Genomic DNA, 65,741 nt, shown 5'->3' on the forward strand with positions numbered 1-65,741 from the left:
TAATTTCCTCATTGGTTGGGTCCAAAAAATTTTCATATATATATATATATATATATATATATATATATATATATATATATATATATATATATATATATATATATATATATATATGTTTAAATCTGTACCCTGGGTCCATCACTTCTCTTTCAGGAGGAAGGTAGCATGTTTTATCATGAGTCCTCTAAAATCATGGTTGGTTATTGTGTTGATAAAAGTGTTTCCTGCCCACTCTCTACACCAGGGGTCGGCAATGTATGGCTCTCAAGCCATATCTGGCTCTTTTGAGGGCCAGATATGGCTCTTTCTGCAGGAGCCATAAAGTCAATTTCTTTCAGGCGCTGTTACAGGAGTGCACTGTGAGCACTGTACGGCTCTCACGAAATTACATTTTAAAAAATGTGGCGTTTATGGCTCTCATGGCCAAAAAGGTTGCCAATCCCTGCATAAGAAGCAAATGGCTAGATTAGAGAGGAGTCTGCTTAGAATCAGTGCTCTGATATTTGATACAGCCTGCTTCTGCCCCTCAGCTCTTTTTCTTTCTCATTTGGAGCCCAGTAACAAAGTCTTATCTTTTTTTTTTCTTTCCTTTTACATATCCCTTTGAGACCAGCTTTCATGGTTAGAGTAGGTTTTGCTTTTGAATAATCCCTCTTTTAAAATACCTTCTCAGTTATTCCCCTCTCTCCCTTCTTCCCTTTTCCTCCTTATTCCCTATTGCTTAAAATGTATTTCTGCACCCAACTCTTGAGTTTTTTCTTCCTACTTTGTTCAGTTCAGATGAAGTAAGTTCAGGTTTTAGTTGTTCCCTCAGCTCCTTCCTCCTTTTTGCACTACTTTCACACCTAAATTATGTGCAATAGCACATAATTTCTCCCTCGTTCTCCCCTTTTCCTCTCCTAAGGTACTATTTATTTATTTTTCACCTCCCTTTCTTTTCTTCTTTTAAGATCATCAAAACATTAAAAAAAAAAACCCTACCCTCAAAGTCTTTATCTTATTAGTCCATCTTATAACCTCTATTGATGATAGGGTTCTGAGAGGACACATGTAGTATCATTTTCCCATATTTGAATATAAAAAGTTCATCTTTATTTAGTCCCTTATGATGACTTGCCCATATTTACTTTATTATGTTTGATTCCTAGGTTCCTATTTCAAAATTTCAATTCAACAATCCTGGTCTTTTAATTAGGAATGCTTGGAAGTCTTCTGTTTTATTAAAAACACATTTTGTTCTATAGAATTAAACTCACTTCTGCTGGGTAAGTTATTCTTGGCTGTAAGCTTCTATCTTTTGCTTTCTAGAATATCATGTCCAAGCACTCTGTTAAGTGGTGATTGCTAAATCTGTGTGATCTTCACTCTAGTGCTTTGATACTTGAATTCTTTCTTCCCAACTGTTTGCAATTCTTTTTTCATTTGGAAGCTCTGGATTTTGCCTCTATTATTCTTGGAAGTTTTGAGGTTTCTTTCAGGAAGTAACTGGTAGACTCTTTCTATTTTCACTTTACTGTCTGTTTCTAAGAGATCTGGACAATTTTCTTCTATGATTTCTTGTTACATGATATCTAGGATAATTTTTTTTGGTCATGACTCTCAGGTAGTCCAGTGATTCCTAAAATCTTGCACTCATCTGTTTTCTAGGTTGGTTGTTTTAGTTTTGAGTTACTTTATACTTTCTTCTATTTTTTTCAGTCTTTTGACTTTGTTTTAATATTTCTTGTTGTCTCACAACAATTTCTGTCTTAGAATTAATAGTAGGGGGCAGCTGGGTAGCTCAGTGGATTGAAAGTCAGGCCTAGAGATGGGAGGTCCTAGGTTCAAATCTGGCCTCAGACACTTCCTAGCTGTGTGACCCTGGGCAAGTCACTTGACCCCCATTGCCTAGCCCTTACCACTCTTCTGCCTTGGAGCCAATACACAGTATTGACTCCAAGACTGAAGGTAAGGGTTACAAAAAAAAAGAATTAATAGTAAATGTTGGTTCTAAGGCAGAAGAGCAGTAACCGGGGTTAAGTTACTTGCCCAAGGTCACATGGCTAGAAAATATCTTAAGCTAGATTTGAGCACAGAATATCCCATCTCCAGGCCTTACTCTCTATCCTCTGAGCCACCTACGTCTACTCCCTTAAAAAATTTCTTCTTTTTTGGCTTCTATTTAGACTATTCTAAATTTCAAGGAGTCTTTCCCCAGATTATCTTTGGAGGTAAATTAGAAATTAGCCATGTTAAAAAGTCAGCATTCCACTACATGCCTGTTTTCTAAAAACTGTTCTCTCTTTCTATGCTCTTTATCTGAAGAGAGTCTCTAGAAGTATTATGAGACCTTTCACAATACAAAAATAAAGGATATCTGCCCCCTTTCAAGCTCTCAAACCAACTTTATGTCTCATAAAGGTATTCAGTGAGTGAACATTCTTTCCACAAGTACAGAATCATGCCGCAGGAGCAGCAAGTAAAATATCTCCGGGCATTCCAGATTAGAATAATTATAGTCATCTTTCAATCATTAAGTCATTTTATCTTTGTCTTCAGTGAGAGTATCTGGCTCCAAGTTTTCTGCATTACTTTTCCTTGGTGGCTTCAAAATTCATGTGGATGATCCTTTGAATATCCCTTTTGAGCAGTTCTCTAACCTCCATAGATTCATGCTAAGTTAAAGCAAGGACTGTCTTTGCAACACTTAGCATGGTGCATGGAAAAAGTAAGTGCTTGATAAATGCTTTTCCATTTTTCCAAATGCCATGGTCATTTCATGGAATTTCATTGCATGCATTTCATTCCATTCCATGAACTCTATCTTTACTTTACCTTGGCTATATCTTAGACCTTGCCATGACCAAAAGTTGTTCCATCTCCCACATCTTGAAATCTGAAATTGTTATTTCAGAGCACAGTCTCTCATGCTTCTATTTCTTTCATGGTCACTTTCTTGCTGGACCTATTCTTTTTCTTTACTGAGACTTATGCCTTAAACCAGCTATAGATAAAAATGTTGAACAGCATAAAGTGAAGCACAGATTCCTGGGATACTACATAAGGGAAATCCATACAAGTTGACATTGGAGCATTATTTATTATTTGGCTTTGTTTCATCACTGAGCTCCTAATTCTTTTCATTGTGATGAAATGATGAACAGGCTAATTTTGGAAAAATATGGAAAGAACTACATGGAATTATGAAGAGTGAAACAAGCAGAACCAAGAGAACATTATATGCAGCAACAAAAATATTGTTTGAAAAACAACTGGTATATGTCCACCTCTAGAGAAAGAACTCATAAATAGAAATAACTGACAGTTTTATATATGCATAAATCCTTTTTTCATATGATGCCTTCTCTAGTTTAGGGAGGGAGATAGGTGGGAGTTGAGTATTTTAATGCAACAAATAAATAAATACATTTAAATAAAAAATATCTTTAAAAATAAACTCTATTGATGTCTTTTGTTTTTTTACATTATCAGCATTTCCTCCAGTATCCTTTCACCCCCTCCTCCCAGAAAGCTTTCTCACATAACAAATAAAAAAATTTAAAGACAAAAAATAAGAGAAAATAATCTACACTTATAAATATTTTGAAAAAGTCTAAACATATGTGAAATATACCATATTTATGGATATTCCATTTCTACAAAAAGGTGGGTTAAGAGTAACTTCTCATATCTCTTCACAGGAGCCATATCTATTCTTTGTTATTTTGTAGTATTTTAGATTTTTCTGTGTTGTTCCTTTCATTTACAATGTCGTAGTTATTATATTTACTGTGTTCTCATCTCTGCTAACTTAACTCTGAATCATTTTACTTGGATCTTACCATGTGTCTCTATATTCATCTAATTTGTCATTTCTTAGAGCACAGTAATATTCCATTACTTTTCTATACCACCATTTATTTAGCCATTTGCCAGTTGATGGGTATCTACTTTGTTTCAAATTCTTTGCTATCACAAAAAGTATTGCTTTAAATATTTTTGTGTATATAGGAATCTTGGGATATAAACTTTGTAGAAGAGCAGGACATTTTAGTCACTTTATTTGAATCATTCCAAATTTTGTAAGAATATGATTGCACTGATTGACAGCTCTATCAATAATGTATCAGTGTTTATCTTCCTACAACCTTTCTAGCATTGACCTCTAGAGATTGTTTTAATTTTATTTTTCTTATTAGAGATTTGGAGCATTTTCTCATATGGTTGTTAATTACAATTCTTTTGAGAACTATTTCTTTATACTCTTTGTTCATTTATCTCTTGGGAATGGCTTTTCATAATCCTTTCTTAAGAAGTCATTCTGGCAATTATTGATCACTTCTTTTTCTAAATAGTCATTAATCATCCTTTTTAATAATATATGCTAAAATTTTGCTAGGAAAAAGTCAGTTTCACTAGCCTTAAGACTAACAAATCTATTCTCTTATCTTTTTTTAAAGTGGATTTTTATTGATATTTTCTTATTACCATAGTATCCCATGTATTCCTTTCCTTCTCCTTCTCCAAAGGCCATCCCATATGACAAATATTTTGTTTTAGAAAGGAAAAAAAATCAGCATAACTGATTGATACTTTAAAATAATCTTAAAACATGTGCAGTGTGTGATAGCTGTGGACCTTCTACTTTCATGAAGAGGTATGATTGGAAGGGTATCTTCTTATATTCCTTTACATTGAAGTAACACAATTTGACCATTCTCTAAAAGATAAGCATCTACTTTCTTTCCAATTCTTAACTATCACAAAAAGTACTGTTATAAATATTTTGGGGCATATGGGACCTTTCCTCCCCTCTATCTATGGCTTTTTTGGGGGGGAGATAAGCCCAGCAATGGAGTCTTTGTTCAAAGGTTATAGACATTTTAATTACTTTATTTTCATAATTCCAAATTGCTTTCCAAAATGATAATACCACTTCATAGTCCCATCAACAAAGCATTAGTGTACCTATCTATATCCCTTCCAACATTAACCATTTTTGGTCATTTTTGCCAAATTTCAAGGTGTGAGATCAAGCTTCAGGGTTGTTTTGATTTGTATTTTTCATGTTATTAGTGTCTGGAACATTTTTTCATGTGGTTGTGAATATTTTGCAGTTCTTTTTTTTTTGAGAATTGTTTGTTCATATCCCTTTGACCACTTATTTATTTGTCATGTTTTACTCCTGCCTGACTCTTCATTACACCACTTGGAGTTTTCCTGGCAAAGACATTGGAGTGGTTTGCCATTTCCTTCTCCAACTCATTTTACAATCTGTAAAACTGGGGAAATTGAGGCAAACAGGATCAAGTGCCACAGAAGTGGTTAAAATGCATAATATGGCATACATTTTTGGACATGGCCCATGTGGGACTCTGCATATTTGTTTTGTCTCTTTTTATTGTTCAAGTGGAGAGGAGGTAGTAGAAGTGGGAGAGAAAAGAAATGTTTATTAATTGGAAAAAACCTCAAAATTACATTGAAAAAAAATTAGAGCTGACAAGAATTGTCAACTATTTGAATATGGAAGATGAGGTAGAAAAGAGTCAAATCACAGTCAAAGGTTGTGTCACCAAAAGGATAGTGGTGCCTTCAGTAGAAATAAGGAATTTTTCGAGGAAGTTTTGAGGTGGGAATTATAACTTGGACTTAATGAGTTTGAGATACTGATAGGGCATCCTGGTTTAGATGTTTATCAGGCAATTTAAAATAGAGGACTAGAGCTTGGGGACAGATTAGGGCTGGATGTATGAATATGGGAGTCATCTGTATAGAGTTGCTGGTGGGATCACTGAGAAAGTGTGGAGACAGAAAAGAAGAGGGCAACGGGACAGAGCTCTGGAGGATATTCATGTCTAAATGAGTGATCTTGAGTGGATCTTGAGCTAGCAAAGGGCACTGCAGAGGAGCTTTTGAACAGATAAAAAAAGAACCAACAGAGTAGCTTAATGGGAAGCCAAATGAGGGAAAAATATCCAGGAGAGGTGGTTGGCCGTGTCAAGCCAAGAAAGAACAATTCCAATCAAGCTAATGAGAGGAATTTCTTGAAGGGTAGGAGCCATCTCCTCTACATCCTTGAGGCAGAAGTAAGAAAAAGTACATTTTAGGCATAGGGGAATAGTCAGTAGTACTAAGGCACAGAGAAAGGAGATATAATGTTCTACATGAGGAAGAATAGCCAAAGAGTCAGTTTAGCTAGCCTGTCTGGTGTATGAAGGTGTATATATTTATTTAGTAAGCCTGAAAAGGTAGGTTGAAACTAGATTATTGAGAGTTTTAAATACCAAATAGAGGAGTTTGTTTTTGATCTTTGGGGTAATGGAGGACCACTGGAGTTTACTGAATAGGGCATGGAATAGTCATAACTATGCTTTAAAAATGTCAAATTGGAACCTATGTGAAAGATGAATTGGAGAAGGGGGCAAGTCCCGAGGCAAGAAGATCAATAAGGAGTCTATTGTAATAGTCTAGGGGAAAGATGATGAGGACCCAAATAGGATGAAGTCTATGTGAGAAGAAAAGAAAATGAATGCGAGACATGTTGTAGATATAGAAGAAATGCATAATTTAGCAAGGGATTGGATATGAGAAATGGGATAGAGTGAGAAGTTGAAAATGACTCTGAGGTTAAGAACCTGACTGGAAGGAAGGATAGTAGTCCCCTCAACAGAAAAGGGAGTTTAAAAAATTTAATTAAACTTTTTTTTTCAATTATATGTAGAAAAAATTTTTAACAATTATTTTATGACATTTTTTTGATTTAGATTCTCTACCTCCCTTTATCCTTCTCCCACCTACCTCCACAGAGCAAAATATCTGATATAGGTTATACCATTGAAAAGGAGGTTTTTTTATTTTTTTGGTTTGTTTTTTTTTGTAAAGAAAATGAGTTCTGTTTTAGATGTCTTGAGTTGGAGATGGCCACAGGACATCTAGTTTGTAATGTCCAATAGGTGTTATAAGACTGGATCTCAAGAGAGAGCCTAGGGCTGGATATATAGCTTGGGGAATCATTTTCAAAGCGTCAATGACTGGTTCCATAAAAGAAGAGGTTATAGGAAAAAGCCTTAGGAGTATATCTACAGTTAGGAGTATATCATACAGTTAGAAGGTATGACATGGTTATCTAGTAAAGGAGAATGAGAACTTGTCAGAGAAGTAGGAGGAGAACCAAGAGAAATGTCACACACAAAAGAAAACAGACAAAAAAGACCAGGTAGGAGGAAACATCTGCCACCAGGGTCAAAAGCTTCAAAGGATGAAAAATTGAGAAATGGTCATAACTTTGTTATATGCAATACTTATCGGATGTTTAGCAGATTTACAGATTATGCAAAGGTAGAGAGATAATTGATAATTAGTCTATCCTAGAGAGCTGAGTCAGGAATTCAAAAAGATTTTCAAAGGTAGTGTTTTGAACCAAATCTAATAATGAGAAATTTATTGAGATAAATGAAGAGTCTTCCTGCTGAACTCAAGTGGGTTCAAAAAAACTCAACTTTACAAGTCAAGGACTGGCTAGATAGCAGTTTATCTGAAAAAGATCTGGGACTTTTAGTGGACTGCAAACTTAATGAGTCAATAGTGTGATATAGTAGCGACAGAAACAAATGTGATCTTAAACTGCTTTAAGGCTTTGGGGAATAAGGTCTTGATAATCCTGTTACATGCTGTCTTAATCAGAGCACATCTGGAACACCAAGTTCCGTTTCAGACACGGCATTATAGAAATATATTGATAAGCTGGATAGGATCCAAAGGAGAGTAATCAGGATGATTGGTGACATATGAGATTTGGTTGAAAGAACAGTGGGTGTTTAGCCTGGATAAGCAAAGATTTGGTGGGGACGTGATATCTATGCTCATGTTTTTGCAGGACTGTTATATGGAAAGGAAATTAGTCTTGTTCTCTTTGGCCCTAAAACAGAGGTGTCAAATAGCCACAGCCCAAGGGCCCATTGCAGTCCATGGTTTATTATAGCTCACAACTCTCTAGAGTGTGGGTCCAACCATGTTAAAATGTAAATGGGAAATATTTAACAAAAAATAAAAATATAATAGAATAAATAATATAGATAATGCTAATATGTGGACTTCTAAGTCAATATGCCTTCTATTTGAGTTTGATACTGCTGACCTAATTGACTAAACTAGGGGAGGAAAATGGATGGAAGTTGCAAAGCTTTCAGCATCAGCTTTCTATAAAGAAAAATTTCCTAATAATTAGGATTATGTCAAATTAGAATGGACTGCCTTGGAAGGCAGTGAATTCCCCTTCACTGGATGTCTTCAGAGAAAGACTGGATAGCTCCTTGCTATGTTTGTCATAGTAGGATATTCTTTTTAGCTATGGGTTGGCCTAGATAGTCACTGATGTCCCTTCCAACTCTTGAAATGCTATGAAATTCTGTGAACTCTTGTTTCTCTTATTACATACTGTTTGCCATATTATACTGCTTGCTATTTTCCATAGGATCTGGCTTTTGGCCATAGATTGCCACCAGTGTTGGAGATGTGATGACGAAATGCTCTTTCTTCTTCCAGTCTCATTGAATAGAAACTTAAAGTTCAGGGAACTTTCTTTAGCAAATAGTTGCCCTTTTTTCCTGTTTTCCAAGACAACCAATGACATCAAGGGATAATGTCTTGATTCATAGGTGAATTTAATTTAAATGAGTCAGAGTTGCACAAAGTCATCAGCCTCACTCTTTCTTCTTGAAAGTCTAGTGGTAAAACAAAAGTGAAAACAATTGGTAATGACCTGGGATGCAGTGGATGACTTTGTTGTCTTTAATGTCTGACCAAGCTCTAAGGATCCCATAGTGCCTGCTTTAGCCATCTTCATGGCTGCTGGAACAAATTGTTCTCATCTACCCATTTCAACAGAGGAAATCTTTGCATGCTTGGGGTAGCCAACGAGTGGGAGGCCTATCAGTCACCCTCAACCTGGGTTAGCCAGACTGCTGAGACAGTTTTACCTGGTGTGAACACTGTGCATACTACAACTTCTGGGAGCCACAAGTGAGAGCTGTGTGAGAGCTGGGCACCAAAGGTAGATGAGCAACCAGCTCTCCCACCAGAGGTGTTAGTCCCCCTGAACACCTCATACACCTTTAGCAAATGGCAGAGGCAAGACAGAGAGTGTGTGTGTGGGCTCATATTGAGGAATTAAGGGAGAAGGGCATGGTGAGAGGGAGAGTAGCCCACAAAACTGACTCTGGAAATTTCTTCCTCTATGATTTTCACCCAAATATAGGCACAAAGAAATGACCATTGCATTTTAAAATTTTTCATAGTTTAAAGAACATTTTCTCTACGGTAAGGTGATGCTAATATTATTATCTCCACTTTACAGGTGAAGAAACTGAGGTTCAGAAATATGAAATGACTTGCCAGCAGTAGATACCTGTTAAAATGCAAGAGCAGAAACTTGAACTATGATGTGATCCAGCTCAATCACCTTTTCATGACATTGTCCTGCTTTTCACTGAAATGAAGGCTGGCAGGAGAAAGCAGAAACAAGTTTGCTAAAAACCCAGGATTTTCTTTTTTGTTTTAATTTCTTTTTTTGTTCCATTTTGAATTCTGCAGTCTCCCTTCCTCCCTCCCAACCCCACAGTAGAGAGGGCCAACATTTGACACAGATTTTAAACATGTCCACACATACACACACATATAAAACCAGATACTACATACATATATCAATTCTCTCTGCAAGTGGATAGCATCTTCTTTCATAGGTTCTTTGTAGATGATTGAATATTACTTGGAATAGCTTTTGACATTCATGGCTAATCTTCAAACAGTAAGTGGGTTTTTTTTTTCATACAAGCTCTCTTGGTTCTGCTTGTTTCACTCCTCATTATGTCTTGCAAGTCTTTCCATGGTTTTCTAAAATTAACCTGCTCATCATTTCTTACAGCACAGTAATATTATGTCACAGTCATACCACAACTTATTTAGCCATTCTGCAATTGATGAAAGTCCCCTCAGTTTCCATTTCTTTACCACTACAAAGAGAGCTGCTATAAATATTTTAGAACATATAGTTTCTTTTCCTTTTTCCCTAAATTTGAGTATATACAGTTTTATAACTCTTTGGGCATAATTTCAGATTGCTCTCCAAAATAATTATACCAGTTCACAGTGCCACACACAGTGTATTAGGGTCCCAGTTTTTCTATATCACCTCCTAACATTTGTCATTTTCCCCTTCTATCATTTTATACAATCTGATAGGTATGAGATAGTATCTCAAAGTTGTTTTAATTTGTATTTCTCTAATCGGTAATAATATAAAGCGTTTTTACATGACTATATATTGTTTTGATTTCTTCTTCCAAAAATTGCCTATTAATATCTTCTGACTACAAACTAGGGAGTAATTCATATTCTTACAGATTTGACAGAGTCTCTATGTATTTGAGATATAAGATCTGAGACACTGAGTATAAAATTCTTCCCTCCTCCCAAACCCCACTGTTTTCTGCTTTTCTTCTAATCTTGGCTATCCTGGTTTTATTTATACAAAATTTTTTAAATTTAATGTGACCAAAACTATCCATTTTATATCTCACAATGATCTTTATCTCTTGTTTATTTGTAAATTCTTCTCACATCCATAAATCTAATAGGCAATATGTACCATGTTCTTTTAATATGATTCTATACATAGTTTCTGCAAGACTGCTTTCCAATTTTTCCAACAATTTATACCAAATGAATTCTTATCCCCAAAACTTAAATCTTTTCATTTATCAAACCCACAGTTACTATAATCATTTACTTGTATTGTGTTTCCACTGATCCACTATTCTTTTACTTAGCCAGTACCAGACAGTTTTGATAATCACCACCTTATAATATGGTTTAAGATTTAGTACTGCTAGACTGCCTATCTTTAAATTTTTCCATTAATTTCTTTGATATTCTTGACCTTTTGTTTTTCCAAATGAATTTTATTATTTTTTCTAGCTCAACAAAATAAATTTTTTTGTAATTTAATTTAGGTAGAATTGCCATTTTTATTATATTGGTTTGACCCACCCATTAACAAAATTCTCCAATTGTTTAGATATGATTTTATTTAAAAAGTGTTCCATAATTATGTTGATATACTTCCTGAATTTGTTTTGACAGGCATATTCTCAGGTATTTTATGTTGTCTATATTTATTTTAATGAAATATCTCTTTTTGTAGAGTTTTGTTAGTGATATAAAGAAATACTGATGATTTATGTGGGTTTATTTTATATCCTGCTTCTTTGCTAAAATTATTGATTGCTTCAATTAACTTTTTAATTGAATCTCTAGGATTTCCAAGTATATTATTATGCCATCTGTAAAATGAGATAGTTTTATTACCTCATAGTCCATTATGATTCCTTCAATTACTTTTCCTTCTCTTATTTCTATTGCTGGCATTTCTAGTACAATATTGATGGTAATGGACATTCTTATTTCACTCCTGATCTTATTAGGAAGGAAGGCTTCCAATTTATCCCCATTACAGATAATGCTTGATGATAGTTTTAGATAGATGCTTCTTATAATTTTAAGGAAATATCCATTTATATCTATGCTTTCGAGTGCTTTAAAAAATGAGATTGAGTTTTGTATTTTGTAAAAAGTTTTTCTTCTGCATCTATTGATATAATCATATAAATTTTGTTACTTTTGTTTGTTATTGATATAATCAATTATGTTAATAGTTTTCCTTAAATTGAACCAGCCCTGTATTCCTGGCACAAATCCAAGTTTGTCACAATGTTTAATCTTTGTAGTATCCTACCTAGTATTTTGTTTAGGATTTTAAAATCAATATTCATTGGTGAAATTACTCTATAATTTTCTTTCTCTGTTTTTACTATTCCTGGTTTAGGTATCAAAACCATAATTGTTTCATAAAAGGAGTTGAGTAGGACTCCTTCTTCATGTAATATTCCCAATAATTTATCTGATATTAGAATTACTTGGTGTTTAAATGTTTGAAAGAATTCACTTGTAAATCCATCAGGTATTGATGCTTTTTTCTTAAGAAGCTTATTTATGGTCTGTTCGATGCCTTTTTTCTAAAATAGAAATATTTAGATATTCTATTTCCTCTTCTGTTAATCTGAGCAGTTTATATTTTTGTAAGTATTCTTCCATTTCACTTAACTTGTTAAATTTATTGGCATGTAGTTGGGCAAAATAACTTTTAATAATCATTTTAGTTTAGTCTTCATTAGTGGTATATTCAGCCTTTTCATTTTTGATATTAATTACTTGGTTTCCTTCTCTCTTTTAAAAAATCTTATTAACCAATGGTTTATCTATTTTATTATTATTTTTAAACCAAGTCCTAGTTTTATTTAGTAATTCCATGTTTTTCTTACATTTGATTTTATTCATCTCAACTTTACTTTTTAGGATTTCCAATTTGGTGTTTAATTTGAGATTTTTAATTTGTTCCTTTTCTAGTTTTTAAAAATTATATGCCCAATTTATTGATCTTCTCTTTATTTTATTGATATAAGAATTTAGAGATTTAAATTTTCCTTTGATTGTTGCTTTTACCACATCCCATAGGTTTTAGTATATTGTCTCATTATTATCATTCTCTTTAATTAAATTATTTATGGTTTCCATGATTTGTTCTTTAAAAATATATTTTATAGTTTTGTTTTCTATTGTATTTTATCATTTTGCTATGTATTCCACTATCATTTGCTTACTTTTTCCTTTTTAAAATTTGGATGCAAAAGGGGAAAGATTGTATGTGTATAAAAATATCTATAGCTGCTCTTTTTGTGGTGGCGAAGAATTGGAATGGGATGCCCATCAATTGGGGAATGGCTAAACAAATTGTGGGTATATGATGGAGACAGAATACTATTGTGCTATAAGAAATGATGAACAGAATGATCTTAGAAAGGGCTGGAAAGACCTAATGAACTGATGCAGAGTGAAATAAGTAGAACTCTGAAGAACATGGTACACAGTAACATCGATATTGTGGAATGATCAACTGTGATAGACTTAGCTACTTTCAGCAATACAAAAATCCAAGATGATACTGAGAGACTATTGACAAATAATGCCATTTACTTCCAGAGAAAGAACTATTGGAGTCAGAATGCAGATCAAAAGATGTTATTTTTCACTCTAGTTTTTTTTTTTTTTGGTTTTTGTTTTACATGATTGTTCTCTCACAAAAATGATCAATGTGGAAATATGATTTGCATGATAATACATATAAAACCCAGATTGAATTGCTTGCCAGCTCTGGGAGGAGGGAAGGAAGGGAGGGAGAAAGAATTTAGATTATATAATTTTGGAAAACTTGGAAATTAGTATTTACATGTAATTGGTAAAATAAAATCTTTATAATAAAAAAATCAGATGGTATAGCATTTGATAAATATATGTTTAGTATTGATATTATTTCATTATCTATGGTACCTTTTTTTAAAACCTCTATTTTAAAATTGATACAAATGATCAATTCCCCAGCAGAAAAGAGATAAAGGCTAGGCAACTGGGATTAAATGATTTGCCCAGAGTCACACATCTAAGAAGTGTCTGAGGCTTGATTTGAACCCAGCATCTTCCATCTTTAGGCCTGGCTCTCTATCTTCTGAGATTCCTAGCTGTCTCCTATGGTACCTTTTGACATTTAGTTTTCCTGTTAATGTATTTTAATTAAGTTGATTTTAGCTTTAGCTTTTTCTGAGATCATGAATACTACTTCTGCTTTTTTTTTTAATATAGCTGAAGCATAATACATTTTTCTCCAGCCCTTTATTTTTACTATATGTGTGTCTCATTTTGAAATGTATTTCTTGTAAACAACGTTTTGCTGGGTTCTAGTTTTTGATCTATTCTGCTATTTCTTTCTGATTTATGGGTGAGTTAATCTCATTAACATTCAAAATTATAATTACTAGTATTTCCCTCTATCNTTAAATAGTTAAATGTTACTCCCAATTTATAAACAGTCAATACCGTAGTATCAATAAGAACAATAGCTCACATTTCAATAACTCATTTTGTTTCTCAAAGCATTTTCTTCTTGACCCGAATTTTCGAGATTCTTATTATTAGCCCCATCTTTTAGATGCGAAAACTGAAACTTAGCAAGGTACACTGCCTTGCTTGATATTACTTCATAACGAGGACTCAAAAAACTTATAAACTGAAATTTCCATTGAAGATAAATTCATTTTTAAAAATTGGCTGGTTTTAAAAAATTGACTATACTAGTCAGAAAATATTTTTCCCACTAAAATAATTTCTTCCATTTTATAAGTCTGCTTTCAGAGCTCTCTCTCTCTCTCTCTCTCTCTCTCTCTCTCTCTCTCTCTCTCTCTCTCTCTCTCTCTCTCTCTCTCTCTCTCTCTCACCATCTGTCTTAGAATCAATACTAAATATTCTTTAGAGGTAAGTGTTAGGCAATTGGATTAAGTGACTTGCCAAGGTCACACAGGTAGGAAGTATCTGAGGCTAGATTTGAACCCAGAACCTCCCATCTCCAGACTTGACTTTCTGTCCACTGATCTACCCAGTTCTCCCACCCTCCTATTCCTTAATCCTCATAACTTTCACAGTCCCTCCTTTATTCTATCTCTTTCCTCTATTTCTTTATGTTAAGAAGACTTTTCTACTATATTAGATATTTATGTTATGCCCTCTTTAACCCAGTTCCAATGAGAACAAGGTTCCCACACTACCCTCCTCCCCTCCATTGTAACATTTCCATTCATGCCTCTTTTATATGAGATAATTTGCTTCATTTTACCTCTCCCTGCCCAATTTTAATTTTTAGGATCATTCCATCAAAATCAATTCAAACCCAAAGCCACTATCTATGTATACTCTTTTGAACTATCCTAGTAATGATAATATTCTTTTTTTTTTTTTAACCATTACCTTCTGTCTTGGAGCCAGTACTGTGTATTGTACTGTGTATTGGCTCCAAGGCAGAAGAGTGGTAAGGGCTAGGTGATGGGGGTCAAGTGACTTGCCCAGGGTCACACAGCTGGGAAGTGTCTGAGGCCAGATTTGAACCTAGGACCTCCCATCTATAGGCCTGGCTCTCAATCCACTGAGCTACCCAGCTGTCCCCAATGATAATATTCTTTTTTTTTTTTTAAACCCTTGTACTTCAGTGTATTGTCTCATAGGTGGAAGATTGGTAAGGGTGGGCAATGGGGGTCAAGTGACTTGCCCAGGGTCACACAGCTGGGAAGTGGCTGAGGCCGGGTTTGAACCTAGGACCTCCCATCTCTAGGCCTGACTCTCACTCCACTGAGCTACCCAGCTGCCCCCCAATGATAATATTCTTAAGAGTCACAAATATCATTTTTCCCTGGAGAAGTAAATAGTTTAACCATATTAAACCTATTATAATTAGTCTTTCATATTTAGCTTATGTTTCTCCTGATTCTTATTAAGTCAAATTTTCTGTTCATTTCTGATCTTTTCTTCAAGAATACCTGAAAGTCTTTTAATTCATCAAAATCCATTTTTTTCTCCTTGCTGGGTAGGTTATTCTTGGTCATAAACCCAGATCCTATGCTCTTTGGAATATCATATTCCATACCCTTCAGTCTTTTAATGTAGAAGCTGATAAATCTTTTGTTATCCTGACTGTAGCTCCCTGGCTTTTAAATTGTTTCTTGCTAGTTGCTAATAATATTTTATTCTTGAGATATGAACTTTGAAACTTAATTATAATGTTCCTGTGAGTTTTCATTTTGAGATTTCTTTTAGGCAGTGATCAGTGGAGTTTTTCAATTTCTATTTTATCTCCTAGCTTTAAAACTTCATGGCAATTTTCTTTAATAATTTCTTGAAGCATTCTATAAGTTTTATTTCTTTTCGTAATTTTCAGGTACTATAATTCTTATATTATCTCTTCTCAATCTGTTTTCCTGGTTTGTTGTTTTTCTAATGTGATATTTCAGGTTATATTCTTTTTTGTTCTTTTTCTTTTTATTATTTCTGAATGTCTTATGAAGTCATTAGCTTCTTCTTGCCTGATTTAAATTTCTAAGGAGTTATTTTCTTCCATAAGTTTTTGATCTTTTCCCAGTTGATTGACTTTTTTTCATAATTTTCTTGTTTTATTCTTATTAAATTTCCAAAATTTTCCTCAAGCTCTCTTATTTGATTTTTTAAAGTTCTTTTAAAGCTCTTCCCAGAATTCTTTTTGGCTTATGACTATTTTACACTTTTCTTTGAAGCTTGACAAGTATTTATTTTGACTTCATTGTCTTCTTCTGAGATTGAACTCTGATCTTCTCTATCATCATAGCAGTTATCTTGGGTTGGGTTCTTTCTTTGTTGTTTGCTAATTTAAAAAATGGCTTATTTCTTGCTATTAACTTTATATGGAGGTCAGACTTTGCTCTTGGGGTGTGGGGTATAAGATTTCAGGTATCTATTGTTTTCTGAGTTCTATCTGGGGATCTCCAGATGTTTAGATCTTCCAGTGTTGTATGATCAAAGACCAGGGAGTATAAATAATCTAAGGTACTCCTCTATGACCCTAATATGTTACTAAGATCTCCCAGCACCACTGCCATTGTAACCACTTTTGCTTCATGAACTTTCTCCAGTAGTTGTGAGTGTCAGGCTCATCCCTCTCCCTTGGAACTACAACTAGGGATTCCTAATCTCCTGTGAGTGATCACAACCAGCAGGGCCCCCCCATCTTTATTTTATAGCATTCCCCTGCACCAGTGCATGTTCACTCTTCACCATTAGCTAAAGCCTGGCATCACATCTGGCCAGTGGCTCTGGGTGCCTGAGCCCTGTTTCCAGTGCCAGCAGAGGATACTTCCAATCTTCCTCTGATCAGCCACCTAACCACCACGTTGTCTATGAGAAGACAGTTCTTAACCCAGGGTTTTTGCTGTTTGTTGACCCTGAGATATCTACACTTAGCTGGGGCCAGGCTACCACCCTAGGAGGTAAAATCTTTCCTAATGTCTTTCCAAGTTGTCTTAGTTGTCTTATTGTTTTACCCTGATTTAATTTTTTTTAATTATTCCAGCCATTCTAAAATTCACTTTGAGGCATTATTTTAAGTTATTTATAAGGGGTGAGGTGATGAAATTTAGGAGATCTAGGTAATTTCCTGCCTTATTCTGCCATCTTCCCATAATTCCCTCAAACCCAGGCTTTTTAAAAATTTAAATTCTGAATACTGGAGTCCTAGGAATCAATATGAATATTTCCCATCTTCCAGTTCTAAACTCAATCAATAAATATATTTCTCCTCCCTCTCCTCACTTCTGAGCACACAATTGGATGCTTAATACATTATTGAATCAAAGTTTCAATGACAGGTTTGAAATTTTTTGTTTTTAAATTCAGATCATCTGGCAGTTAATTGATAAAGTATATTCTTCCTTCACCTACTTGAGCCTCAGATTCCTCATAAATAAAATAGAATTATTAATACTTGCTTTCTGTTCACAAAACTGCGGGATGCTTTGGGAATACTAGTAAGTATAAAAGTAATTTCTCTCAAGTATCTTCCCTCAGAAAATACCATTAGTATGCAAAGGTCCCTTCAAACATGTGGGATTCCTAGAAGACTATTATGCCCAAATTAATAAAGACCAGTTGGAACAATTTGAAGTCCTTTGGATGGAGAAAGCCACCCTGAAATAAATGGAAATGCAATCAAAATGAATAGGAAGTTAAGACACTAAATTTATCATATAAGATTGCATTCACTTGGCAAAGTAGACTGTTTCTGAAATATTATATTTCATGTAAAATATTTTAAAGATACTCAGGGTAAGTTAAACTGCGAAGGGAATAAAACACTTGAGAAACAACAATCAAAAGGAATTTCCCTCAATCTAGCTTAGAAAATAAGATCAAGGCACAATAAGTAGAAAACAAGAATGTAAAGAACATGGTGGACAAAAAAAGACCCATAGGTGGCAAAGTGAATAGAGCGTTAGATGTGCAATGAAGATCTGAATTAAAATTTGATCCCAGACACTAGCTGTGTGACCCTGATCAAGGCACTTGACTCTGTTTGTCTTAGTTTACTCACCTGAGAATTGGAGATAAGCAGAGTTGTTGTGAGAGTAAAATGATTAATATTTACAGAGTACAATACAGAGAGTAGCAAGGGCTAGGCAATTGGTATTAAATAAAATGACTTGTCTAGGGTCACAAAACCAGGAAGTGTCTGAGATCACATTTCAACCCAAATTCTACTGACTCCAGGCTTGGCTTCCTATCCACTGTGCTACCTAGTTGCCCCTTTAAGACATGATCTTAAAAAAAAATCTTAAAGTCTCAAAAAAGATACAATTTCAAAAGAAGATTTAATAGCCTAAAACTGCATTAAGACTTTTGGGACACTGGGACAGCCCGTATAAAAAAAATGCTAGCCATTACTTTAAAAAAGGCTTTGTGAGGTTTCTTCTGGGGAAAAACAAAACGAAACTCAAAACTTCTTGGATGTTTGCCTTTTCATGTGAACCCAGATAAATTTCCTTTTGGAAACAAGGGAAAGGAAGAAGGGAGTCATGAGAACAAGCACAAGAGAGAATTCAGAAGGTTGGGGAGTGAAACATGGAAGGAAAGGGGGAGAAAGCATGGTGCTTGTACCACCGGTCACTGTCACTCCGCTAATCAGCCCTGCTTAACTCAGTGAGTAAGTAGACTGTCTTCTAGGAGAGGGGTCCTTAACTTTTTTTTGTTTCATGGATTGTTTTGGCAATCTGCGAAGCCTGGGTACCCCTTTTCGGAATTATGTTTTTAAATACATACAATAAAAGGCAGCTAGGTAGTCATTGGATAAAGTAGGAAGATCTGAGTTCAAATCTAGCCTCAGACACTTCCCAGCTGTGTGACCCTGGACAAGTCACTTGACCCCCATTGCCTCCCCGTAACCACTCTTCTGCCCTGGAACCAATACACAGTAATGACTCCAAGTTGGAAGGTAAGGGTTTAAAAACAACAAAACAACCCCCCCCCCCCCCCCCCCCCCAACAACAACAACAACTAACATCAGTGCATGGTTTTATTGAAGTCCCTTTCCCTGAGGGCTCCCAGTGCTGGAATCTCTCCCTCTTTGGCCTTGGGAGAGGTTAGATTAGAAGGGTGACCCAGGAACTGGCAGGAGGTGACTGACTCGGAAAGAAGAGTGTGCCACGGATGCCGGGGCAGCGGACCCCGGGGTGACATCCTTGTTTCCAAAGGCAGCATGTGCCTGCCTGGTGGGCGCCTCCTGGAAAGGGGGAGGAGGGCAGCTCATTGCCCTGCCGCGCGGGAGAATCCTCCACCTGCGTCTCTAGGCGAGGACCATTTGGGCTCCAAGTTGTTCTCCATCCAGTGAAGCTCATGCTTCATTCGCCATTCAGGTAAGCTCGGGTGCCCCCTTGTGGTTCTGAGCGGAATGGCTCTAGCTGGCTCCTAACAGACTGTTAGAGGGTGGGAGGAGAGGCGATGATGCAGGAGGGAAATGATGGGTGCGTGTGTCCATCAGAGAGGAGTAGTGCTTAAGGAAAACTTGCTTTATGTTTACTTATAGACAAAATGAAGAAATTGAACTAGACTATCTTCCAGCTCTTACCTCTTACCTCCTGGGATTCACTAGGCTGGAGTCGAGGATCAGAGTTCAAATCCAGCCTCAGACATTTACTAGTTCTGTGACTCAAGGCAAGTCTTTTAAATCCTGTCTGCCTTAGTTTCCTCAACTACAAAATGGGGACGATAATAGTGTCTACTATTTAAAAATTTTTTTAAAAATCCCTTTATTTTCTGTGTTAGAATTAATACTGTGTATTGGTTCCAAGGCAGAAGTGTGGTAAGGACTAGGGAATGGGGGGGTCAAGTGACTTGTTTAGAGTCACACAAGTAGGAAGTGTTTGAAGTCTGATTTGAACCCAGGACTTCCCATCTCTAGGTCTGGCTCTCAATCCACTGCACCACCTAGTTGCCCCCCCCCAACATTATTTTAACATATTATATAAAATATATTGTGAGGTCAAAAAATGAAATTTGTAAAGAATTTTGCAAACCTTAAAGTGATATATAAATGTTATTATGATCACCACTATTATTATTTTCATTATTATTATTAAGTACAAACTAATTATTAATTACCCTATTAATTCTTAATCCATAATCTATTCTTAATTTATCTTCTATTCTTAATCTGAGGGCACATGCTGAGGACTGGGAAAACATTTGAAACTTGTCACAAGAGATCAATCCTCCTTGGGTTATTTGAGTTGAGAGTGGGGAGGAGACTGGGAGCAAAAAATGGTCCAAAACATAATTCTAGATTAAAATCCATCACTCTGATCCACTTTTAGACATGGTTTCCCCACAACAATATTCATAGTTTCTTTTGGTCTTGAGTCTACACAGGGAATGCTGCCTGCCCAGGGGTGGAATGACTTTGGGAGAATGGCCTAACTTTGCCAACTAACAATCAGTGTGGTTTAGTTTTCCTTTGTAAAAGTAAATCCTGTTTGCAGCAGAGGCCCTGAGACCCAGTGAGTTCTACTTTACTGGAGAAAACTGCTTTAGAAAAGTCTTGTTGGATTGGCAATCCTAGGAATCTCAGCTTCATCACTTACTACCTTTGTACCAATGGGCAAGTCAGGCAACCTCTCTATGTCTCAGTCTTCTTGCTTGGAATATGAAAAGGTTGGACTAGATGATATATCTAAAGTCCCTTCTCCTTCTGAAGACTATCATCTCTTGTGCCAGAATAACCTGCAGCTTTTAGCTCTTTCTCAGATTTCCACATCATGTGCAGGTTCTTCCCCCAAAGCTACTTGGGTCTCAGTTTGGATATTTCCAGGGAGCTTGGATTTTCCTAAACTACCTTAAATCTCTGGATAGAATCTGAGTTCTGTTCAGGAAGGTGGGAGCTTATAAAATGTTCTGGAAAGAACCATAACTTCAACTACCACTGACTTTCTCTTTCCCTTCTTCCGCATCCAGTTTTATATCCATGATCCTCACTTTTTCCAGCCTTTCCCCACTCAAACCTCAGGTAGCATTTTACTGCTCAGGTCCACTGAGGCAAACAAGGTTCAGTGACTTGCCCAGGGTCATAGAACTAATAAGAGTCTGAGTCTTGATTTGGTGACTCCAGATCCAGAACTCTTATCTGCACCACCCAGCTGCCCTGTAGGTAGTTTATAGAAGGGATTTTCCTTGGCATAGATATTTCCCTAAGGAAATTTCTACTGGTTAAGAAGTAGTTAATCAGTGCTAAGAAGAGAATGAAGAGGTGAGTCCCTTCCACAGGTGTTCAGTGTGAATGTCTATTTCTATAGGAATGTGTATGTATTTTCCTAATATTTAAATATATAAATAAGCATATATAACATATTTATTTTATATAAACCCAATTGGGTTTTATATATTCATATATTCTTGTACTGGGTAGGAGATGTCCAGGAAATAACTTTAAAACACCTAAACTTGATAACTCAATTTTTTTTTAAACCCTTACCTTCCATCTTAGAATCAATACTGTGTATTGGCTCTAAGGCAGAAGAGTGGTTAAGGGCTAGGCAATGGGGGTCAAGTGACTTGTCCAGGGTCACCCAGCTAGGAAGTGTCTGAGGCCAGATTTGAACCAAAGACCTCCTGTCTTTAGGCCTGGCTCTCAATCCACTGAGCCAACCTGCTGCTCCCAATAACTGTATTTCTATATGGAAAGGTAGTATCTGTGTAGGTGGGCCTTTGTGTGTATTTGTGGGTAGTTCTGGATTCAAGAGGCAGCTAGGTTGCATAGTAGATAGAGTGCTGGGCCTGGAGTCAGGAAGAGTCATCGTTCTGAGTTCAAATGTAGCCTTAGACATTTACTAACTCTTTGTCCCTAGGCAAGTCACTTAACCCTGTTTGCCTCAGTTTCCTCATCTGTAAAATGAGTGGGAGAAGAAAATGGTCAACCACTCTAGTATCTTTGCCAAGAAAACTCAAATGGGGTCAAGAAAAGTCAGATACGACTGAAAACAACTGAATAGCAACAACTAAAGTCAATACCTAACTGTCCCTTGTGACAGAAGTAACATGTCTCTGACTCAGTTTCCTCATTGATAAATTGGGCTAAATGGTCTCAAAGGACCTTTCTATGATTCGAAGACTGTTATTTAACTTCAGGCAAGTTATTTTTAGGCTTCAGTTCCTTCCTCTGCAGAATGACGAGAGAGATTCTCTTAGTTTCCTTCCAGGTCAACATTCTATGGTTTTAGTTGGGCCACTTTCCTTGGTGAAATTAGCTTCAGGGTCCATTTGTTTCTACAAGCGAGCTACCCTGTACTTGTATGGTTTCTGTGTAGGGTTGAGTCTCTTGGTGTCTGTGTCAGTGACCCACATGATGTATGTACAGCTGAATCTTCTTTCATGTTCTTTTTCTTCTACACTGAGAATACAGGAAGCTTAAGTGTGAAACCCAAGTCATCGAAAATACCACACGGCCTGTCGTCATCAAGATAGAACAGTGAAGGGCCGGGGACTCCAGGCATAGAGGAAACAAATTCAACAGCAGAAGGGGAACCAGAAGGAGAGGCGAGACAGGATTGCACTAAAAGGACTGAGCAGCAGGCAGGGACACCGCCATGCTTCAGAGATGGGGGAGGTGATAATAAAGCAAGGTTTCCTGTACTTTCAACAACAGCAGACTTTTGGGAAGGTAAGAAAAAGTCCGGGAGCGTTCTGTGCAGAAGACTGCTACAGAGGAGCTTCTAGGAGCCTCCCTGGGCTAGCTTCACCCTCCATGGACATCCTAGGGATCGATCCTGGGTACAGTCTGAAAATAGGGCTCAGCTTCCAGGCTGATGTTTCTAGAAAGATGGCCCTCCTCTTCTTCCAAGTCCTCTGTCTGAGTTTGTTCTCTTTTTTGGGGTGTAAGAGTGCCTACAGTCCTAGTGGTAACAAAGGGGGCAGATTCAAGGATCCCTTATTTTCTTGATGGTTCCTTCTTGGTGGCAGCTTCAGGGATAATAGAGTTTGGGGGTAGCTTTTCTCTCAGAAACCCAAATAACATTGTTTGGGGGCAATTTAGGTCTTCAGATCTTTCTTATTTTCAAACTCCTGGGAAAGAAGAAGTTTCTGCTTGACATTCCTATGGATTCCCAGAAGCAACTTTCTCAAAGATTATACTGAAGAAAGAAGGCAGAAAAAGTCCCTGGGCGAATAGAGGGGAGTTTTCTGAACCTAGATCCTACCCAGGACTGGAGTGTTTAACTTTAGGCTCTGTTTTCCTCATCTCTTTTCTGGAGTTTGGGACCAGAATGATGCTCGCTTGATCTGATTTCTTGGCCTTTGTTCTGGTATCTCTCTGTCTCTGAGCCATTGTCTGTGTGGGTTTTTTAAAAATTTGTGTCTGAACATTTTTCCGTTTGGCTGCCTCCCTCCATTCTGGGCAATCTTTCTCAGACTGGCTTAGCCTTTCTTGGTTGGTCTTGGTCTCAATCAGCTAATTTCTATATGTGTCTAATTCTCACAATCTCTGTTATTCTGTTTATTTAATTGGTCATGGTGGTGGTGGCGGTGGCTGCAGTGGATGTCCTGGGGTTCTCCTACCTCTCCCTCTCTTTTTAAAAATTGCCCTTTAGCCTTAGTCATAGTGCCACTGCCTCTGGCCTGCTTCCATGGTTCATCTTTCCCCAGTCAGTGGCTGTCTGTCCTGGTGTGCCACACCGCCTCTCTATCTTTGTTTCACCCTGACCTCAGAAGTGGCGGCGATTCTGGGCTGTACTGTATGGAGAGTCCAGTTGTTCCTTAGCCCGGCTGGAGCTTCAGGAGGGCCCTGAGAAACCCCGTCGGGGGGAGGCTGCCCGACGAGTCATCCGCCTCAGTGACTGTTTGCGGGCAGCTGAGGCTGGAGGGGAGGCTGGCAGCCCCAAGGACACCAGCCCCTTCCTGTTGGAGACCACCGAGCGCTTATGCCTTCTAGCCGCCCCGACCCTTGAGCGCGGTGACTGGCTCCAAGCCATTTGCCACCTGGCTTTTCCGGTGAGGAGCTTAGAGGTTGGATCCTGGGTGGAAAAAGTTGGGACAGGAGCTCCAGGAAGGGGATTGCTAGATAGCCCCACCAGGAACATTGGGACTAGGGTACCTTGGGAGCTAGTAGGTTAAATTGGAAACTGTCTTAAGAGATTAGAGGGGCAACTTGTGTAGAGATAGGTAGGTTTGAGGGTGGAGAAATGGGTCTTACAGGAGCTTCCTGAACACAGGTGGGAGAAATTGGGGTTATTTGGGGAATTGAGTCTAGGCTGAAGTGACTCTGGTGGATTTTTGCCCCTTTTCTCCAGTTGCAGAGAATAGAACGGAGGGAGCCAATAGGGCAGGAAGACTCCACTTCAAAGCAGCATGACTTACCATGCATGGAAGAGAATGTCTTGTATAGCTCTACACCCTCAGGTGAGAGAGAGCTGGCCAGATTTCCTCTGGATTGTAGTCCTGAGGGCTAGAATGCTCAGTGAGTGAGTGTATGTGCTGCAAGGGTCAAAGGACTGGGGCGAGGGGGGGGGGTGGGGCCCCATCCATGGCCCACTTGCTTCCTGCTTGTGGTTCTCTCTTGGCCCTCTTCTTGGCCTCTCCAGCCACCCCCCTCCCCTTTATCTTTAGTTCACCATCATATCCGGGTGTGGTCCAGAGGAGGGGGTGGGGGTGGGGACCAGAGGCATGGACAGAATATCAGTCCAAGGTACAGTCCCTTTATCTTGACCCAGTCCCTTCCCTTCCTACCTGGTTCTGCTAGTTCTAGGGCAATGGGACTGCCAAGATGACCAGGTGAGGGTGGCATGGTCATTCTGAAAACTTTATTTTTTTGATTTTTTTTATTGTTCCTACCCCCTGAAGTATTAAATGGCAGACAAAGCCCTCTTCCTTTCCCCCTCTCCCCACATTCCACATATCCTTTCTCATCCAGTAAATGAGGGCAGCTGAAAGTAGGGGAAAAGGTCAGAGTGAAGACTCCTCTCCCACCTAGAGACTAGGACAAAGGTTTCACTTGCAGGTAGGCCCTCATGGATGAGAGCTGGAAGACTTTAAAACCACTGGGGGTTGTAGCAGCAGCAGCAGCTGCAGGAAGGATGTGGGCTTCAAGCCTGGGGTGGATGTGACTAGGGCTTGATGCCTGCTGGGGTGGATGTGTCAGGTTGAAAAGAGGGACTCTCTTTTCTGGAAGATTTGGGGAGTATAGAATCATTCTGAAAGATTCTTTTTTCAAGATAGTTGGGGGAAGGACATTGCTCTGAGGACTTTTTGTGCCAACAAAGAGCAGAGGTGACTAAGGCCAGTTTGTCCCAAATAGTCTCTTTTTTTTTTTTGTAAAAAATTTTAATGTCATTTGTTTTTAGATCACTTTTATCTGTAGGAAATTTTATTGCTATCTTTTGTTTTTGTATCATCTGCATTTCCCAGTATATTTCTCCTCTTCCCAGAGACTTATCCCTTATAACCAGAATAAAAGAAGAGAAAAACAAACCAAAAATGATTCAGCAAAACAAGCCAACACATGAGCCAAATCTGACATATGTGGTTTTCCACGCCTATAGCCCCTCTCCTCTCCCTGCTGTCATATCTCTTCTCTGGGGCTATGCATGATTAGTATAACTTGGCAGCATTCCCACAATGGCCTCTTTCCCCTTGACAGTGACCCCAAAGAAGGATTTTGTTGTGACTGTGAGACCTACAGAAGCAAGTGAACGGTGCCAACTTCAGGGGTCTTATAAACTTCGGGCAGGAGAGAGTGCCCTCGAACTTTGGGGTGGCTCTGAACCAGGAACTATATTGTTTACCTGGCCCTATAGATTTCTTCGACGATTTGGGAGAGATAAGGTAAAAGAAGACTCTCTCTCTCTCTCTCTCTCTCTCTCTCTCTCTCTCTCTCTCTCTCTCTGAAGGGAGATGGGGCGTGTTGAGAAAGTGTTGAGGGTGGGGGACATGGCTATTGAGGATTAGGGAAAATATGAGGAAAAGGAAGATTAGAGAAATGGGAGAGAAAAGGATGATATGGTGAAAGTCAGAATATGATGGGGAGGGTAAAAAAGGAGGGAAATAAAGAGACAGGAAATGAGGCAGGGGAGTGAAAATAGCAGAATGAGAATGAAGTGGCAGATCTAGAGCAAAGAAACTAGGAGAGGATGAAGAAGAGAAAATGATAGGAAGGACAGGGAAAAAGTTAGGACTGGTAGAGAAGAGAAAGCTAATTGGAAAGAGGGACAGCTAGGTGGCTCAATGAATTGAGACCCAGGCCCAGAAATGGGAGGTCCTGGGTTCAGATTTAACTTCAGATATTTCCTAGTTGTATGACCCTGGTTCAAGTCACTTAACTCTCATTGTCTAGCCCACGGCTTTTTGGCTGTGAAAGCCATAAACCCCACATTTTAAAAAATGTTATTTCACGAGAGCTGTACAGTGCTCACAGTGCGGCTCCTGTAACAGCGCCTGAAAAAAAATTAACTTTATGGCTCCTGCAGAAAGGGCCAAACGTTGCTGACCCCTGGTCTAGCCCTTGCTGCTTTTCTGTATTGGAACCACTACACAGTATTGATTCTAAGATGGAAATGAGAGAGAGAGAGAGAGAGAGAGAGAGAGAGAGAGAGAGAGAGAGAGAGAGAGAGAAACTGGAAATAAGGAAGTCTTTGGATAACAGAAAAGAAAGGGTGGCCAGAGAAGATAACATAAATTCTAGGGTCATAGACAGAGGGGTAACTGGTAATTTTTGTAGAGGGGCAACCACTACAAACCACTTGGGGCAAGCAGAATCTTCAGTTAAGGATGGGTCCAGGACACTGCCTGGTATAGGGAAGACAGAGACCTCAGACTCTTGTGTGAGGCCATTGTAGGCCTGGTTGAAAAGCAGATGAGGGCAGGAGCTCTTGACAGGCTTCTTTTTTAATGAACTCTTTTATTTTAGCTAATGAGATTCTAAACTCTGTTGTTTCTATTTTCACCCCCAATCTGGAAAAATGCCTCCTTCAATTTACTCTACTTACTGCTCTGGGCATGCAAACCAAAAGGGAGACAAATTCCTAAAGGAATATGAGAAATGGGACATTAGAGAGTCAGGTTAATAACAGTCTTCTTGCTCTTACCCCAACCCTTAGGTCACGTTTTCCTTTGAGGCTGGCCGTCGATGTGCCTCAGGGGAAGGGAACTTCGAGTTTGAAACTCGTAAGGGCAATGAGATCTTTCTGGCTCTGGAGGATGCAATTTCTGCCCAGAAGAACTCTGCCTCTTCTGGAACCTCTGCTCAACCAACTGTAGTATCATCATCCTTACCAGTACTTGAAAGCCCATATTCCAGGCCTCATGACTCCCTCCCCCCACCATCCCCAACCATTCCTCCTTCCCGATATTCCAGAGCCCCAGAGGGTGAGTATGCTGTACCCTTTGATTCAGTGGCTAGGTCCCTATTGGGGAATAGCCCGAGGGAAGTACTGCCCACCCCTCCGAAGCCCAGAGTGGACCCACTCTATGACTGCATTGAGGAGCAGCTCCTGCATCACCCCGATCACATCTATGATGAACCAGAGGGAGTGGCTGCCTTATCCCTGTATGACAGCCCCCAGGAGCCCCAGGGGGAGGCCTGGAGGACACAGGCCAAAGCTGATGATGATCACAGGAGACCCTACAAAGGTGGCCTTGGGGACTTCTTGGGGGCTACTCTGTCTGGCTGGTCTGAGGGAGCTGAATATGACAATGTGGTCCTCAAAAGGGGGTCAAAGTGATGGCAAAGATGGAAAATTCAGTGAGTCCAGCTTTCAGGATGGTCATGGACCTTGATCCTTGAGGGGATGGGAAAGGGGGAAAGAAGGGTTTGAATTAGATCTTTCTCTCCCAGCCTTCTCTAATGGCTCCTCTCAGCCTCACAATGATCCTCCTACCATTTTAGGAGTAGAGAAAATTCCTCTTTAGGCTCTTTCTATGCAATGTTTGCAGGATGAGTCAGTATCCTGAAGCAAGAAGGATGAAAAGAGCCACACCTAATAACCCTCCTCCTCCTCCTCCTCCTCCTCTTCCTCTTTCCCTTTCCTCCCCTATAGGAAGGGTTACCCTGAAGCAGAACTCTTTCTTCCCTTATCTCTAAGTTTGTACCCACTTCCTGTGAGCTAAGGGGACCCTCCAGCATTGTAGAAGTCTCACAGGCAAACCCTTCCTTGATGCTGAGGAAGATGGCTATAGTTTCTGTGATTCTTGGACAATTCTCTGGTATTAAAACCCATTTCTGAGATGTCTATGTGTGGCATGAGTACTGTGGGGAAGGTAAGGGGTGTGGTCTTGTCAAGGGAAGTATTTTCTGCTGAGAAGTCTTTTTCCCACCAACGTTCTCCCTAGGATAGGCATTATGGTAAATGCCATACTGACTTTGGCATCAGAAGACCTGAGTTTGAATTCTGTCTTTGATCCTACTTCCTGTGTGACCTTGGTCAAGTCATTTAACCTTTTTGGGCCTCAGTTTTCTCAAATGCAAAATGAGATGGTTAGGGTAGATGGCTTCTCATGTGCCTTCCAGCTCTAGATCTTTGATCTTTTGACTCCTTAAGTCTTCCTCAATGATTTAAGACTTCCTCGAATCTAAGTGTTCTTGTTACCTTGCTAAAATCAGAGTTGGCTTTAGGCAAAATGTGTAGTGAAGAGGTTTTTAACCCTTTTTTATGTCATGAAACCTTTTGGCAGTCTGGTGAAGCTTATGAACCTTTTCTCTTAGGTATCTTGTATATATCTATTTATGTACACATTATCTCTTCCACTGGAATCTAATTTTCTTGAAGATAGGGATTATTTTGACTTTTTTCTTTATGTCTCTAATATTTGGCACCTTTATGTTGTTGTTATTTTTTTAGTTGTGTTCGACTCTTTGTGTCCCCCTTTGGAGTTTTCTTAAGCAAAGATACTGGAGTGGTTTGCCATTTCCTTCTCCAGCTAATTCAACAGATGAGGAAACTGAGGCAAACATGATTAATTGACTTGCCCAAGGTTACACAGCTGGTAAGTATCTGAGGCCAGATTTGAACTCAGGAAGATGAATCTTCTAGACTTTGGGCCTGGCACTCTACCCACTGTGATACCTAGCTGCCCCAAACTGGTACTTAGTAAGCAATGAATTAAGTATTTATCTGACACCTGGTAATCACTTAATTAATACTTGATTAAATACTTGATTGAGTGATAGGAAGCAGGTGAGCTGCTGCTATGCCAGGTCCTTTCCTTCCACCCCAAGCATAGGACTCTTTTTATTCTGACTTCTTTCTTCTGGATTCCAGTTGAAAATGTTATCCTAGGGATTTCCACTGGACAGCCGACCAGGTGGTAGTCCCACCTAAGTCCAGAAGGGGCCAGTGTTGGATCATGGTAGAAGCTTGCAGGGTCTCAATAGCTGCTTGGGGATTTGGTCCAGGAAAAAGCGACCATCAAAACTCTGGCAACTTGCATTCAGGAGTTAGCTATTGCAGATCCATAAAACCAGATCTAAAGGCCTGGGGACTCTGCCTCCAAGCTGTTGCTTGCCTTTTCTCACCTCATTGCCTATCTCCAAATCCTGTTCTGAAGATCCAGAACTTCTGTTTTTTGTCTTTGTCTTGTTTTATTTTTTAACTAACTTATGTTCTCCCTCTCCATGTCCAGGTTTTCTTTTTCTTTCCATTTCAAATGGAGGGTATGGAAATTTGGGGAATAAATGTTGGTAGAGGATAGTAGGGTGGGGAAACTGGGAGAATAGACTAGAATAAGGGGACAACAGGACACCATTTTTATGGAATACTTGTACCATGCTCTCCTGTGCTGGTTAGTAACTCTGCCTTTGGTGTCCTAAACCTGTACTTTGCTGCATTGTCCTAGTACTGAACCCTGAAACCCTGTTGCTGCCTTCTTATATTGTACTCTGGCCAAGTGGTGCAATGGATAGAGGAAGGGACTTTGGAGTCAAATCCTGCCTCCCAATACTTACTAGTGGTATGATTCTGAATGAGCCCCTTAACTCATCTGTGAAATGGGGATAATAATAGCATCTACCAAATAAAATGACACTAGTAAAGTGCTTTGCAAACTTGAAAATACTTTGTCTCAGTGCTCTGTTTTGGAAGTGTATTTTTATTTGTAGTCTTGCTGCTGTGTCCTTCTACTGTTTTCTGGTGTTTTATCCTGGTGCTGTTTCCTAGTATAATGTCCCAGATCTGTGACTTGGCACTGTGTCAGTGCTGTGCCCTGGCTTCTGGTTCTGGCTCTGTATCCTGTTGCTGTGTTCCAGTGCTGCCTTCTGGCACTGTGTCCCATTGTTGAAATTTGGCACCTTGCCCTAGGGCTGAGTCCCAGGACTGTCACCTCATAACTGATCCTGGTGCTGAATCTTGGTGCTGTATCCTGATGTTCCAGGATCATAGATTTAAAACTAGAAGGCAGCTTTGAGGTCATCTAATCCAACTTCTTTTTATGGTTGAGGGGGAACTAAGGCCCAGAGATGATAAGTGAATCTCCCTAGGTCGTATAGGAAACAAGTGAAAGAGTCAGAATTTGAATTCCAAATTTAGATCTTTTCTCTCTCTCTCTCTCTCTCTCTCTCTCNAGTGAATCTCCCTAGGTCGTGTAGGAAACAAGTGAAAGAGTCAGAATTTGAATTCCAAATTTACATCTCTTCTCTCTCTCTCTCTCTCTCTCTCTCTCTCTCTCTCTCTCTCTCTCTCTCTCTCTCTCTCTCTCTCTCTCTTCCATCATTAGTAGGTAAGCTCCTTGTAGGCACTGACTGTTTTTTGCTTTTTCTTGTTTATCTCTCACAGTGTATGGAACATAACGAGCACTTAATAAATATTTGTTGATTGCTTCCTTGATCTGGGTTTGAGGTTGGGTGGTGGTGGTGGTTGGGAAGAATACTGGGCCTCTTCTTGGGCAGGGAGCATTAAAGTTCTTTTATTCTGTATAGCCATTGGTCATAATAATGGTATCCATATCAACAGTCAGAAAAATCCAACAGATTCAGTTCAAGATTATCTTTTATCTTCTCTGCTGCTTTCATCAAAGGTGCTTGGTACATAAAGTTGGAAAATTTCTTTTAATTCTTGGTGAATCCCAGTGATCAGAATCCCTTTAGCTCATTTCAGGGGCCCCACCCAACGAAATCAATTTTAAGAACAACTCTAGATGTGTGAAGTTGACATGGAAATGCTCTCAATAGTCTACTACCATCTTCCTGGTTGGAAAGGAATTGAACCTGGGACCTAGAACAAAAATATTAAGTGAAGTCTAGGGTATTTTAGTTCTAAACTCATGCCATATACTTGCCAGCAGCAATATCTCTCAGATCTTTGTTTAGCATGCCTGCCAGTGAACAAACCTCAATGGTTTCCCTACATGTTGTATCATGGCGTTTTACTCTGGTGCTATGCCCTAATGCTACATCCCATCAATATGTTCTGGCTTTGTGCCCTCTTGATGGTTTATTGGTACCCCTCTTTAATAAAACTTGGTACAAAGTTTGGGTCATTGTAGAACAGATACACAGTCTTGCAGATTGGCTACAAACAGCCTATTATGTATCAAGTTAAACTTCTGTGTCTTATATAGTTTTGTATGTCGCATAGGACAATGTGAATACCCTAAAAAATAGAATATATTATTAGTGGTTAAGTTGATAAATGTATTAAAAATGAATCAATTCACTTATTTAACATTTTTCTTGGCACCTATGATGGTCAGAAAGCCATGCTAAGTGCTGTGTATGAGATATATGGATTAAAAACACAAAACATTTTATTTTTAAACTTCTAAAATGGACATTTTTTTTTGTTTTTTATGTTACTGTTCACTCCCTTTCATTAAAAAAACTTTTTTTAACCTTCCGTCTTAGAATCAATATTAAGTATCAATTCCAAGGCAGAAGAGCAGTGAGGAGTAGGCAACTGGGGTTAAGTGACTTGCCTGGGGTCACAGAGCTAGGACATGTCTGAAGCCAGATTTCAACCAAGACCTCCCTTCTCCAGGCCTGACTCTTTAACCACTGAGTCACCTAGTTGCTCCTGTCACCTTCTTTTCTAGACATTCCCTTTCCCTCTTCTACCCATGGAGCCATCCTTTGTAAAAAAGTGAAAAAAAAGAAAAGGATTAAAATTTTTTTTCAGCAAAACTAATCAACAACAAGTCAGTCTAATAATATATGCTCTGTTTTACACACATAACCCTTTACTTCTACAAAGAAGGGAGAGAAATCTCATCTCTTCTTCAAGGGCAAGCTTGGTGGTTATTATAATCACATAATATTTCATTTTTTTTTGTATTCTCCATTAACATTGTTATAGTTTTTGTGAACTATTGTTTTCTTGCTTTTAAAAAAAAACCTCTTACTTTCTGCCTTAGAACTAATTATGTATTGGTTCTAAGTCAGAAAGGCAGTAAGGGCTAGGCAATAGGGGTTAAGTGACTTGTCCAGGGTCACATAGCTAGGAAGTGTCTGAGGGTGGATTAGAACCTAGAACTCTCTAGGTTTGGCTCCCAATCCTCTGAGCCACCCAGCTTCCCCGTATTTTCTTGCTTTTGCTTTTCTCCCCTTATGTTGGTTCATGTAAGTCAGTGATTCTCAAAGTGGGTGCTACCGCCCCCTGGTGGGTGCTGCAGCGATTCAGGGAAGTGGTGATGACCACAGGTGCATTTATCTTTCCTATTAATTGCTATTAAAATTTTAAAAAATTAATTTCCAGGGGGCTAAGTAATATTTTTTCTGGAAAGCGGGCAGTAGGCCAAAAAAGTTTGGGAACCACTGATGTAAGTTTTTCTCATGCTTCCAAGTTCCAGTTTGCAAAACATTTTTTTTAAACTCTTACCTTCCATGGTAGAATCAATACTGGGTATTGGTACCAAGGCAGAAGAGCAGTAAGGGCTAGCCAATGGGGTTCAAGTGACTTGTCCAGGATCACATAGTTAGGAAGTGTTTGAGGTCAAATTCGAACCCAGTACCTCCTATCTCTAGGCCTGGATCTCAATCCACTGAGGCATCTAGCTGTCTCCAACAAAACATCTTTTTCCAAGAGCTCTGAGTCTAATAAGTAAAATATATAAAAGTACAAATGAAGATAATGCAAGTTAGAATGAGAAAAAGGCAAAAGTGGCCCTTAAATAAACAGAAATAGAAATATCTTCAATGTTCTTAGTTTGGTTTATCATTAAGCAATCCAGGTCATGTTGGCAGTTTTAAATGCTAATAGTTAACAGATATATTATTGTTCCAAAATCATCACTTGACATACATGATTTCAAATTTGGTCTCAGACATTAGCTGTGTGACCCTGAGCAAGTCACTTAATCCTGTTCCCCTCAGTTTCCTCATCTGTAAAATGAACTGGAGAAGGAAGTAGTAAACCAGTTCAGTATCTTTGCCAAGAAAATCCAAGAGTTGGCACAACTGAAATGACTGAATGACAACAACATATGTATATATGTGTGCATGTATACCTATATTTGTCTAGATATAAATGAGATGTAGTGTGTCATAGTGGCTACAGAGCTATCCTTAAAGCCATCAATCAACACATTAATTAAGAGCCTACTATATACTGTATCAGGTGTTGGAGATCCGAATACAGTGAATGTAACAGTCTCTATTCAGAGGGACACCTGGGCTTCCGAGCAGCTTCTGGCACATACAGCTGTGTGACCTTGGGTGGACAAGAACTTCTTTGTGTATTACGGCCGCTCTCTGAGGCTATTAGTTATAGTGATGGTGTTGACCTGATTTGGTAGAAGGCATTTCTTCACCTGGGAATTCCCTCTATCAAAAAATCACAGGTCTAGACTTCATTGCTATCGTATGAATACAAATTTGTCTCAAAGGATAAAATATCTGTTTTTATATTTTTTTGAAGAAGATACTCCATTTTGTAGGATAGTTGCCTGGCATTTTTAATTCTTTTGCTGAATATTTCATATATTTCCATTCCTTCGTGTTACAAAATGCTCTAAGAAATTTGAGGAAGGAGAGATAGCTTTTAGCCAGGAAAGAGGAAAAGCTTCAAGGAAGGACTAGTACCTAACTGTTCATAGTCTCAGAGAGTTAGAGGTGGAAGGGCTTTTTTAGGCCATCTAGTCTAACCTCCTCTTTTTATAGTTGAGAAAACTGAGGCCCAGAGAAGGTGAATCACCATCCCATGGTCATAAGTAGCAGAATCAAAATTTGAAGTCAGATTCTTTGACTCCAAATTCAGCAGTATTTCCACTGTACCACTCTGCCTCTCTAAGTAGAAGGAAACAGGGAGACCTTCCAGTCATGAAGGTTAGTTTTTGAGATTATATGGAGGTGAGAGAAGGCAGGACAAGGTCAAGAAACCCTTTGACTTGAAGTTACAATATGTGAAAGAGAATTATGTGAAATAAGGCCAGATAGAGTGCCAGGTCTGGGGTTGGGAGGACCTGGGTACAAATGTGACCTCAGCTACTTCCTAACTGTGTGACCTTGGGCATGTCACTTATTCCTGAATGCTTAGCCCTTGATACTCTTCTGTCTTAGAACTGAACCTAAAATAGAAGGTAAATGTTATTAAAAGTTATCAGTCAGAAAGCTAGGTGGAGCCAGATTATGGATGTCCTTCAATTGCCTTTGCTTTTTTTTTTTTTTTAAACCCTTACCTCCCTGGGGGCAGCTGGGTAGCTCAGTGGATTGAGAGCCAGGCCTAGAGACAGGAGGTCCTAGGTTCAAATCTGACCTCAGACACTTCCCAGCTGTGTGACCCTGGGCAAGTCACTTGACCCCCATTGCCTAGCCCTTACCAATCTTCTGCCTTGGAGCCAATACACAGTATTGATTCCTAGACAGAAGGTAAGGGCTTTAAAAAAAAAAAAACCCTTACCTCCCATCTTGGAATCAGTACTAAGTATTGATTCCAAGGCAGAAGAATAGTAAGGCCTAGGCAGTTGGGGGTTGTGACTTGTTTAGAAATCTGAGGTCACATTTGAACCTAAGACCTCCTGTCTATAGACCTGGCTCTCGATCCACTGAGCTTAGCTGCTCCTGCCTTTGCTTTTTATTATATAGGCAATAGGTAGTCATTAGAGATTTTTGAACAAGGGAATGACATGGGTAGATGTGTGATTTTTTTTCTAGCTCTTTGACAAAATTACTTGGGCAGTTGTATGAAGGATGAACTGGAGGGTGAAGAGACTAAAAGCAGAAGGACTAAGGATGAGGCTGCTACAATAGTTTGGATGAGAGAGTCTAAGGTTCTAGTAAGAGAATATTAACGAAGGAGAGGGCCAAAGACAGTTTTGTCGAATACCTACACTTAGTGAGGGGAAGGAGAAAGATGAACCTGGGATAGTAGCGAAGGTATAGACAGATAGGAAAAGAACAAAGAGAGATAAATGTCTCAGAATTCAAAAAAAGTTAAAGAATTAGGAAGAGGTTCAACCTATTCAAATGCTATAGAAAGATCATTGAGGAAGAAGTCTCAAGAAAAGGTCATTTGAGGGGGCAGCTGGGTAGCTCAGTGGATTGAGAGCCAGGCCTAGAGACGGGAGGTTCTAGGTTCAAATCCGGCCTCAGACACTTCCCAGTTGTCTGACCCTGGGCAAGCCACTTGACCCCCATTGCCTACACTTACCAATCTTCCACCTATAAGTCAATACACAGAAGTTAAGGGTTTAAAATTTAAAAAAAAAAAAAAAAAAGGTCATTGGATTGGGCAATCTTATCCACTGGTGAATTTGGAAAAAAGAAGTTTCTCTAGGTGGGTGTAAGGCTGGATTGGACGAGGTTGAAGTATGAGTTGGGGTAGTGACAAAATGGAAGCAGTTAGTGTAGATTATGCCTTCCAACAGTTTTGTGTTAAAGAAGAAAAGGAATCTATGACATTAGCTTTAGGAACTAGTAGGATCAATAGAAAATTTTTGCTTGTTTTTAAAGATGGAGGAGACCTGGGGTTGTTTATAGACTTTGGTAAGGAGCCAGTAAAGAAGAGTCTGTAGGTAAGAGGCAGAGAGAAGAAATGACTAAATGGAGAAAGGTCTCGGAAGAGACCAAAGTGATGTATTGTGAGCTCCCTGAGTTCCCTTCTTTTTAAATCTCAAAACCTTTCTAAGATTGAATCCATCTTCTTTCTCTCTCTCCTCTCTCTGTCTTTCTGTCTCTGTTTCTCTTTCTCTCTCTCTCTCTTTAAATTTTCAGAGGATGTGGTAGCTCATTGTTTTTATCACCTACTATCTCTAGGAGCTTGTGTCATTGATTTTTTACCACCCCCCCCACCTTTTCATCTTCAATATTCTTCTCTCTAGTGTCTCCTTCCATATTGCCTACAAAAATGTTGTGACCTCCCTCTCCATCCTAAATAAACTCTTCTGTGACACTGTCATCCCCAACTGATCTTTCTGTTTACTTCACAGATTTATTCACTGTTTTTGTCTTTTTTAGTAGCAGCTGCTCCCCAAGGCTTTGTCCTTGGTCCTCTTCTTTTCTCTTCTTTAGTTGGACGTGGCCAATTCATCGACTCCCATAACTCCAGTAATTTCTTCTATGAGAGACAGTCTCCAAATCAGTATATCCAAGTCAATAAGTATATGTCAATAAGGGTCAGACACTAGGAATGCAAATATAAGTAAAAATAAAAATAATTCCTTTCCTCAAGGAGTTTATATTCTAATCTATAGGAGAAGATAACACATAAAAAAGAACCAAAAATGTGTGAGGCATGGAGAAGTAACCAGATGGGGGGGGTGGAGGTGGAGGGAGACATGGTAGAAAAAGAAGTTCCTAGAATTAGAGGTAGAGTTCAGAGAGGCATGAAGGAAGAACAAACAGCTAGCTAAGGCTCTTTCCCTTAAAATGGAAGTTCTGGGAGGAACTGCCCAATCAGAAGTAAGGACCTGAGGACTGGGTGGAGTGATTTTCTAGGGTGAGAAGGCTATTGGATCATAGTGGAGAACTACATCCAGGGGATCAGAAGTAGACCCTAGAGAAGAAAGAAAGTTCTAATCTCTAATTCCAAATCTCCAACTGCCCTCTGGATGGATTCACCTGGAAGTTCCATTGATATCCCAAACTAGAGCACTGAATTTGAAATTAGAAGGATCTGGGTTCAAACCCTGAACTAGACAGTAATATGACCCTGGGAAAATCACTTAATTTCTCTGTGCCTCAGTTTCCATATTGGCAAAATGGAGAGAGAGAGGTTGGTTTGTAAGGTCTCTTCCAGGTCAAAATCTATGACATTATGATTCTATGCTTAAAATAAAACCTATCATCTCCTAAACTTTCCCTTTTCCCTGACTATCCTAGAATTGTCTTAAGCCCTTTTATTTTTCTTCCTACCCTCTCTTGATATCAACTCCCATGGGGCCAATTATTATCCAAATCACTAATTTGGGAGCTTGCTGAGGGCAAGGACTGTCTTTTCCCTTTTTCTGTATCCCTAGCACTTAACACAGAACCTGTTACATAGTAAGTACTTAATAAATGTGTTTTTTTTTGACTGAGTATTGACTGATCTCTATACAGCTGATTTCCAAGTTTTAGTGTCCATCCCAAATTTCTTACCACAAGTCCAGTCCCACATTGACAGGCATTTGCTGGATATTTTGACCTCACTGACATCTCCAACTCAACAAATCATAGAAGGAACTCATTTCCCCCATTAAATTAGCCACTCCTCCAGACTTCCAAATATCTGTGGAAGGAATCTTAGAGGATATGTAGACCATCTCATACCTGAAAAACATTCTGTCTACAACATAACATCCCTGACATACCTTGGTTTGAAGATTTCTGGTGATGGAGGACTCACTACCTCCTGAGGTAACCCATTTCAATTTTGGCTAGTTCTAAATTTTAAGAAAATGTCCTACCTGTCAAGATTAAATCTGTTTCTCTTGGATTTCTAACCATTAATCCTAGTGTGTTCCCTGGGGTCAAACAGTTGAAATCAATTATTCTCTTATTAATGTGGTCCTTTTAAATGCTTGAAGCTAGATATCATGTGTTTCTCTTTTTTTTTTTTTTTTTTAATCTTATGGTCTCCAGGTTATTTATCCCTAGTTCCTGCAACCATTCCTCATATAAGATGTTCTGGAGACCCTTCATTTCCTGATTGTCTTCTTCTAGACACTGTGGCATACATATCAAGGCTCTTCTTAAACTATGATGCCCAGAACTGATAACAAAGTACCATGGGATTATTGCTTCCTAATTTTGGACCTCATTCCTCTTTCAATGTAGTTTAACACAGTATTCATTCTTTTGGCTGCCAGAGTCATATCTCTCCCACCTTGTACTTGGTAAAGTTGAATCCTTGAACCTAAATATCTCACAGGGTTGTTGCAAGGCTCAAATTAGATAATGCATGTGAAAAAATTTGCAAACATTAAAACATTATATGTCAATTATTATTATTATATACTTGCTAAATTTCATCTTATTAGATTTAGCCTATCATTCTAGCTTGTTGAGATCTTTTTTTTGAGCCATGACAATCAACAGACATATTAGCTATTCCTTCTATCATTCTGTCACCTACAAATTTGATAAGCATGCCATTTGTGCCTTTATCTAAGTAATTTATTAAAATATTAAGTAGCACACAGGGCCAAGTGCAAAACCTTTGGGGGTATTCCTCTAGAGATTTCCTTCCAAGTTGTCAAAGAACTATTAAAGGTATTGTTTTTCTAGCCTTCTCAATGGGTGAGGGAGGGGAAAGAGGATAGGAGAGAAATTGGAACTGAAAATAGAATTAAATTTTAAATCTGAAAACATTTAATTAATTAATTAAGAATATTTTTCCATGGTTACATGATTCATGTTCTTTCCCTCCCCTCCTCCCACCCCCTCCCATAACCAATACGCAATTCCACTGAGTTTTACATGTGTCATTGATCAAGACCTATTTCCATATTATTAATATTTGCATTATGGTGATCGCTTAGAATCTACATCCCCAATCATATCCCCATCGACCCATGTGATCAGCAGTTGCTTTTCTTCTGTGTTTATACTCCCACAGTTCTAATAGAATTAAATTTTTAAAAAGGTAATGGGCCATTAATAAGTAATCTTTGGATTCTACCATTCAACTAGTTCTGAACCAACTTAACTATAGTATTGTCTAAATTGCATTTCTCTATTTTGTTTGCAAGAATAGCACAAGAGACTTTGCCAAGTGCTTTGTTAAAATATAGGTAAACATATGCTGAGGAGGCAGTATTGTAACCTTGTCAAAATGGAAATCTGGAAAGTCTGGCATTGATCTATCCTTTTTTTTTCTTTTTTAAACCCTTACCTTCTATATCAATTCTAAGGTAGAAGAATGGTAAAGTCTAGGCAGCGGGGGGCTAAGTGACTTGTCTGGAGTCATATAGCCAAGAAGTGTCTGAGGGCAGATTTGAACTCTAGATCTCTTGTCTTTAGGCCTGGTATTTTTTCCACTGGGCTACCTAGCTGCCCCCATTGACCTTTTCTTGCTGAAGAACTCTTTATGATCTTTATTTTTTTCCTAGATGTCCACTCTTTAATAATATGAATTGTGCCAGGAATTGGAGCCAAACTCACGAGTTTATAGTTTGCAAGTTCTATTGCCTTTACTTTTTGGAATATACAAATATTTGCCCTTTTCTAATTTTATGGCATGTCTCTCATTCTCCATGATTTTTCAAAGATTGTTGATGTTGAACTCATCAGTTTTTTTAGCATGTACTTTTGTTGGCTGCTGACTTGAACTCATCAAGGCTAGATAGCTGTTCTTTCATTATCTCCCTATGATCATACTTTGGATCTCAATTAGTCATTTTTTGTTCCTTCCTTTCCAATCCAAAGACCATTCTCCTTGGCAGAGTAAACATAAATAAAATAAAAATCAAGCAGTTCTGTTTTATCTCTTATTGTTGACTATGAGCAGCAGTTCTATCCCTTCTTTGATCTTCTTCTTTCCTCTGCATAACTAGAGGCAATGAAGTGGTCCAGTGGATGGAGCGTTGTACCTAGAGTCAGGAAGACTTGTTCAAATCCTTCCTCAGCCACTTACAGAATTAAGTTGAGATGGGCACCAGATCCTCCCAGTAACACCCCAAATTCCCAGAGAGACCGCAGGTCAAAGATTACATGAGGAATTCACCTTGCGGGGCTGGCAGTTGAACAAATACAGGATCCTAAGCTTTGGATGTATTTACACTAGCTGTAAGATAAGGGTTTGAGCATGAGGGGATCACTCTTGTTTACATCACACACACACACACACACACACACACACACACACACACACACACACACACACGAGGTTTCTCGAGAAAGCTTACCCACCTTTATGACCCTTATGTCTCAAACTTCACTTATGATCTCAAGCATGACTAGGTTTCTCAAGATGGATAACTCGCATACCTTTATGATCAGGATGTCATAAATGACATAGGCTTATGTTTAAGCCCCCAGACCCAAAGACAGCTATTCTGTTACCTATTATCCCTTGATTGCCCCCTGTTTGTTCCCATTTTTTATCCCCTTCCCCATCTTTCCTTTCCAAGTTACTTAGACCCCATCCCTTTAGGATATAAAAATCCTGAAGTTTTCTCTGCTCAGGGAGGCGGTTGGTCCCGCACATGGCCTCCTGACCATTCAACCTAAATAAATCTCTCTCTCTTTAAAGGGTTTCCACCGGAGTCTGTTGTTCTTGAAAGGGCAACTTCCCTGGCCCAAGGATTAATCTCCCATCCCCCACAACAGAGTGACTCCTGCGCAAGTCACAACCTTTGTCTGCCTCAGTTTACTTAGTAGTATTGAGTATAATTCATAATAATATTATTAACTTGTTAATGTTAATAATATCAGTGTTGTTAATAATAGCATCTACCCTCCCCCCACTGTGGTAATATTTGTAATGCACTTAGCACAGTGCCTAACACATAGTAAGTACTTAGTAAATATTTATTCCCTCCTCTTTTCCCTGCCCTAAACCCTTTGTGATGTCCTCAAGCCTTTTCCCTTCTAGACATCCAAGCTTATAACCTTGGAAATATACTAGGTACTTCCCTTTCCCTCAGTCTTCCTACCCAATCAATGCCAAATTTTGTTTCACTACCCAGTCACCTCTCCAGCTTCCATGCTGCCCAGACCAGACCAGGAACTCAACCCTAGATGAGTTTCACACCTGGTTCTTCTGCCCTGGTGAATAGCTGGCTATTGGTAGTCATATTTATCTGTATCTAGAACTGGATCCAGACCATATATTAGATTGGTACCCAGAAGTGAACCCTAGATATGGTCTGACCACGGAGGAATACAGCAAAATGAACACTTCTCATGTTCTGGACACTATGTTTCTTTTAATGCAGTATTAAGTTTGAATGGGCTTTTTTTGGCTGGTGAGTCACATTGTCAACTCAGTTTTGTTAACTAGCTTAACACTCCTCTCCTTCCCATCAATCCCCCCTGATATGTTGCTAAACTTTGTGATCAGAATACATTTGGTTCATGTCCTTGCTTTTGAGGAAGGAAAGTCTTTTCAGCACTGCTCTTTCACAGCTCCTAAGGGAAGAATCATCAAGGTCCATTTTAGCTCTTCCACTGCCACCACTGTCACCATCGACAGGAAAATCATTTGGTCCTAGGAGTAAGCCTAATAAACATTTTCACTGCTGGTAATTGAGGACAGCATCCATTGGGGAAACAAGAAGCTGCATACTTGGACAGGCTGGTAGATTGGGCATAACGTGGAAATGATGCTACAAGGACAAGTGAAGAATTTACAGAGTTTATGTCTTGACAAACTCAATAACCTGCTTTGCAGTCTGAGACTAGGACTAATTACTGTTAGATATTATGTGAATCTATCATTCAATCCATCCATCAATCCATCTCTAAGCTTTTATTAAGCACATCCCATCTGTGAGGCACTGTGATGCTTGAATGTGGCCAGTGACACTAAGCAACTGAGCTCATCATCTGATCGAAGATACCTCTGATCAAGTGGCATCTTGAAGGAGTCAAATGAATCCAATCCAACAAGCTCTTATGAAGCACCTAATATGTGCAAGGCAAGAGGAGATATGTGCCAGCTATAGGCAGTTATAGGTTGGGGCTTTCATTCATTTGTCCATCTGGCCACTTATCCATTTAATAATATTAACAAATATTTATGGAAGGCTTATTGTGTGCTAAGCACTGAAATACTCTAGAGTGGTGGGATTGAATATAGACTCCTGGAAGCCAAGGAAGAATATTAAGAGTCTATTATATGCAAGGCATTGAGGATACAGAAACAAAATAATCTCTACTAATGGCTGGGTTCTAACATATACCCAGATATAAGGTAATTGGGAGGAGGGAACACTAAAGCCTTGTAGGAACAGACAGGTTTTCTGTAAGAGGAGGTACCTCAATTAAGCTTTGAAGAAACTGAAGGCTTTTATGAAGAAGAAGTGAGGAGGAAGTACATTCTGGGCATCCAGGAAAACTTGGACAAAGGCAAGGAGAGAGGAGATGGAATGCTAAGTTTGGAGAGTAAGGAGACTGAAAAGGAGTGGCTCCCAGGGACTATGCAGGGTAGAGGTAGGATGTTCTGTGGAGTCAAAACCAAAAAGAACTGCTGAAAGAAAATGGAATCCAGTACTTTTCCCACTGTACTGATGTTCTCAATTTAGGATTCACAGACTTTAAAAACAAACAAGCAAACAAACATATATTTGGGGGCAGCTGGGTGGTTCAGTGGATAGAGAGCCAGGACTAGAGATGGGAGCTCCAGGGTTCAAATATGGCCTCAGAAACTATATAGCTGTGTGACCCTGGGCAAGTCATTTGACCCCTATTGCCTAGTCGTTACCATATATATACTATATATCTGTCTTGGAACTGATATATAGTCCTGATTCTAAGATGGAAGTGACAGATTAAAAAAAGGTATTGTTCACTTATATTTTTATAAATCTGTCACAGATATCCTTTGGGGGCCAAATCTGACCTCAAACACTTCCTAGCTGGTGACCCTGGGCAAGTCACTTTGCCCACTTTGCCTAGCCCTTACTGCTTTTCTGTCTTGGAACTTAGTATTGATTCTAAGACAGAAGGTAAGGATTTAAAAAAACCAAAAACATATATTTGATAACTAGATTTCAGTGGAATTGATCTCCTTTGAAATCCTTCATATATTTTTTTTATATTTAAAAAACATAATTCTGAGAAAGGGTTCATAGACTTCTCCAGACTGTCAAAGGAGTCCATGACACCAGAAAGGTTAAGAGCCAAAAGGCACTAACTAGCCCCAGTGGGCACGCTCCTTACAGAAATGGACCTGCTCAGTCCCTGAGGCAATGTCCCCAGGTCTGTGGCTGATTCTGTTAGCAGCCTGTGAGCAAAGGAAGGGCTAGTGGTTATTCTTTATATCTTATGACTCATGGTGGTCAAGTCTATATTGGGCTGTTTGGTGTGTGTGACCTCTGAGTCTTCTCACATGTGAGAACCCTGGAAAAGCTAACTTGGGTTCAAGGTAGGTTGGGGGTCATCCTATACTCAAAACCAGAGTTTCTGAGCTTCTGCCGGGACTTCTCTTACCAAACCAGAAGATACTTTAGTATAAAACAACATTTTTAACTAGCAAATACGTAAGCCAATAAATGATTCAGATACTTCCCCCCATACACAGAGGCACACACTTCCAGTGTTCTTTTAACACTGTTGGGAAATGGCACATGCATGGGGAAAATGGACAGGATGTGGGGAGATAGAAGAAGCCAGGGCCACTTGTGTTTCTAGGGCTGCATCCTGGTTGGAACATCTCTCTGGGTCTTGCTGAGGGTCTGCTGTTCTGGGTCTTGCTGAGGGTACTCTGCTGGCTATTTTCCCTGATGCACTACCATGTGCTGGGTCTCCATGGGTCTTCAGGTACTCTCTGATGCTCTTTAGCTACTATATAGACTTTTTCCCTCTAGGGGAAGGATTAGAGGCAATGGTGCAAAGTGTGCTAGAGAACTAGGTCTGAATTGCAGCAATTTACGACTTATGTGTTCAGGTAGAATAGCTTAGGCAGAATCAAAAGAACTCAAAATACAAACTTTGTGTCTAAGAGTTTTTCTGGGCTGGTTATCTTTGGAGTAGCATGGAAACTGTTAAAAAAACAAAACCTTTTTATAATAACCCTATTGCTAAGTATTGATTCCAAGGCATATATTTGGGCCACGCAACTAGAAAGTGTCTGAGGTCACATTTGAACCCAGGACTTCCTGTCTCTAGATCTGGCTCTTTATCCAGTGAGCCACCTACCTGCCCCAGCAGATAAATTCTTTGAAGGCAAGAACCATTTTTAATTTAGTCTTTGTGTACTTAATGTCTAACACAAGATAGAGTCTTGCATATATAGTAGACACTTGATAAAAGTTTCTTGAATTGGATTAGATCGAATTGGGTCTGAATCACAAAAGGCCCATGTTATCCTATAGCCTCTGGAATTATGAGTTGATAGATCCATGGACTAGGGGTCCATAGACATTGGAAGAGACCTTAGTCTAACTCTCTTATTTTTTTTTTTTTTTTTTGATGAGGCGGAATGACTTGCTCAATGTCAGATGGGTTGTTAGTGGCAGACCCAAGATTTGAAACAAGGTCCAATTGAAGCCCAGGCTTTCTAATTCAAAATGTAACCCTTTCCACTACCCTCTCCTACTTCTCATAAGAGGTAGTGTGAGTAGACACACATGCAGAGACAGATGTGTTGGTGTGGAAATTCCTTTCCCTGTAGAGGGTACCAACTAGTCTCCAAATGAAGTATGATGATGCAGACACATAAGCCTATACAAATATACACACGTACAGAATGACTAGGTACTTTGGTGTATTTATAGATATTCTGTTTTTTGTTTCTCTGATTTGACTTTTTAGCTCTCCCTTCACTTTTCTGGACTCAGGGATGGGAGGTAAATTGAAGCCCTAGTGGGTTAGTTTATGACTAGGCAGCCAGAGCCCTCTGGGAATCCATCCTTGAGCTTTTAGGTCCCTAGTCCAGCCTTTCTAAAGACCCAAGGAGGTCATTCTGGTGATCATGGCTGCTGCTTCCACAGCTTTCTGCCTTGATGCTAACAAGACTTCCCTGCCCCCACCTTCTCCCTACTCAATTATCCTCATATCCTACTGCCATTGGCAAAAGCTATTTATTAAATCAACTTAGGCTGGCTGAAGAGCTTGGGCAGGGGTCTGGATAAATATAAGGGGGGAAAAATCATTGAGCAGGGAGGAGGTAGAGGAATGGTCTGGGGGAGTCTGATCTGATTAGAGGGCCAGCTGCTCTCATAGTGTCAGGCTGTTATAGATCACTGATGTGCTCCATTCCTCAACTCCCAGATGGATCAGATTAGTGGCTAGAATGAAGCAGGGCTCTTTAATCTCCAACCTTCCTGGAGATCCAATATCCCTTTGGCATCACCCTTTTCTCCAGAGACCTCTTCTTTATTTTATTTTATTTTTTAAACCCTTGCCTTCTGTATTAGTATTAATTCTAAGTCAGAAGATTGGTAAGGGGTAGGTAATTAGGGCTGTGACTTGCCCAGGGTCACACAGCTAAGGGTCTGAGGCCAGACTGACCCCAGGTCTAGCACTCTATCTCCTGTGCTACCTAGTTGCTCTTCCAGAACCCTTCTTACCATAGCTACTTCTGATTTCCTAGACTGAACCTGGCCATGACCGAATGAGAAGGAAGGAAACCCATTTTCCTTTCAAAGTAAATTGTGGGGAGCCAGTTGACCACAGGTCAGGGCTATCATTCTGGCCCTGGCTCTCCCTGGTTTGAGAATGATAAAAGGAAGCCCTGGGAGAGAAAAAAGGAAATAGCTTCTCCATCTAGTGCTAAAAAAATGAGATGTGTGTATATGTGTGCATGTGTGTATTTTGATATATACATGTACAAACATATAAATAAATAAGCAAACATATACACACACACGCACACACACACACACACACACACACACACACACACACACATATATATATATATATATATATTAGGCTATGAGGTGGCTCAGTGGATTGAGGGCTAAGCTTGAAGACAGGAGGTCCTGGGTTCAAATCTTCCCTTAGATACTTCCTAGCTGTGTGTTCCTGGGCAAGTCACTTAACCCTGTTGTCTAGTACTTACTGCTTTTCTTCTTTGGAACTAATACTTAGTATTGATTGTAAGATGGAAGGTAAAAGTTAAAAACAATAACCACCACAACAAAATACATATGTACATCCAAGGTGCTCTGAAAGTCTTAGTGCAGTTTTTGGCTATGGTGTGTGTGTGTGTGTGTGTGTGTGTGTGTGTGCGCGCATGTGTGTGTTTGTGTAACACACACTTGCATTTGATCTTTAAGCATCACTTCTTAAATGATCTTTGTTATCAAAATAAAACCCTTTTCCTTTCCTGGTAAAGCCAGTACTAGATACTGAACAGTACCTTGCATTTAGTGGGTATTAAATAAATGTTTGTTGAATTGAATTCCTTTATGTCATACTGTTTACTAGTTCTTACTAGTGTGTGCCAGGGGACATCCTATTTCTTGGTAATGAAATTCCAAATTCCTTATGATGTTCTCCACCTGGAACAGGTGCTAGCAGAAAGTACCAAGTTGGGAAGTGGTTTCCTTAATGAAATTTCCCTCCTCCCCTCCCCTTTCCTCAATCTGAGTCTGTACCATATTGTAAAAACCCTGGGAGATAACTATATAACTTCAATTATCTTGCTTTGATTCTTGCAAGGCAGTAAGAAGCCCTTCTCCTTAAGTGTAGAGAAGAGAAAGGAGCTTAATAGGATTTTTGAGAGAACCTTCCCAAAGGGCATGTGGGACCCAGGTTGAGGAGAAGGCAGTGATCCACCGTGTACTCTTCCACACATTTTTATCCAGGTGAGACCAGTTTACAAGGAACATACAAGGAACATTAGACTTCAAGAGGAAAGAAAATCACAAAAGAGGAGCTAAGGGGTATGTTAGTAGCTGTGGAGCCATCCCATTCTTTGGTCTGATGATGGGATGATGGTCCCAGGGCTGATGGGATAATTGTATGGGAAGTTCTTTTCTTAGTTCCTGTTATGGGTTCAGAGTCTTCCCAACTGATTGTCTTCTAGCAGAAACTTATGGCCAGAAAGACAGCGATAGTCACAGGACCCTACTCAGATGACACTCATCTGACTTCCTCTGCTCTTATGAAAAGAAACTGCCATTTTGGAATTACCTCTCCTCTACCAAAAGAGAAAGATGTGGGGCACACATTCTATCCTGCACACCATGGTTTAGTTCCTTGTGGATTCTGGGAAATGGGCTGAATATAAGTGACAGCTCTTCCCGAAGGAATACTGTTAGCACAACAGGGAAAGCAGGGCAAGTGGAGGGATGGCTGTGTAGCAGTAGTGATAGCAAACAGAGAAAGTCAGGGGGATGGGGAATTGTAATGAGCTCATAAATGCTGGGAACAGCATTAGCCTAGTAACTCTGGCTGCTGTGGAATCAGTGTGGGGTTGGGCAGAGTTTATCAGAGGGACACAGAGGTCTAGAATTTCTCCCTAAGGTCTTTTCCTTTTGTATCTGTATTGTTCCATGCTGAGAAGCTTCTCCTCTGTGGATGTTTGTGGACTGCAAATTTTTCGGGTGTTCACTGTGGTTAAGGCATATGTGTGTATATCCTGTCAGCTGAGCAGCTCAGGGCTTCAGGCATTGAGAACCACTTTAGGGGAATTGGCCATGATGAATCCTTGTGAAAAGGTCAGCAAAAGCTTTGTTTTTGACAGCTCCTTCTGAGCCTTTCTCTCTTCCTCAGGGCACGTCTTTTTTAGACTTGGTGACCTATGATGGGTGTGATAGCATTACTGTTGGTCCTTAGCAGGATTGTTAACCTTCTAGCCAGGCATGATGTCACCCCTACATGTACCAATGCTATCTTTTCTTCCTTGTCCCAGCCAGCTTTGCCCTCCCCTGCTTCCTAAAGCAATCTAAATGAATAGGAGACTCCACTAAATTTAGAGGTGGTGTTATGTATTGGACTCAGTGTCAGTGCAGACCTGGTCCAAATCCTGGCTGTAGTTCTTGCTAGTGACCATTGGCAAGCCACTTGTATTTCTCAGTGTTAGTTTATTATTCTATTTAATGGGCTGACTAATACCCTATAGTACCAACATTTTTTGTGTATGGGGTATGCTTTATCTCTTCCGCTCACACGCTACAGAATAGAGCTATCTTCAACTGGACCTTCCCTGCATGAGACAAAAGACAATCCTTTTACTCTTTTCTAATTGATTCTCCATCCTATCTCTATAGAGGTTATTCTAAATGTTCTTATCCCTCTTCCATCCTCCCAGGCATCTGTTTCTACTCACCCTCTCTTCTAAAGACTTAGACTCATACTCTACTGAGGAAATAAAGGTGATTCACCATGAGATCTCTTCTCTTGGCTTCATTCTAGAACCTCTGGACATCACCCCTCTTCCCTCTACAACTCTCTCTTTCTTTATATTATTTCTGATATTGAGATAAATGGTTCTTCTCCTTACCAAGGACAACACCTCCAAAGACATGTGGTCTTTATTCTATTCCCTCCCTATGGGAGGCTATTCTTCAATTTACTTCTTTAGTCAATTGCCCCCTTAATCATTTCTTCTTCTTATCTTCATTCTCTACTTATTGGTTCCTTCCTACTGTTAATAAACACTATCCACATCTCTCACATTAAAAAACTTTTACTAGATGCTACTATCTCTTCCATTAATTTTCCATTGCCCTCTATTGCTCCTTTTAGCAACCACATTCCTAGAAAAAGGTGTTCTATTGCTTTTATCTCTACTTACAATCCTTTCATTAATTTCTCATCTTTTTGTTATATCACTTCAGATCGAATGATTCTATTGAAAATATACTTTCCAGAGTTACTAATGATTAAATCTTAATTGACACATCTGAGGGGCTTTTCTTAGTACTTGTACTTCTTACATCTTTTGACCCATTTTCATCTTGGATACTTTCTCTTCTATTGTTTTTTGTGACTCTTTTCTCTCTTGGTTTTTCCCCTACTTTGACAGGGACTGCTTTGTTGTATTATACATATTAAATCTTCCAGAACTACAAATATTTTCTTCCTTCCTGGGTTCTCTTTCTTTTCTCATTTGGTGACCTCATTGGCCCCCATGGGTTTTATATGTAGATGAATTCAAAATTAATATTCAACACCAGTCTTTCTCCTGAACTCTAGTTGTATATGATAAACTGCTGCACATTTTGAACTAGATAGTCTATGGACATTTCAAAAATCAAAATATCTAAAATATAACTCATTGTCTTTACCCCCAAAACTAGGGATATGTTGGAGCAAGTTCAAACTGATCTTTGACAATTTAAAAAATTTTCAGGGTGAGCATTTATATTTTTAAAATTGACAAATGGTACAAAAAACTCAACAAAGGCTGTTTTACTGTTTTGTTGATTGTCTAACCTTAAGAAAGTGAAGGAAAAGATGTTAATATTGCAGATTAAATTTAAAAAAGTGTGTCACACATACATTTTCTTCCAGAGAGAGAATTGTCAAACATTTACCAGCATATGTCCATATCTTCCCCAACTCCAGGGAGGATTAGCACCTCAGGGCTGCTTATCTATCTTTGGTGTCTGCCTTTCACCCAGTTCTCATCTGTGGCTGCAAGAAACTGTAGTATGCGTGGTGGTCACCCCTCTGTAAACCATCTTAGCAGCTGCACTAAACCAGGTTGAGAATAACTGGACAAGCCTCAGATCTGTCAGTGAGTTAAACAGATACCTACCTGAAACATATGGGGACCTCCCCTGGTAGAATGGGCAGATGAGAATAATTTATTCCAGGGGTCGTGGTCAGACACCAAAGAAGCCAAGGCCATCTACTGCATCCTGGGCCATTGTCAGTTGTCCTGACTTTCATGTTGCCACTGGTCTTCCATGACTCAGGAAGAGAGTAAGGCTGATGACTTTGTGCAACTCTGATTAAATCTAATTCATGCAGAAGTCAATATATCACCCAGGGATATCATTGGTCCTTTTTGAAATGAAAGGAAGAACAGTTACCAGAATATGTCTGCCCCAACCCACCTTGATTCTAAACTTACCTCTCTCTTTGTCTCTGTCTGTCTCTCTTCTCTCTCTCCCTCTCTCTCTCTCTTCTTTCTTCTCTCTCTCCCACTCCCTCTCTCTTCTCTCTCTTCTTTCTCTTTTCTCTCTCTTCTCTCTCTCTCCCTCTCCCTCTCCTCCCCCCTCTTGCTCTCTCTCTCTTCTCTTGCTCTCTCTCTCTCTCTCTCTCTCTCTCTCTCTCTCTCTCTCTCTCTCCAAGGACTAGGCAAATTAGGGTTAAGCGACTTGCCCAGGGTCACACAGCTAAAAGTGAGGTCACATTTGAACCTAGATCCTTCCAACTCCCATTACCTTTTTCTCTTGAAGTTGTCATTGTCTTTCTAGCCTCCAAGATTCTCAGTAATCACATTTGCATGAATGTAAGCTCTTTAAGAGTAGGAATTGCTTTTGCCTTTAATCCCCAGTGCCTAGCACAGCACCTGACCCATAGAAGCCACTTAATAAATGCTTATTATACCTGTAAATTCATCCAAGGCATTAATGAAGATAATAGAAGCCAAGGGGCACAGAGTCCCTGAGGCACTCCACTAGAGGCATTTCCCAAAGGCTACATTGGTCTTCTAATGACTGTTCTTTGGCATGGATCTATCAATCAGTTTCAAATCTCTCTCTATTTCTATACTATCAACCAGCCCACATTTCTCTATATTTTCCCTGAGGCTAACAGGAGAAACTTTGACATAGGCCTCCCCATAATCTAGGCACGTTTATGGCATTCTGCTGATTTTTAAGAAAAAAAAATCCTCAATGTAAGAAAATCTTTGAGTTGAAACTCTGTCCACTACATCCTCCATCTGTGCAGATCAGCAACTCCTGGCCAATTTATAGTCTTAGAGAGATGCCTGGGGCCAATGTGTCTATAGCCACAGTCAGAGGAAGGATTTGGATCTAGCCCATTCTGGCACTTGCCTGGCCCTTTATCACTCTTCCATGCTTCTCCTTTCCCTTATTTGCCCATTGAGAAATTCTGGCAGAAGAAGAAATGAGCTAACTCTGGTATCACTGATTAATTCTCCCAATAGCAACTAGGTCTGGAATAAGGAAATTGTGGTTCAGTTGTGCCAACTCTTTGTGACCCCATCTGGAGTTTTCTTGGCAAAGATACCAGAGTGGTTTGCCATTTCTTTTTTCAGCTCATTTTACAGATGAGGAAACTGAGGCAAACAGGGTTAAGTGATTTGCTCCAGGACACCCAGCTAAGTCAATATCTGAGGCTGGATTTGAATTTAGGTTTTCCTGACTCCAGCTCCATAATTCTATCCACTGAGTTACCTAGGTATTGGAATAAGGTAGATTGGAGTTCAGTATGACCTTTGACACTTACTAGCTATGGGATCCTGGGTAGCTCATGTCAAACCCTCTTTGCCTCAGTTTCCTCAATTGTGAAATGGGGATAATAATAATACTTACCTCAATAATATTGTTCTGAGGATGAAATCAGATAATATTTATTAAAAGTGCATATTAGGTACTATACAAATGTTTATTTTTTACCCTTCTCTCTGGCAGCTTAGAAGCTTTGATCTGTTCCTTCCCCATCCTGTCTGGTTTGCCTTACCTTAGGCCCATGTTGGTGAACCTGTGGCACACATGCCAGAGGGGGCTGCTCCCTTTCCTCTCTCCAGATTGTCTGAGGACATTTCTCACATGATCTGCCCTTCTGCCCAGCAGCCAATGGGAACGCTTCCTCCCTCCCCTGTCTGGGATAAGGGGGTGGCTTACGTGTGACATGAGGATTGCAGTTTGGGCACTCAGTCTCCAAAAGGTTCACCATCACTGGCAGCCTGGTGGGCCTCCTGCTTCCTGGGGCTTACCATATTGGTTCTAGACTGAATGGCCATACCAGATAGACTTTATCTCTTTTTCAGTTTGAAATTCCCCCGTGCTGTAGAAGCACCAACCTCAGTTGGAATTCTAAGCCTACTCTACCACAACAGAACTGATTCATTGTTTACATGCTTGCAAACTGTTAGTAATTTAGAAATCATGGGAGAAATGGCAGGGTTAACTATAAACATTCAAAATGGCACTGGAAGTTGAGTGCTCCATTTTAACTGGTCAGACCACCTCTTCTCCCTGGCACCAAGCTCCCTAATTTATCTTCAGTTTGGAACAGGACTGGATTCCAGCAGGTCAGAATGTCATTTTTGACCTAGGAAGTCACTATGTGTATTTTAAAATTTCTTAGCTTCTATCAATACTTTCCTTCCCTTTTCCAAGTAGGGCATGCAAAGTCATCTACACTTGCCTTATGGTCCCAGTAGTCACAAGAGCATAGTCCATCCCAAGTGGCTAACATGTCATCACAAAGCCTTCAAGGATATCCATGACAGGTTTATAAGAACACAAGTGTATAATCTTTTTTTTCCCTTTTAAATCTACCATTTCCACCTTAGAATTAATACTGTGTGTTGGTTCTAAGGCAGAAGAGTTGTAAGGGCTAGGCAATGGTGGGGTAAGGGACTTGGTCAGGGTCATATAGCTAAGGAAGTGACTGAGTCCAGATTTGAACCCAGGACCTCCCATCTCTAGGCTGGTTTCTCAATCTACTAACTTAGCTAGTTGTCCTGAAGTGCACAATATCTACATCAGAACCATTCCCCAAAGCATACTGGAAAAATGATTCTTTACAAATTGCACTTTCAGGGGCAGCAAGGTGGTTCAGTGGATAGAGAGCCAAGCTTGGAGACTGGAGGTCTTGGGTTCAAATATGGCCTCAGACACTTCCTAGCTGTTTAAACCTTGGGCAAGCCACTTAACCCCCAGTTGCCTAGCCAGTGATGGGGAACCTTTTAGAGACTTTAGAGACAGAGTGCCCAAACTGCAACCCTCACACTGCATGTGAGCCTCTGACAGGGGAGGGAGGAAGCATTCCCATTGGGCTGCTGGACAGAGGATTAGATCATGTGAGAAATGTCCTCAGGTGTGTGTGGAGAGGGGGAGGGGAACAGCCCCCTTCAGCATATTCTGGCATGTGTGCCATAGGTTCACCAACACGGGCATAACTCATACTGCTCTTTTGCCTTAAAACTTATATCTAGTATCCATTCTAAAACAAAAGGTAAGGGTTAAAATTAAAAAAAAAATGACACTCCCCAATCACAAGGACAAAGACCAGTTTCTTAGCCCTGAAATTACTCTACTGAGTCTATGGGAATTTAATCTAATTAAGAACACCCCAGAGAGGGAGCTCTTCGCCAGTGTTCAGAGGAGCTTCTTCTTTGACAGCATCCTCCAGGCTTTCACATCTTCTCAGGTCTCTGCAGGTGTTTCCAAACAGCTCTAGCAAAATAGCAGGGGGTGGTAGAGGGCTGGGGAGGGCCACCAGATAGAAAGACACAACCATTCTCTGCCCACACAGATAATAAACTAGAGTCACCAATTCACACACATAGAACAAAGCTGTCTAGAAGCCAGGGGACTGAGGCAACATCCTCTTCTCAAAAAACAATAGCTTATAAATGACTACCCATTCATAATCCAACCCAGGTCTATTTACATTACAATTGGCCATTCAAATCAAGGCAGCTTCAGGCCAGTCCCCAGGAGAGGCTCCTCAAACCCTCACCACCGGAAGAAAAATAAAAATAAATAGAGAACAGAGTTGAGGGTGGGAGGGGGAACAAAACCCACACACTCGCCAGCTTGAAAAAACCGAACCCAGTATTTACCTGGCATCTGCTCACCCCAGCTCCAATTCTGTCTCTCCGGGAGAAATCATCTGTGACCTTTGCACAGACACAGTGCCAATCTGGGTCCAAATCCTGGCAAAGCCATTTTGTGACCACAGGCAAATAATGTTATACCTTTGTGCCTTAATTTCTTCATCTGTAAAGTGAAGGGCAGCACAGTGGATAGAGCACTGGACTTGGGATTCACATGAGTTCAAATCCAACTTCAGACACTGGCTGTATGACCCTGGGAAAGTCACTTCACCCTGTTTGCCTCAGTTTCTTCAACTGTAAAATGAGCCGGAGAAGGAAATGACAAACCACTTGGGCATCTTTGCCAAGAAAACCTAAAATAGGATGATGAAAAATCAGATGTGACTGAAATGATGACAACAACAAAATAAAGAGACCATTTATTCACTTTTTAGTTCTTTGTAATTTATCCTCTCTTCACTTATATAAGTAGCTACCAGTTGGTATTAGCTAGGTGATGTAGTGGATAGAGCTCCAACTCTGGAGTTGATAAGACCTGAATTCAAATCCAGCCTCAGATATTTACTAGTTGTATGGCCTTAGGCAAGTCACATAAGCTCTGCCTGCCTTAGTTTCTTCAACTGTAAAATGAGGATTATAGTAGCATCTATCTCCCATTATTGCTGTGAGGATCAAATAAGGTAATATTTGTAAAAGGTGCTTGGCACAGTGCCAGGCACATAGCACATAATAAATGTTTTCTTTTTTCTTTCCTTTATATAGTTAGATTCTTCATTATCTTTTCCCTAATATTGTAATAACTTCCTAATAATCCTCTCATTCTAATCCTTCCCCTTGTTTGCCCATTCAATTGACAAAATTATCTAAGGTTCACATCTGACCAAGACACTACCCTGCTCAAAGACTTCTGTGGCTCCCCATTGCCTCCTGGATATCATTCAGTAAAATAACTTCCCATATACATATAAAAAGGAAGAATGGTATCAGGCTGGGGTGAGTTGATAAACTTTGTCCTCCACCCCCAACCCACGACCAATCCCCCCCCCCCCCTTTTCTCTCTCATTCCTTTGCATGAGGGACTAAAAGAGTCTTCCAGTTAAGAAGTTGGGCTGCTGTAAACGTCCAGAGCCTTTGGAACTTTACTGGAAGGGTGTCTTCTAATCAGATGAAGACAGGGTACAGTTTACTAATTGGAGATTAAATAGAGAGCCACAGAGAATAAAGTCTTTGATAGAGAACTTTCCTTAATGATCAGGAAATCCAGGCTAATCCCTGGAAACCTTGAAAACATTGATTAGCTGGGAGTGGCTCTGTGCTCCCAAGAGCCTGGTTCCTGTTGTGATGGGGAATAATGTTCTAGAGAGAAAATACTTATTCCATCAAGGGCTTGGAGAGACAGATCTCCCCTTCCTGATGGGAAACAAGACATTAATGGTTTTTTTCCTCCAGCTGATGGCTGGATGTGCTAAGGCTTTGCTCTTTTACAAAGCTATATCAAAAAGCCTCTGGGATTTACTGAAAAGACATGGCAGAGTCCAGTTCTTTTATAGGGAAGAGGAAGCACTTTGACTGAAGAACTTTATCTGAAGCAGAAGCTGGAAAAAGAGAAGTTCTACAACTTTGTTCCCAGCAGAACCAGTCCTGGCAATGGCTCATGGAATGAGAAGACCATGAACATTAAGTCCAAGGGGGATTAATGACCATTGGAGATCACCCGCCATGTCTGCATATACTGATACCTTCACTTGGCATTTAAAGGTCATCAAAACATGACTCCCATTGACCTTCACAGCTGCAGTTCATGCCTTTCCCTTTCATGAACTCAACATTCCAGTCAAATTGAACTACCAGAAAGTCCCCAGACTTGTTCCTGAATCTCCCAGCTCTTTGGAGTCTCAAGAACCATTCCCTATGGTAGGCATACACTCCCTTTTATTGCTGCCTCTCAGAATTCCTTTTTATTTCAAGTCTCATCTTGTGACCTATAAGACAATGTAATGTTGTGAAAATGATGCAGGGTTTGGAGTCAAAGGACTTGGGTTTGAATCTTAGCTTTGCCACTTACTGATTGTGTGTCCTTGCACAACTCACTTAAACTCCTTGGGCCTTAGTTTCCTTATCTGTAAGATGAAGGGTTTGGGTTATGAGATTTACCAATAGAATGTGAACTCCTTGTGAACAGGAACCATTTAGTTTTTGTCTTTGTATCCTCAGCATCTGGTAAAGTAGTATTGTCGAATGGAATAGAATTGGAAGGATTGGACAAGGTAGATTCTAAGGTTCATTTCAGTTCTAAATCCTATGATCCTCTTACATGTGAAGCTTCACTGGGTCAGGGTTGGGGGTAGGCTTGTTTTCCTTGAGGTGGTTTCTCTGCAGGCTGCACTGTCTGTTCCCACAGTTGGAATGGGGTGCCTCAACTTCCCTTTCCTAGTTCCAGGATGGAAAGTTATAAGGTACACACACTGGTTTCAAAGTATCCCTTCTCATACTATGGAGAAAAACGCCTACTTTTGGCTTTTGGTGGAAGCTTCATGGGTTGGGGGGGGGGGATGCAGGACTGGTTTTGAAGTCACGAAGATTTGGATTCTGAATCTTATCTCTCGTACTTACTGCGTGATCACTTAACATCTCTGGAACTCAGTTTCTTCATCTGTAAAATGGCGGTAGTACCTGATAGGGTTGTTATAAGGATCAAATATGATCATGTATGTAAAGTGCCACATAAATGTCAGTTAATATGTTAGCCAGGCTCCACCTGGAATCCCTAGTGTCAGATAAGAAATAAACATTTATTAAGTGTCTACTATATGCTGGGCACTATGTTAAATGCTTTACAAATATTATCTCATTTGATCTTTGGAGACAGATGCTACTTTCATCATCATCACCATCATCATCACCATCATCATCATCATCATCATCATCATCATCATCATCATCTTTATTTTTCAGTTGAGGAAGTTGAGGAAGACAGAGGTTGAGTGATTTGCCTAGGGTCATGTGGTTAAAGTATCCAAGACTGGATTTGAACTCATCTTCCTGAACTCCATGCCCTGTGCTCTATCCCCTGCTCTACCCAGCCGCATTCTGGAAGATTATTAAACCAGAAATTACTTTATCCTCACAGTATACCTAAGGACCAACTGGAACTAGCTACTCATTCTCCTAATTTGGGGATCACAAAATCTACCCTTCTCCCACCCTAGATCTTCTCTCATCAGTCCATCTAGATGTCAGCCTCAGGGACAGCCAGTTGGTATCTACTTGTCTGTTCCATGCAGTTAAACATCAGTATGAATTACTGATTCTTTGTCTCTAGAGACTCTTGAATCCCTGCGCAGGCATATCTGGGCAGAGCCCTGGTTGGAAATCCTTTCTAGTCTGTAGAAGTGAGGCTAAATCAACTCTGTAAATTTTATTGCTTTGAATGTTAGGCTTGGGAATGAGTGTTTTCAGGCTAGAATAATAGAGTAGTCGTTAAGTAGCATCTCACTTATCTAGAGGCAGTGGTGGACTGGTAAATGTTTAATGACTGGCTTTCTGAAAACAGTGTACTCACAGAGCTCCTTTAAGTTTAATCTACATCGCTGTCATTTTCTCTCCTTGCCTGGGGTCTGAGATAGAGACCCAGAAAGATCCTTAGAGTTCTGCAGTAGATAGAGCTCTGGACCTAGAGACAGGAAGACTAGAATTCAAATCCAGACTCAGTCTATTAGACATGTGACTCTTTTAATTTTTGTTGTTGTCAACCAACTTATTTACAAATACCCATATACCACATTTCTTTTCCAGGCCTGGAGATGGGAGGTCCTGGGTCCAAATATGATCTCAGATACTTCCTAACAGTGTAAATCTGGGCAAGACACTTTAACTCCAGTTGTCCAACCCTTAGCACTCTTCTACCTTGGAATCTATGTTGATTCTAAGACAGAGGGTAAGAGTTTTAAAAAAAAGATACAGCAGAAAGAATGCCAAATTTATCTTTATTTTATTTTAATAAGAGAATTTCACAGAAGTTTTCCAAAGTTATGATTCTTGTTGTCTCCCTCCCTTTTTCCCTCCTGCCTTCTGGAGTTGACAAGCAATTCGATCTGGGTTAAACATGTAAGAGTGCTAAATTTAGAGTCAGTAGACCAGGGTCTGAATCCTTAATCACTATTTGATTAGCTGTGTTATGTTATCTTGGACAAATCACTTAACAGTTCTGGGTCTCAGGTTTCCTTATTTGTAAAATGAGAGGGCTGGATTAAATATCTCTCAGTCCCTTTTAATTGCAAATATATGATCTTTTTGATTCTTGCCTATACTTAGTGAATTTATAATCTAATAAGAAAAATAATACATGTATGCAAATAACTATCATGTAAGCTTGAATATGATAGTTGAAAAGCTTTTATTAAGTGAAATTCTTGGCATAAGACATTCCCCTCTCCCTGTGATTGAGCTTTTCCCATGGTTGACCCCAAGGTATGGAATACTCTCCTTCTTTGTTTCTATCTCCTGGCTTTCCTAAATTCCTTCAAGTCTTATCTAAAATTCTACCTTCTACAAGAAGCCTTTCCTGATTCTCCTTAATCTTAGTATCTTCCCTTCTAGACTATCTCCCATTTATTCCATCCATGTCTTGTTTGTATGTGGTTGTTTGCATGTTCTGTTAGACCGAGACTGTGATATTAGAAATTTGGGGGTCCTTGAACTTATTTTTTGGGTCCCTGGTCTAAACGTCTGGTGGACATTTAGATCTCTTACAAACTACATTTCCCATGATTCAACTGACTTCCTGTCTTATGTGGTGATGTAAACCAATGTAAACAGAAGGTTAAATAGGGAGATTGGGATCCGTACTTCCTCTTTCCTGCTGAAGCAGCCAGGGGGCAGAGGTATGGCGTGACTTTTGAACTAAATCTTCATAGGCACGTGGCTTCATTTTTCTAAATGGCTTTCAATAAACCTTTTGAAACCGTGATATTTTTAATTCTGTCCCTCTATATTAATTTTATTTGTTACAAGACCTTCTTTTGACCAGGTACTGTTTTTTGCCTTTTTTTTGTATCCCGAGTGCTTAGCATAGTGCCTGGCATGTAGCAGATGCTTAAATACTCTGTGACTATTTCTTTTATAGGTGTTTTGAGCAAAGGAGTGACATAATCCATCAGATCTGTGTATTACAAAGATTATAGTGGCAGTGGCATGAAAGATGGATTAGAAAGTGGAGAACAGACCTGGGGAGCACAATGAGATTTTACTTCTTACTGAGACCATTTATCCTTCCATCCCAAACCTTCACATTAGCACAGTTTCTCCCAAATGTTACTTACCATATAGCCCTTCCTCCAAGGACTTCTATTTCAGGTGAAAGACTCGGGTATCAGCAGTTGAACTATTTGCGAAACCATATCAGAATAATCATTTCTTTACACTTTGCTTTACACATGACTAGGTGGAAAGAATCAAGTATTTTCTTGCAGCTGACTCAGAAGTTTCCTCAACTCAAATTCCCAGGGAAATCAAACAAAATGAAAACAACAAGGAGATGTTGAACTTTTGCAATTCAATAAGTAGTTATTTGGGGTTTCTAATGTACAAGGCACTGCGGGGAATATGAAAGGGTAAAATATGGTCAGTAGTGGAAAGAGCAATGAATTGGTAGTTAGAAGACCTACTTTTGAGTCTTAGCTCCTGCATTTTCTAGCTGTGTGACTCTGGAGCAATACACAGAATTTTTGAGTCTCAGTCAACAGTGAACAAACAATTAAGAGGTGCTCATTATGTGCCAGGCACCTATGTTAAAGGATGGGAGTACAAAGAAAGGCCAAAAGAGCCCCTGCTCTCAGAGAAGTCCCAGACTAATGGGGGAAACAACATGCATGTTATGTACAAACAAGAGATATACAGAATAAATTGGAAATAAGCAAACTGGAAAGAAGGCACTAACATGTCAGACTGGAGGTACAAAGAAAGGCAAAAACAATCATTGATCTCAAGGAGTTAAAAATTTAATGGGGTAAAATTGTACTTACAAAATAGATAAAGTATAAAAGGAAGTTGCTGTTGTTTATCCTTTATTTTTTTTAAAACCCTTACCTTCTGCCTTAGAATCAATACTTGGTTCCAAGACAGAAGAATGAAAAGGGCTAGGCAATGGGGGTTAAGTGACTTGCCCAGGGTCACATAGCTAGGAAGTGTTGGAGGCCAGATTTGAACCTAGGTCCTCCCATCTCTAGACCTGGTTCTCAATCCAGGGAGCCACCTAGCAGTCCCTTTATCCTTCATTTTCAAAGAGGACCAATGACATCATGGGGTGCTATATATATACTTTTTAACTCTTACCTTCCATCTTAGAATCAATACTAAGTAGAAGAGCTGCATGGAATAGGTAATGAGGGTTGAGTGACTTGCCCAGGGTCATATAGCAGGAAAGTGTCTGAGATCAGATTTGAACCCAGGACTTCCCATCTCTAGGTCTAGCTCTTAATCCAGTGAGCCACCTACCTTTCTCCTATGGGATGATATCTTGACTTGTGCATAAATTGGATTTAAATGAGGCAGAGTTGCACAAAGTCATCAGCCTCTCTGATAAAAGTCTGGCAGCAAGACAGAAGTCTGGACAACTGGCAATGACCCAGGATGCCGTGGTTGATTTTGGCTTCTTTGATGTCTGACCAAGCTTCAAGTGCTTCACAGTGCCTGTTTCAGTCACCTTTGCAGTCATTGAAACAAAATTGTTCTCGCCCATTCATTCCACTAGGAGAAAACTTCACATGCTTGGGGTAGACATCTTCCTAACTCAGCAATGGGTTCATGGCCCATCTGTTACCTGGTTTCACTTAGCTACAGAACTGTGGCCACTGTGTATGCTTCCACTTCTTGGAGTGCCAAGTGCAAGGAGGACATCAAAGTGGGATGAGCAGCCCTGAAAAGGGTCTGGCAAGTCCTCACACCAGAAGAGCTAGTCCTCCTTGAACACTGACAGCTCCCCCTCTGCCGCCAAAAGGTAACCTCCTAGGGAAGGCATGCGGGGGATGAGATGGTACAACAGAGAAAAAGTCTCCTGTAGTAGGTGGGATTTGAGACCAAGCTTGGAGGAAGCCAGGGAAACCAGAAGATGGAGATGAGGAGGGAAACTATTCCAGGAATGAGGTACGACCAGTAGAAAGGTGTGGACTAAGGAGATGGAATACCAAGTGAAAAATTCCCCCATCTGTAAAATGAAGATAGTATTAGCACTAACTTCCTCGTAGATTTGCTGGTGAAGCTAGGATGAGATCATGAGTGCAAAGGACTTTCCAGTCATATGGTGCCACACTGATGTAAGTTTGACTATCACTGACCTTGAGGTCTAATTGGATAAATAACAGCTGTTCTACTGTATTTCATATCAGGAGTAAATATCTATATATATCTCCCAGGCCACTTCCTCCTTATCATGTGGATACCCAGACAATTACCCTCAGCTCAGGACATTTTCTGTGTCAGACTCTCTCTAGGTGACTCCGGCTCAATATTGAGGGTTACACATCATTCTAAATAAGTTGCTCCTATGCCCTCTGCTAGATGTAGGCTGTTAGTATTCATTGTAATGTTAAGTTCAAGGTTAAACAAGCAGTTTAATTAAATTAGGGAAACGTATGATAATATCAAGGAACGATATCAGCAGTAAGTACCTTCTTTTAAAAAATGAAAAAAAAAAAGAACCCTTACCTTCCATCTTGGTAGCAATTCTAAAACAGAAGGCTAGGCAAATGGGGTTAAGTGATTTGCCCAGGTTCACACAACTTGGAAGTATGAGGCTGGATCGGAGCCTACATCCTCCCCAAACTCCAGGCTTGCCACTCTATCCACTGTGCCACCTAGCCCCCCCCCCCCCCCCCCCAGTAATCGCTTTTAACATGTATAGCCCAACTAGGACGTGTCTTCTGATTCCAATTCCCCTTCTGCTCCATCATGGGAAGGTTGTGAGTCTTAAGTCAAATGGAGAAAAGTCTCCATAGTGAAAACTTCTATGGGAAACAGTTAGATAATAAGATGAGACAGTAAATGAGTTGGCGAGCAAATGAGTGGTAGAGACAATAATGGCAGGAGGAGTTAGAGGAAGAGGCCAGTTTGTGTTGGAAAAATGAGGAAGGGGTTCAAGTCAGTCAAGACTTGAATGATGATGGATAAGATGTGAATAGGCAGCAAGGAAGGCTGAGGACTATGGCAACAATGACTGGCATTTATATCATACTTTAGGGTTTACATTTATGACTCGTTTAATTCTCACAACAACCCTGTGAAGGAGGCACTGTACAGATTATTATCTCCATTTTGAGAGATGAGGAAATGGAGGCTCAGGGCAGGTAAGTATCCGGTTCATAGCCACATAGCTAATGCATATTCAAATATGTCCTCAATATATATTCAATCTTAGGTCTGATCCTTAAAACTCCATGGATGTTCTGTACTTACCCCATTGTCCCATACTGTTTTCCCATTCAAGATAAGGGGACAGTACTAAATTTTTTTGGCATCTTGAAGACTTTGGCATGTTAATATAGATTAATTTATATGTTTGTGTTAGTGAGATGCTTTGGTGGGAGAATTTAAGGGCTAATAGGGGTAGAGAGATGATAGGAAGGTTGTAGAAGAGAGAGGAAGCTTCTAAAATTAGTCTGAGGCTATAGGGCAAAGAATAGAGATGGCTCTTTCTAGAACCTTCTTTGTGATCATTAAAGATGGCTGATTTACCCTGATTCAGGGACAGGGAGTTGGCAAAGCATATGCCACAGGCAGACAATCTTTCTTTTTTGGAATAGGGGATGACCAGTCTGATTGACATGGCTAGTGCAGGGTACAATCAACACAAATGAGTTCAGCCATTCTGTCTTGGAACTTTAGGAACAGAACTGGGAAAGGGTCTAAAACTAAACTGTGACTATGGCAGGGTGATTGGGGATTTGTCCTCAGAATGTTGATCTCCCAAAGGGCAACTTGTCTATATTTATCTGATCACCTTCCCTGTCCTTCACCTTCTCTAGTGTTTGCTTCATACAGTTGAACCCAATTGTCTTGTGCTGGCATCCCTCCTGTCAGCTCCATTCACTTTCTCTCCAGGTTTGTCCATGCAATCACTCCTTGGGGATGGCTCTTCCCCTCTCTGAAGTGGGCACCTTCTTGTTAGTAGAGCCCTGGCCTTGCCACCTGCACCATTGGTTTGCCTGCCACTTTTTGAAGGTTGCCAACTAAGTCTCTTCCCCAATTTTTGCCTTCCACTAGGGGTTGCCTATGTGACTGGATCTGATTTGTCAGGGAAGTGGATTAGGTAGGACACAGAAGGACAAATCTTCTTCCCACAATCTGCTGCCTACTTCTGTCTCAACATCCATGGCAATCAGAAGCAATAACCTAATAAACAAGAAAAATGTAGATATGTATAGTAGATCCATGGATACAGGTCTCAAATTTAATTTGATTCGAAGCATTTATAAAACACTACTTTTTCCAGCCTCTGGGCTGGGTACTGTGGATACAGAGACAGAAGTGAAAACAGTTCTTGCTCTCAAGGAGCTTGCCCTTTCTGGAGAGTGAGGTGAGGTGAGGTGAGGAACAATATGCTTGCAGGTAAGGTATGTACTGGGAACAGCAAGAAGACCAATTTACCTAGAATATGGAATCATAATGGCAAAGAATGTGAAATAAGTCTGGTAAGGGAGGTTGAGGCAGAATTGCAAAGGACTTTAAATGCTGAGTAGAGCAGCTTATATTAACCTAGAAACAGTAGATTATTGAAGCTTCTCAAACGGGATAGACATGAGACTTATGCTTATGGCCCAGTGGATAGAATGCCAGCTCTAGAGTAAAAAGGAACTGGGTTCAAATCTTGTCTCACGTACTTCCCAGCTTTTAAGTGACTTCTGGACAAGTCACTTAACCTACTTCTCTAGCCCTTACCTCTCTTCTGTCTTAAAATCGATAAGACAGAAGGTAAGGGTTTAAAAAACAAAAAGAAAGTCAATTTGGTTGCTATGTGGATGGCAGATTAGAGGCAGGAAGACTATTATAGGAGGTTATTGTTAAGTATGTGGGTGATGGAGGGGCCTCTACTAGGGTGGTTGTGGTATGGGGGAATCTGAGGGCACTAATTAGAGAGATACTGTGGAGGTAGAATCAATATGAATCAGAAACCAATTGGATGTGGGTGGTGAGATGGTGAGGGAGAGAGAATAGTTGAAGATGGCTTTTAGTTTGCAAACTTAGATGTGCCTGGATAGATGGGGATGCCCTCGACAAAAACAAGAAAGTTAGTTTAGGCAGCTCTCATAGATTTCCCTCTGTTTGGGTATCTCTCTGTCCAGCTGAATTTATTTTCTTTTGGCTATCAGAGAAGTCCCTCTTGCTCAGTTAGAATCCAAATGACACAAGACCAACGATTTTCTCTAACTCTTTTGTCTTTTTCTTACCACCTTGGTTTCTCCACTCCTCCCTCTTTTGCCCCCAGATCCTGATCCTAGGACTTAGATAATCCAGTCTCTTGCCTTCATTTTAGAGCCGAAGAAACTGAGACGTGGGAATTTGCCCCATATTATGTAGATAGTAAGTAGCTTGAGCCAGTATTTGATCCTTTATTTTCTGGCTCCAATTCTACTTTTCTTTCTCTGCTATGTTGGTAAGAGTCCTCTTTGTTTTTTTCTTAAAGAGAATTGTTAGCATTAATGCATCTCTTCAGGGAGGGAGGACAAGGAGGCAACTCTTATTTGAATAACAGTTGGACACTTTAGCCTGTTTCTGTCATTATCTCTTAGTCCTAAGTCCCACACAACTACACATATGATGCTGTGGCATCAGTCAGGGCTAAGACACTTCCTCAGCTATAGGGATGATCTTAGCAATAGGAAGAATAGTTAGCTCTATAAGGGGTATGATTTGAGGGGGCGCTGAAGTGTTTTCTATGATTGATCGTAGTGCCTGAAATGCCATACTTTAGTGTTTGAATCTTCAAGGCTTTGTAATCTTTCAGTCTCCTATTGATACTCAAATATACCTAAGGAAGGTCATACTTTAAAGCTTACTCAACTACCTTGGGTGAGAGGGTATTATTAATAAGAGGAGGATTAGTTTGTGTTCAGAGGAGGCTTTTAGGGAATAGGAAATTAAATAGACTATAGAGTGTGTGTGTGTGTGTGTGTGTGTGTGTGTGTGTGTGTGTGTGTGTGTGTAGTGGGGGGGAGTAAGGAGAGAAAGGTAGGAGAAGGATGGAGTAGGACTGGTGTTGAAGAGGCAAGGTAGAGAAAAAATATCTGACCAAGAATTTGATTTCCAGATCTGCCACTAACTTGCTTTATGATTTTTGGGAAAGTTTCCCTCCTTCTCTGGAGACAGAGGGTAGGCACAAGAGTCAGAGAGAATTGATGAGATTGAAAGAGTTTCCCTCTTCCTGAGTGATTTCCCTCTGAGTGTCCTTAGAAGAATATAGGCCTCCTAAAAGGATATACATTCTTGTTGAGTCAGACAGGTAGATTACATAATTGATTACTCCCCCAGGAGATTGATACAAGAGGAAGTCATCACTGGGATGATGGACCAGTGGGCAAAAGTTCTTGCAGAGTGTGTAAAATATTTTACTGATTGATGGAGACCTCTTGGCCTTAGGGACTGCATTTAGAGGTCAGGTTACACCATCATGGAATTTTAGCTCCAGAATAGTCTTTAGAGACCATTGAGTCTAGCCTCTTGATTTTAACAAAGAGGAGACCATGTCTGATGGATTTATCCAAGGCAGTTCCAGCTAGTCATCAACATGTCCACATGAAGCACTGGGTTTCCTTAACTTGAGCCTCCTCTCTTGCCTTCCATAGGTGAAGTTTTTTTATTTATTTGAAAGAAAATGCTCTTGGCCATTACTTTATTGACCCCATGCAGCCTCCTTGGTTGCTTTGTTTGTTTGTTTCTCTCTCTCTTCTCTCTCTCTCTCTCTTTCTTTCTTTCTCTCCTTTCTTCCTTCCTTCCTTCCTTCCTTTCTTTCTCTCCTTTCTTCCTTCCTTCCTTCCTTCCTTCCTTCCT

General features: G+C 39.8%; 1 protein-coding gene across 2 annotated transcripts; it reads left to right on the top strand.

Moving 5' to 3' along the window:
• The first annotated feature begins 22,585 nt into the window (after positions 1-22,585).
• Positions 22,586-27,698, top strand: DOK2 (docking protein 2). 2 transcript variants are annotated; one of them, XM_044660822.1, is made up of 5 exons: positions 22,586-22,648; positions 23,692-23,973; positions 24,273-24,381; positions 25,619-25,803; positions 27,075-27,698. In XM_044660822.1, exons 1-5 carry the CDS (start codon positions 22,586-22,588, stop codon positions 27,696-27,698), a joined length of 1,263 nt encoding a protein of 420 aa, XP_044516757.1. The 2 variants fall into 2 exon arrangements, with proteins under 2 accessions (XP_044516757.1, XP_044516758.1); XM_044660823.1 differs by having other exon boundaries at positions 24,279-24,381.
• Positions 27,699-65,741: the final 38,043 nt, after the last annotated feature.

This window comes from Gracilinanus agilis, chromosome 2, assembly GCF_016433145.1.
Source record: "Gracilinanus agilis isolate LMUSP501 chromosome 2, AgileGrace, whole genome shotgun sequence".
Classification (NCBI taxonomy): Eukaryota; Metazoa; Chordata; class Mammalia; order Didelphimorphia; family Didelphidae; genus Gracilinanus; species Gracilinanus agilis.

Bases quoted from the DNA above. Each gene is read 5' to 3' on its own strand.
- DOK2 (XM_044660822.1), top strand. From the start codon at position 22,586: ATGGGGGAGGTGATAATAAAGCAAGGTTTCCTGTACTTTCAACAACAG. The intron at 22,649-23,691 runs GTAAGAAAAAGT...CCCTGACCTCAG, and splicing joins AACAGCAGACTTTTGGGAAG to AAGTGGCGGCGATTCTGGGC. The intron at 25,804-27,074 runs GTAAAAGAAGAC...CCCAACCCTTAG, and splicing joins GACGATTTGGGAGAGATAAG to GTCACGTTTTCCTTTGAGGC.